The following is a 72,089-nucleotide window of genomic DNA, read 5'->3' on the forward strand; positions in this document are numbered from 1 at the left end:
AAGACACATACTGTATCTTTCAGTTGATCAAGCTAGCACATTATCAATCATGCTATTCACTAATAACCTTCTACAGTACATTTAATTCTGAAGCTGTGTTTTCTATGGATTTGTTGATATATGTAAAACCTGAAGGCAGAACAAGAAGCAATGGATGGAAACTAATCAAGGAGAGAACCAACCTAGAATTACAAACAAATTTCTTGACAGTTTGAACAATTAATCTAGATGACTTCCAAGGTACCTTCCAACTCTTATTCCAACTATGTCGCTGCAGGCAAAATTCTCACCCATTATTTTTTGAAATGTAATCATGTACAAAATTGATTTCTTTATTATCTTCCATCATAAATTAAGAATTTGTCAGGGAATTGTGCAGCCGGTGTCCAAATGGAGTCAGATGCTGACACGAACCAGTTTTATATAAATGAATATATTTACAGTAAATAAGATAGATGAACAGGAGCATCATCAGGTAAATCAATATGGCAGGAACATCATGAGATAAATCACAGAGAGCACACACAGCACCCGGAGGAAAAAAGAGGGAATCAAGGAAACTGCTCCTTTACACTCACAGCAACCAATCACAGCTCAGATTCTCTCATGCAGCCATCCAGCTCTCTTCAACCAATTAGGTATAACTCTTGTGTTCTTACTCACGATCCAACCCTTCACTGCCCCAACTATTAAATTTTAAATAACAGAATTCTATATATATGGGGCTTAGGTTAACATACATATTCATGCATACATAACCATTAGGCAGTTTGTTTTGGGGTAACCATTGTTATGCATAGCAGAAAAAAGGAATATCATATGAAATAGTAAATAAAAAAATCATGGATAAAAGAAAAAGATCATTTTTTAAAAAAAATTGTATCCTGCTTTTCATTATTTTTACAAATAACTCAAGCAGCACATCTTCCTCCTATTTTCTCTAACCTGGTGAGATGAGTTAGATTGAGAGACTGGGACTAGTCCAAAGTCACCCATGGCTAAGGTGGGACTTGACTTTACCATCTAGCCAGAACACTGGACCAAACTAAAATACTTTATAGCTAAATGCATTTTATAGCAACTCAATTCCTTATAATTCTCCGTACTTTTCTGACATTGCTTCCAGTCTATCCTTACTGACTTAACTTTTGTTCTTTTGCTTTTAAAGCTTTTTTCCCTTGTTCTTGTTCTTAAAACCTTTTGTTCTTAAAGCTTCTTGCTTTTGGGGTGGGGGTGGGGGTGGGGTGGGATGGAGTTCATAAACTCCAACTCCAACTTTCTTGGTTTTCCCTTTCTCAACCCTTTCTCTGTTCCTTCATATGTTGGTTGCAAATTTCAGTTTCTATACACTGTATGTCCAATTTTCAGATGCATACTCTGTATGTATGTATGCATGCATGCATTTATGTATTTATGTGTGTATTTTCATATTTGTGGACCACCAATAATAGGTAAAGGTTTTAGATGGAAGGAAAGGTAACTCCCAAGATGGAATGAACTCCAGTTCCTCTACTTTTTGGAAGATGGAGAGCCCCTTAGACATTATGAACTACGTCCAGTTGTTGACTTTTGTTAGAAATGTGCAAAACCTCTTTTTGCTCACTTCTTAATGTGGCAAATTCAAATGTTACCGCCTTACAGGTAGTCCTTGACTTGTAACTGTTTAGTGATTGTTACAACGGCACTGAAAAAAGTGACTTACATACTTTTCGCACTTATCTCTGTTACAGTGGCCCATGATCATGTGATCAAAATTTGGACTCTTGGTAACTGACTCAAATTTATGATTTTTGCAATGTCCGGGATCATATGATCCCCTTTTGCAACCTGACAAGCTAAGTCAATGAGGAAATGAGATTCATTTTACAACTGTGCCACTAACTTAACAATTGCAGTGATTCAGTTAACAACTCTGGCAAGCAAGGTGGTAAAATGGGTCAAAACCAGTGGTGGGATTCAGCCGGTTCGTACCACTTCAGCAGAACTGGTAGCTAGTTTTCTTTTGCCCAGGCCCAGAATGGACTTCCGGAAGTGGCATCTACACAGAGAACTGGTTGTTTACATATTTAAATCCTACCACAGGTCAAAACTCACTTAAATGTTTCACTTAGCAACATAAACTTTGGGCTCAATTGTTGTTGTAAATCAAGGATTACCTGTACACAAGAGAAGACTCAAGTTGTACCTGTTCTGCTACAGCCATTGTGCTGCTTTCATAATTTGGTTTCACTTTCTAATTCACTTCTGAGTTCAGAATCAAATCTTCAGAACTGAGATATCTTAACCACAAAACTAGATAGCAAATTATGGGTTGAAATAAATCCAGAAACCTGCTGGTTGGCAGCAAACAATTGGTGTGTTTTGTATATCTTTTCTGCCATCAGTAGTTGTCTGGATTTCTGCACCTAACCTGCTCAGCGTCCCTTAACACATTTTACCATCAGAAGCAATCCTGGTGGTAAAATGTGTTAGGTTGAGCAGTTCTTAGGTGCAGACACAGCTTGGCTGGCTTCAAAAACGAATCCATTTATGGAAATCCTGGGGCTTTGTTGTTAGGCTTGATGGGCCTTCCCATAATGACCATATGCTGAGAGACTTGTGGACTTCCTTGCTCCTTTGGTTGACAACTTTGAAAATAGGTCACTAGATTAAATGGTCCAAGGTTCTGTCTCTGATCCAGCAGGGAACTTAATACATTGTATGACATTTTGTGAGAATGCCCCAACTTTTCTTCCCCTTGGCTACTTTCAGAATGTGCGCTTAAGGGTTCAAAGAAAACTTAGATGTGAGGCTGCATGTATAATTCATGCCTCTGTCAGTTTTGCTTCTTCTGTTTCTAGCACCCCAAGGACCCCGACCATCAACCAGCCACGAAATTCCTCTGATCATCAAAAGTGCTTTTAATTTTGGCTTCCGGTTCCGGTTTTTGGCACAGCCAGACACGTGAAGTAATGCTCCCCATGTCATCTGGATTTCTTCATCGGGGGACCCCTGTAAAAGGGTTGAAAGTTGCTGTGGAGGGGTGGCGAGCAGGGGAGAGATCTCTCCAGTCAGTGGTAGAAAGGCGGTGGCCCTCCTGTCGGCTTGGAGCAACTCTCTGAACCGAGGAAGAAAGGATCGGCCACTCCCATGACCCATCGTTTTAGCCATTTCCTGTCAAAGCCAAATTTACAACAAAGCATTTGAAAACTGGGTGAGAATTGCCTTCTTCCTTTCTTAATTGTCTACTTTTTCCTGCCAAAAGCTCCTTGAATTTGCTTCCCCTAGCAAGGAGAGAGGGAAGGGAGCTTTCCCCCCCCCCTCCTTAAGGGCGGCCTTTGATCACACCAGGAGAAAAAAGAAAACCTTGAACAGAATAATACTATTTAATTTGACTTACTTCCTTTCTATTTTTGGTGACCCAAAACTCCTATCCTTACAGAAACTGGCTATTCTGTCTATTTGATTAAAAAAAGGGAGATAAGAGAGAAAAGAACTACTTAAAAGTTACTTTAAAGTACTCAAAACTGATAAATTTACTCTGACTGAAAAAGATTTTAAGTTTGCTGGGGACATCTTGTGGCCTTTTTGGCAAATAAACCTGTTTATTTTGGAACTGCCCTTGACATTATCAGCTAAAGATAAAAACCTGAAACAGCTGGAGGTGAACTTAAGGCTTGTGGAGGTGAACATTTACGACTTTTGTTTAAAAATTAGCCTCCACTAAGGACTATTTACCACTACTTCAAAATGGAGACTGATCAGCCACAAACCTCGCTTGACTATAAGCTCATTTTAGAAACAATCCATAAAGTTTCTGAGATGTTTATCTCCAGGCTGGAAAATTTAGGTGCCAACTCCAATTTACAAGCTGTAACCCAGACTTAAACTAAAGAATTTACAACTCAGAATATAACAAAACTGGAACAAATTACTACTGAGACAGAGGAACACAAGGTACAACAAGATATTGAAAAAACGAATACAAAAAATTTAACACTATCCAAAGAATCGACAACTCGGAAAGTACAAGGAACTATCACTATGGCAAATAACCTTAAGGACCAACAACAAACTATGGGAAAACTTAATACTCAACTTTTGATTCCATCAAAAGAGCCTATAACTTTAGAAGTATACTATGTGCAAGATAGTTATGCTAACATAGAGGACATGGAAGATCAACAAAGACAGTTTCCTGAAAGCCTGGATAGCCAAGCACATTACAAAACTGGATAAGACTCTCTACTTAAAGCAGATGAACCCAGAAGGGAAGAGGAATCCAGACCAAACTGAAGATAAAGTTTTTAGAGCTAATACAGAGACTAGAACTAACAGGGCAACAACATAATGATTACAAATGGTTTTGTGGATCACTGATGGCTAGATGGCCTCCTTTGATTCAAATAATATGTATTGGAGTGAAGGGAGACCTATCTGGCAATTTAAAGGCCTTGGTCTGGAAACCTGATTAGCAAAAAAAGAAAGCTAGAGTTAGATTTAAAAAGTGAGTTCTTAGAGGACCATTAAAGGCTATCCTTTTAGTAATCAGTGATCTATCAGGATCTAAAATAGAAAATGTTTATGAGATAGAACTAGAATGTGTTTATATATCTATTAGGCTTATTTTAGACATTATAATTTGTGCACTGACATAATGGTAATTTGGTTTATAGATCCCACGTTTGATGTTAAAAGACGTTTGATTATTCTATTTAAGAATTAAGAATTAGCTAAAATTTAAAACAGAATGTGGTTGTGTATAAATAGTTGTAGATTGATAAACATAGGCTGTGGTCCTGTCAGTAACGTGTGATGTATTAGGATGTGAAACAGACAATGTTTATTAGGTAGAACATAGCTACTCAGTCACTGTGTACATGTTAGATGCTATAGTTTTTGCTTTAATGAAATAAGGGAAATTTGGGTTGTGAATATTATTTGGGATGTTAAAGGCTAAATTTGAATAATATAATTAAAATCAAAATTAGGTAAAATTTAATAACAGGACATAGATATATCTTAATGAAATCGAATTGACAATTTTTTTAACTGACCATGCTATTTCTAGAAATATATTAGTTTAAACTGGTTGTATCAAATGTTAAAGGAAATTGAGAAGGATGTTTTGATAATGTCACCTGAATTATGTACTGAAAACTCTGTTACTGAATCTCTGATTACCCAGTCACCATGATGCTTTCTAAATATGTAGATTTTAACTGAACAGCTAATAAAATTTGTTTTTTTTTTTAAAGTGCTTTTAATTTAACAAAGGAAGAAGCAGTTGTAAAAGCCACATGGAGAAACTACAGAACCAGCATGAGTGGATGTGAGCATCAACATGACTCATCTTTGCAAGATTGTTTAAAAACAAAACAAAAATCCATTTTTTCCAAAGATGCACAAAATAAATCAACTGTGCAAACGAGGTTCTGCATTACAGCTGTATCATCAGAAATTGGCTGGGGGGGAGGGATTGCCTGAGATTTTTGCATGTACTGTTTGTTAGAAATCACACTTTTTCTTGCTGCAAAATGGAATATTTGGGAGGCCATCAGGAGACTTTCATTGAAAGCTTATTTTGGTGTGGGATTGTGACAGAGAAATTAGCACTGCCATAGGCCATGAGGAAGAGAAGTCAGGCAAGTGTGGCAGAGATTAAATTATATGGTAAGCAAATTGTGTGTTGTCTTCCAGTCTCTGATTTTATTTAACGTGCATCTACTCAGGATTGGGAACCCCATGCGAAAGCAGAAGAAAATCTTAGCCTCCCACTCAGGCCTTCCCTTTAAAAAAAAATACCAATACCATGCAGATTTTTCTGTAGAGAGGCAATGGCTCTAAAATATATCCACAACATTAAAAGATAGATAGTAATAATAACTTGCTAAGTCCAACACACTTCACAGAGATTGTTTTTGTTAAAGTAGGAGGCAAGAAAATTACGTATGTTTGATGTTTGAGTTTTTTTCAGATAAAGATGGTGGAATAAAAATGTAATAATAATCATACCACAATGCCATCCAGATATCTTGGGAATTTGCAACAAGTGTCACACACCACAGCATAAGAACATTGCAGGAGTCTATTGTTCAAACTTGCCCAGCTCAGTGGCTTGCAAATTTGAGGTTCAGTGTAGGATTCCCATTGGAATCATACTGACTGGACAAGGAGGAAAATTGTAATTCATCCAGGTTTGAAAGGCAGATAACCTTTTTTTAGTCAAAGGAAGGGGTTATGTGTAGGTTCCAAAATGCACAGAACATTGGGCAGTAAATAGAAACTAAAGCCAAGGCTGAGATTCTGTTGCTGGTTGGAAGCTAGAATTGGACGTTGAGATTCGATTTGGATTATGTTGTATGTCCATTGAAAGCAGGTGTGCAAGCTTGGGATATTCCTTGGAATTCAGGTGTCACTAGATTCACAGATGATGGGTGTGGCAAAACAAAGCATTTGTATAATGCATTGTCTAATTGCAATTAGTGTATCAGATGACCTATGTGGATTGGGCACTAATTATTGTCTCAGCTTGGATGCAGTGCATTCTTTCTTAACTTAGTGCAAAATGTAATTTAATGATTTTATTCCTGTTTTAATTACCTCCTATTTGGATACAATATTTATGTGGTTGTTACGTTTTTAATTGTACACTGCCCAGGGCTGCTCTGTAAGTCAGATGGGTAATCCCTAAATTTGATAAATAAAATTTAATAACCGCCCTGGTTGCCAGTTATTTGTGACTGTCTACAGGAGACCAAACCTCCCACATTAATCCACTTCTGGCCTTTAATTATTTGTAAACAGCTTGAAAGCTGGCTTTGCAAATAACATGGGTTGCAGTTTTTCATGGAGGCATTACAAAGGTAAACAATTAGTTTGTGAAATAGAGACAAGTGGAGGCAGGGAATTCACGGGTTATTATTCATCATAGGACCAGCCTCCGTCGTTGCTTATTTTGCAGCAATAACTTTACAGCTTTATGATCTAAAAGGATTATTAGGAAATACTGAAGTAAGTCACTTTGGAAGAACGAATATGAAAACATATTTGAAGATTTGATTCCTGTGGGCTAAATTTAGGCTGTTTATAAGAACTGCCTGGGTTAAAATCGTCCTTTCCAAATCCTGATTTATTTATTTTTTGCTTTTTATGAGAATTCATGCATCCTGTAGAGAGCATCTGTATTTAAATGTTTGCTTTGCCAAAGTCAAGTTTAAAGAGAGTTATGGTAGAATTTCCTACAGGCTGCAGTGTGTATTGGCCAATCCCATCAAGGTGGCACCTGGATCAATAAATAATTTGCTGCTTTCTGCATAATGACAGTTTAATTTTTAGTCAGATTAGACAGACCAAAACAGCTGATCTGGTGAACCCTATTTAAAGGAGTAATTATTTATTTACCTGTAATTGATACGTAATACTAAATGCCTCTTTTAATCTACTTGTAAGATATCATTTTTAAAAGTATTGGGAAAGTAATGCATATTTTTAGCACTTCATTGGCTTGAGGATGAGCAATACAGTTTTTCATATTCAGTAATATAAGCTCTGTAAGTAAGAGTTCTAACTTACATACTAAACTGAGTTAAAGATAAGAGTTAGGAATAGAACTCTTTTTTAAGCAGGACTGGTTTATTTATTTATTTGCAGAGAGATATTATCTTTTGTAAGTTCTAGTAATACAGCTAAATACATTAAGATAGAATTGGAAAAAATTGCAATTTTTCAAGTATCAGAGTTGGGTAGCACAAAATAAAAACCAAAACAATAAAATCATTTTTTAAAAAACAAACCCATAAAAGCTGACCAAGAACCTCCTGGTTCTCCGATATGTCACACATCCACCCCTTTTAAAAAAACAAGTCCAGAGCTTCATTGGGATCCTGTCTCATATGATCTCAAGCTTTTAGTGCAAAACCAACAAGGACATTGAAATTAATTTCAAATCTTGATCTTCCCAGATCAAGAGAATACCACAGCCAAGGATGAGCTATCTTAAGTATAAAGAGACCAATAGAAACAGGGTGGGGAATGATGGCCCTGCTGGCTCAGGAATTCTGGGAGTTGAAGTCCACAAGTTATAAAGAGGGCATCGATCCCCACCTCTGCCTTAAATAAACCAAACAGAGGTTCAGCATCATTAACCATGCAGTATTTTCTTTGGGCAGAACTTGTTCCTTGAATACTACAGGATCTTTTTAATGTGGATTGCTGTAACCGATTTCTGAAGTTAAAAAAGCAGGGAGAGTTTCTCTCCTCTCCTGTCCTTGGCATCCCCTAATAACACTTTCAGATGCAGAAGAAATTGTCTGCATCTAAGCAGAAGTGGCAGGGGCAACTGACCGTAGAGACAGGGATGTTGGGACAAAAAAAAAACCTAGCATTACAACACACAGGAAATTGGACAGGAAGATGACAAAAGCTGCACCAATGGGTCTTGCTCAGTCAGCTGGCTTGATGGAGCTTCTGTATCAAGAGGCAGTCTACATCCAGAGCTATGCTTTCTGTGTAAACAGATGAGAAATAGGCAGTTTAGTGATGTGTTTGGTAGTTTCCTACAGAGATTTGTCTAGCATTGGTGTAGGTAGAAAAGGTGAAGCGGGAGGCCTTTCGTAGGCTCCCAAGAGGGCCTGTCTTCTCCTTGGGAATTCTGATAGCTTTGTGACATCATCCATCTAAACTAAACTCTCAGTTGCTCTTATCAGTTATCAGAGTGAAGATGTCTTCCATGGTGTAAGTTCATCTTCAGAAGGGCTGCTGAATTTTTGAGAGCCTCTCCCTTTTTATAGCAAACTTCTCAGAGGGGTATTTCAAGGGTGAAAACTTAGAAAACGTAAACTAAAATTTTCACAAGATTTTGGAAAACGTAACCAGGCTGAAAACTACTATATGGAAAATAATTTCTGATATTAGTAAATTATTAAAATCATTTAAGATGTTACTTTCTTATCATTGGAAATTACCTTCATGTTGTGGTAAAGGAAGAAGGAAGGTCTCTTCATTTAAGCAGAACAATAATGTGAGCTGACCCAACATACATGGATGTAGGGATATCCATAGACAAGGGGTGTCAAACTGCTGGCCTGCCGGCCGGTTTCATCACACTAAAGCCACACCCACCCCATTGCTAGCAATGCAAAAAGAGTCGCGATATGTCATGACACGTGACGTGACGTAGTGAGTTTGACACCCGTGCCGTAGACTGTGTGCTTCCAAGTCAGATTAATAGCAGGAAGAGGAATATATCAGTGACTCTTGCTCAAGCAGCTAGTTTAATAAAGCTTCCACATTAAGAGGCAGTCTACATCTACATCTGTTTTTCTGATTTTTAGGGGGTTAATCTTCCAAAAGCATTGGCTTACAGAAATGTGGGAGGGGTGATCATCATCAAAATGTCAAAATACTTAAAGGGGAGGAGACCTGGAGTGTGTCTTCATCCAGCTATCTCTGGCATTAGCTCTCTGTTACAGGTAGTCCTCAACTTACAACCATTTGTTTAGTGGCCGTTCAAAGTTACAACAGCCCTGAGAAAAGTGAGTTATGACTGTTCTTCACTCTTACCACCTTTGCAGCATCCCCATGGTCATGTGATCATAGTTCTGAATGCTTGGTAACTGACTCATATGTATGACGGATGCATTGTCCCAGGGTCACGTGATGCCCTTTTGTGACTGACTGACAAGCAAAGTCATTGACCACGTAAGTATTTTTGCTTCTGTGGGACTGTTCTTGGAACCTTCAACTTTGTTTGGTGGCACTTATCTAGATATTGGCAAGTGGGGGAGAGAGAGAGAGACTGTAGATCAGGCATGTCAAACTCGTGATGTCACGTGACGTTGCGCAACGTATCGGGACTTTTTCCCCTTTGCTGGCAATGGGGTGGGCGTGGTTTCGGTGTGATGCATCTGGCCCGAGGGCTGGCAGTTTGACATCCCTGCTGTAGAGAGTGGGATTTTTCTAAGCCCCCTGTGAGACTTCTCTTGTGGCTGGGAGACTTAGGAGCTCCATGAATCATAAAAGCTTTTTAATTGATGGAATTAATCTCAAAGGGAAGGACGTTGCAGACAGGCCTGATTCTGATGAATACTTTTCATCTAGAGAAGACCTTAAAAACTGCTGAGGATCACAACTCCTGTCCTTTCCTAAATTTCTCCATAGCTCAGAGAAAACGAAGCTCCCCTTCAACAAGCACAAAGGCCTAAGAGAGACCTGCTGGTCAGCCAAAATTTCAACAAAAGGTCCACGAGAGGAATAGCAAGGCAGCTGAAAAGTAGGTACCCCTAGATTCTAGTGTGCTGTGGCTGAGTTTGGATCCTGTGTTTGAATCTAGTCGCTTTTGCCCAACCTTAGTGTGGTGCAAATGATTCCTCAAGTTGGAGGGAGTCTCAAAAGGCTTCCAAGTTACTTTTGAAGTGAACACCATTAGAGACAAGCATTCCGGGCAAGAGGCCCCATAGGTTCTCTGACTTACAGCATGACTTTCCCATTGCAGCAAGAGCACATCATTCAGGGCCTCAATTGTGGGGTCCTTGGTGCTCTCTGAGCTTGGTGGTTTTCTTGCAGATGTTTCATTACCCAACTAGGTAACATCATCAGTGCTAGATGAGAGAGGGTTTGCTCTTTGTTTTATACAGGTCGCTTGCTCTTTCAGTGTTGGTGGGAATGTTCTTAGCGGTTCCTCAATTAGGCTCTGATTTACTATTAGCTTGTGTGTCTACATTGGTGAACGTAGGGCAAGACACTCGTATAGAAAAATAAGAGCAAAATCATTCCCTTCCCTTCTCTGTTGGAGGACAACCAGTTATACAGATTCACCGCAGGACTAGCTGCATTGCTAGATCAATCTCTTGTTTCTTTAGTAGTGAGTATGGAATATCTGTGTGCAATACTCAAAGAGTAAGAAGGGGGAGAATAAATCAAAAGAAATAAACATGGCTTCATCTATTATAGGTCAGGAGGTGTTTCAGATAGTCACTCATGCCCTGGTCAGCTTGCAGTTTGACTACTACAACAAGCTCCATATAGGGCTGCTCTTGAATACCGTACCACCTGGAAGCTTCAGTTGAACCATGGCCGATTTAACTGTTGACTTTTGATTCTCTGCTTCTCTCCATTCTTGTTTCCTGTCAGGATCTCTTGGAAGACAATACTTTAAGCAGCTTCACTGCAGAACTAGCTGCATTGCTCACAATGTGTGACATCAGCTCAGCCTTTTGTTTCTTTTGTGGTCAGTAAGGAAAATATGTCTGTGGTACTCAGTGAGTAAGAAGGGGGAGCCTTTCAGAAAGTCACTCGCGCCCTGGTCACCTTGTAGCTTGACTTCCACAACCGCTTCACATAGGGCTGCCCTTAAATACCACCAAGAAGCTTCAATTGAATCATGGCTATTTGGGGCTCTTTCAGCTGGAGTCATCAAATCAAAGATGTTTTCCTTGTGAACTGGTGAGAAGAGAAAGTAGCTTGACCTTTCCATGTCTTCTAGTGGTTGACCTAGGTTGTTCTAATCTCTTGGGGGGGAAATGAAACCAAGGACGGTTGACTAAGAAGTTCACTGATGTCTTTTTCTTCTTTTACCTTGCCATCAGCAAGGGTCCACCAGCCATGGATTTACCCATGGAAAGCACATTATTTAACATGTGTTTTCCTGTGGATAGCATCCATGGAGAAGATGAGGATGTTCCAAAGCTACCACATTCACCAACATTTCCAGCATTCCCTTTGGACTTCATTTCTGGACCGAAATTCCAAAACAGTGCAGGCCATCATCTCAGGGTTTCCTTTTAGGTGGAGAAGATGCTGGAACAGGCTCTTGGCCTTGTGCTCGGGGGCCTTCTTTGGCCGGCCCCAACCTCAGAGCATTTTTATTTTGAGGGTAAGGACATAAACATCTCAGAAGGAACTTGAAGGAATACGTGGCCATTGCAAACATTCACAGAATCAGGTGTTAAACCTCCTGTTAAATGACCCACTGTGAATAATAACCTGGGGTGGGGGTTTGTCCTTGAGAAGAAGCATTAAGTGCCATAAGAACACTGACTTGTCGTAAGAGCTGTGTCATGGTTCTGACAGATGAAACTCTTCAAAGAACTTCAAGGCATTGCTTACCTTAAAGGTTCTTTATTCGAGTAGCAGAATATCAGCATTTACATAATCGAAGCCAAAAACTGAATTCCCCTCCCCTGGGCACCTAGTATCAAAGCACAATTCCCTCCTCCAATTAACAGTCATAAATCAAATTCCCCAATTAGCTTGAAGCTTGGGCTTTCTCCCCAGCTCTCCAGCCTGCCAATTCTTTATCAGCTCTGGGCTCAGTAACTTTGATTCTCACGGTAGTTTCTGTGTTGTTGTGTCTAGCTGGACTCTCATTCACATCCCCCCCACCCCCCAGCATCATCTAACTAAAAATGAAAGGGAAAAAATTTATTTATTTATTTATTTGTTTTTATAAACCGCCCTTCTCCCGAGGGACTCAGAGTAAGGTGGTAAACATAATGAAACAATACTGAAAAAACAATAGTCAAAACAAACTGGGACCCCAATTAGAGCTATCAGGCCAGGCCGGACTGCTGGAAAAGGTAAGTTTTTAAGTCGCGCCGGAAGGTGCGGAGGTTGGGGGCCATCCGGATTTCAGTTGGTAAGCAGTTCCAGAGGGCTGGCGCACCCACTGAGAATGCCCTCCCCCTGGGGGCCACCAGCCGACATTCCTTGAGTGGTGGCACCCTGAGGAGGCCCTCTCTGTGGGAGCGCACAGGACGGTGGGGTGTTGACATTGGCAGAAGGTGCTCCCGTAGGTAGTCCGGACCCATGCCATGTAGGGCTTTTGTATGTCATTGTTAGCACCTTGAACTTCACTCGGAAGGCAACCGGAAGCCAGTGCAGCGCACGGAGGAGAGGTGTGATATGGGAGTATCGGGAGGCTCCCAAAAGTGTCCGTGCCGCTGCATTTTGCACCAGTTGAAGCTTCCGAGTGGATCTCAAGGGCAGCCCCATGTAGAGAGCGTTACAGTAGTCTAGGCGAGAGGTCACAAGGGCATGGGTGACTGTACGTAAGGCATCCAGGTCCAGATAAGGCCGTAGTTGGCGCACCAGTCGAACCCGGGAGAAGGCCCCCTTGGTCACAGCTCCTATGTGATCTTCCAGGGATAGCTGCGAGTCTAGGAGGACACCCAGGTTGCGGGCCCTATCAACAGGGGGTAGTAACTCATCCCCGATGTTAAGGGGTGGGATGCTCTGAGTATCCTGGCTTGCCGGTACGTACAGCCATTCAGTCTTGTCCGGGTTCAGTTGAAGCCTGTTCCTCCCCATCCATTCCCGGACCGCTTTCAGGCAGCGGGACATCACGTCGAGGGCATCACTGATGCTGTTTGGAGTTGAGATGAAAAGCTGGGTGTCATCAGCATACTGATGGTACCCTACTCCAAAGCTACGAATGATCTCACCCAGCGGTTTCATGTAGATGTTGAACAGGAGAGGCGAGAGGACCGACCCCTGAGGGACTCCGCAAACGAGAGGCCTCGGGGTCGACCTCTTTCCCCCTGCCAGCACCGATTGCGAGCGACCCTGGAGAAAGGAGGAGAACCAACGCAGAACCGTGCCTCCCACTCCCAGTCCCCTGAGGCGCCGCAGCAAGATACCATGGTCGATGGTATCGAAAGCCGCTGAAAGGTCTAATAAGACTAGGACAGAGGAATGTCCCCTGTCCCGGGCTCTCCAGAGATCATTCATCAGAGCGACCAATGCCGTCTCCGTGCTGTAGCCCGGCCTGAAGCCCGATTGGCACGGGTCTAGATAAACCGCTTCATCCAGGACCTGAGGAAGTTGGTGCGCCACCACGCTCTCAACAACCTTCGCAAGGAAGCGAAGATTGGAGACTGGACGAAAGTTATTCAATGAGGATGGGTCCAAGGTGGGCTTCTTGAGGAGAGGTCTCACCACCGCCTCCTTCAAGGCGGTGGGGAAGTGACCCTCACTCAGAGAAGCCGAGATGACCGCTAGGAACCAGCCTCGTGTCCCCTCTCGAGCCGCATAAGCCAGCCAGGAAGGGCACGCGTCCAGTAAGCATGTGGAGGAGCTCAACCTCCTCATAATCCTGTCCACTTCCTTAGGAGTCACAGGATCAAATTCCTCCCAGATGACGTCGACAAGACTGTCCATGTCCTGTTCTTCCAACTCTGCCCAGTTGGAGTCCAAGCCGGTTCGAATCCGAGCGATTTTATCCAACAGATATTGACTGAATTCCTCGGCTCAACCCTGCAAGGGTTCTTCCCTCACCTCTTGGTTCAGTAGGGAGCGAGTCACCCTGAACAAGGCAGCCGGGCGATTATCTGCGGACGCAATGAGGGTGGAAAAGTAGTTGGATTTTGCCACCCTTATCGCAGCGAGATAAGACCTGGTGAGGATTGTTAATCGCAATCGGTCGGATTCGGATCGACTGGATCTCCAACGGCTCTCTAGGCCCCGTCTCCGACGCTTCATCTCCCGGAGCTCCACGGTGAACCATGGGACTCGCTGGGATCTGCGCCGGGTCAGAGGCCGCAGGGGTACAACTCGGTCCAGAGCCTCCGTGGCTGCCTTTTCCCAGGCTTCCACTAAGGCATCCGCTGAGCTGTGAGCAGGGAGTGCATGTGCGTCCTCAAGCGCTGCCTGGAACCTATCAGGGTCCATTAGGCGCCTAGGGCGGTACCATCTGGTTGGCACCGCACTCCCACGGCGGGGGGTGGCAAAGGGGAAGTCTAGCCGTAGACTACATGGCTACATTTCCATCTGTTATCAATGCAAAAACATCCGATGTTAGCAGCGTTGGGAAGCTGTTTTTCTTCATGCAAAGATCTCTTCATTAAGATGTCTATTCAACTGTACCGTTCCAAGGCCAGACATGGGTTAGGGTTAGAGATCAACAGAAACGTTATTTCTATTGATCTTTTATAGTTCAACTATGTAGTTCAGCTAGCTTGGCCAAGGATAAGGTAGCTGAACTAAGAGATCAGCAGAAAGAGGAGAACCTAAACTTGTGGGATACTGTATTAAACATAAAAAAAACTTCTCTAAGGCAAAGGTTCTCAAACTTTGGGCCATAATTCCTCTGGAGAAATGAACAAATTTAAGGTGGGAGGGGGCAAAATGGGTGGCTCTTATGAAAATCTCAGTTGATGTGAGAATTACCTTCATTTCTTTCTGAACAAACGGGTGGTGATCCCATGAATTCATTTCTCATTTTAAAGACTAACAGGACCGTATGGCTTTGGTTTGGCAGAATATATTTTTTAAAAGGTTTTTTCCCCCCTCCTGATTGTATTTAAGATAAAGCATAATGGAGAATGTACCTTGGTACTGAAAAAACAGTTTACCTGAAGAGGAAGAAATAGAAAGTGGTTGCTGATCTTAAGTTAGGGTAACATGAATTTTCCTGGTGCAGTTCTTATGTAACCTTGGCCCAAGGTTCACACAAAGATTAGGAACTGAGCAGATATTTGAAACCTAGTCCAAAGCGCTAACTTTTAAAATAATAGTGTCAATTACAGTGTGTGTTTGTGTGTGTGTATGGTAGAGACTAAACTATTTGGTTTGTGAGCCCTATTTTCCCTCGGATTGTGTTAAATCAAGAATCTCTACTTCCCATTGATTTTTGGTGGGGAAAATGTTTAGATTAATATAATTGGCTAAGCATACTTCTAAATGCATTCTGATACATGCAAACCTACTCTTTGCAGAAGAATCTGGCTCCATCCATTCGTATGAGAACATGATACATTCTTAGCAGTACCTGTTTTAGTCCTCACTGGCTAAAGGACACAATCTGAAAGAAGCATAGCCATTCTGGACAAACCAGACCAAACTAAACTTTGATTTGTTCAAGAGTTTTGTGGAAACAGCAACAGAAGGCAGCCGTTTTGGCTTATTTGTTTGCAAAATGTGGAGGACATCTGTGCGCAGATCTTGGCATTATTTTAAGGGGCACAGCTTAGGATAGGAGCAAAAGTGGGGAGGAACATATGCCTGCATATTTCCTACCTAGAGCCATTCTGAAATTAAAATAAAAAAGAAGAAAAACTGGGCTGGCACCAGTTATAAGCGTACTGCATTTTGGGTGCTGAGAAATAGTTTTATGCTTTTTATGTGGACATATGTTGTTTGATTTTTTCCATTTAAAAAATCAATATTTGCATAGTAGATGCCCCGTGCTCGGACTGAAAACAAATTTAATAAATTGCAGCATCTGACTGCAGAGTGCCTGAGAAACTGGTCAAACTAGTACGATTTCATAGTTAGGGCTATTGATAGAGTGTAAAACTTGTGACTCTCAAAAGGCTTTCAAAAATGTTTATGTTCACTTGCAGTAGTGAATTAGTTCATTTTTAGACACTGAATTTAATAGGTTGGGGAAGGAGGCTCCTCAAATGGGAAAGTGTAGTAGATAACTTCAAAATGTGACAAAATGTTGCTGTGAATAGGAACATTTTGTTTACTTTTCAGTAGAACCCTGGACAGCTGTCCAAATGTTGTACTTGACAGTATTAATGCCCAGGTGTAATATAATAATAATAATAAGTTGGAAGGGACCTTGGAGGTCATCTAGTCCAACCCCCTGCTAAGGCAGGAAACCCTATAACATTTCAGACAAATGGCTGTCCAGTCTCTTCTTAAAAACTTCCAGTGTTGGAGCATTCAGCACTTCTGGAGGCAGGTTGTTCCACTGGTTAGTTGTTCTGTCAGGAAGTTTCTCCTTAGTTCTAGGTTGCTTCTCTCCTTGACTAGTTTCCATCCATTGCTTCTTGTCCTGCCTTCAGGTGCTTTGGAGAATAGCTTGACTCCCTCTTCTTTGTGGCAGCCCCTGAGATATTGGAACACTGCTATCATGTCACCCCTCACCCTTCTCTTCATTAAACTACACATACCCAATTCCAGCAACCGTTCCCTATATGTTTTAGCCTCCAGTCCCCCAATCTGTACTCTTTCTAGAGTCTCGACATCTTTTTTACATCATGGTGACCAAAACTGGATGCAGTATTCCAGGTGTGGCCTTACGAAGGCATTGTAAAGTGTAAAGTGGTAAAATTAACAGAGGGATAGAATCAAGATCACGTGAAGTACTAATACTTCACGTGATCTTGATTCTATCCCTCTGTTAATGCAGCCTAGCACTGTGTTGGCTTTTTTGGCAGCTGCAGCACACTGCTAGCTCATATTTAAGTGATTGTCCACTAGGACTCCGAGATCCCTCTCACAGTTACTGCTATCGAGCAAGGTACCACCTATACCACGGGTCGGCAACCCGCGGCTCCGGAGCCGCATGCGGCTCTTTAAGCCGTCTCATGCGGCTCCCAGGCCTCTTCTGCCATTCTGCAAAAAAGTCCCATTGAGAGAATGGGGCGGCGAAGGTTTGGAGAGCTGATGCCTTTCGGGGCCAAAAGAAATGCAAACGAAGGCAGCAGCTCTCCAAACGGGGCAACGGCGGTTTGGAGAGCTGCGCGCGCAGCTCTCCAAACCTCCTCCGCCCCGTTTCCAAGGCTGCCGGCTTCGTCCATGTTTGAGGAAGCCAGCAGATCTCCAAACGGCCGGCGGCGGTTTGGAGAGTTGCGCACGCAGCTCTCCAAACCTCCTCCGCCCCGTTTCCAAGGCTGCCGGCTTCGTCCATGTTTGAGGAAGCCAGCAGATCTCCAAACGGCCGGTGGCGGTTTGGAGAGTTGCGCACACAGCTCTCCAAACCTCCTCCTCCCCTTTTGCAGGGCTGCTGGCTTCCTCAAACATGGACGAAGCCAGCAGATCTCCAAATGGGCGGAGGAGCTCCAAACCTCCGGCGCCCCATTTGGAGAGCTGCTCCCGTGTTTCTTTCAAATGCGGATGAAGGCAGCAACTCTCCAAACGGGGCAACGGCGGTTTGGAGAGCTGCGCGCGCAACTCTCCAAACTGCCACCGTCCTGTTTGCAGAGCTTCCGCCTTCATCCATGTTTGACGGTGGCAGCAGATCTCCAAACGAGCGGTGGCGGTTTGGAGAGCTGCACGCGCAGCTCTCCAAACCTCAACCGTCCTGTTTGCAGAGTTTCTGCCTTCGTCAAACATGATCTCCAAACAGGTGGCAGCGGTTTGGAGGCCCTGGGGGGAGGGGCAGGGCGCTCGGGCGGCTCTGGTGGTGCCTGGGCTGAAAACGGCGCCGCGGCCCAGCGCCCATCGCCAGGGAGACTCGCCGCCGCTGCCACGCAGGTGCCTCCCAAGGCTGCAAGCTTCGCACGGGAAGCCCGGCGTCCGGGGAAGCGGCAGCGAAAGGGCCACCCCCCTTTCCCCCCACCCGGCTTCAGTTGGGAGTTTTGTGCTCTCGAAGTTGGTGAGGACTTTTTGGGCTAGCTAGCAGAAGAGAAGCCGGGCCCTTCCTCCTCGGGAGCCATGAGCAGGTATGGGAAGTGGTGCAAGCGCGGCCTCGTGAAATTTGCCCGCACCCTCTTCAAACTCGTCACGGGCAGGCTTAGCAAAGGTAAAGGCGAGGAGTAAAGGTGATGTGGGAATGGCAGGCGGCAGAGGGAGGGAGGGAGGGAAAGGAGCGAGAAGACCAGCCGACGCCATTCGCCAATTGTTGGGTTTAGGGAGCGGAAGGGTTCCCGGTTCCCTTCGGAGAGGGCGTTTGCTGCGCTTGTGGCGTTTTGCAGGCCGAGAAAGGTGTGCTAACTGTTTGTTGGGTCACTTCTGGGCGATCACGGGGGCCCTGGACGATGTGGGGTTTTGCAGCAAAGCCTGGTAGGAAAAGGCTTCATCGGGACACGCTTTCCTGCTTAGGGGGCTTCCGAAGCTACGAATCGCCCTTTCCAGTTTGCAGCAGTAGTGGCAGCAGCTGGAAGGCGGCGTGAAAACCGGTCCGCGAACCTCTTGTTTCCTGGGGGGGAAGAGTTGGAGCCTGTTGTTTTGCGAATGCACGTGCATGCGCGCGCATGCGCACCCTTCTTTGCGGCTCCGAGTTTTTTCTTTTCTGAGGGAACCGGTTCCGAGTGGCTCTTTCACTGTTTTGGGTTGCCGGCCCTTGACCTATACTATACCTGTGCATTTGATTTTTCCTGCCTAAATGCAGAACCTTACTTTTTTCACAATTGAATTTCATTTTGTTAGATAGTGCCCAGTGTTCGAGTCTGTCCAGATCCTCCTGTATCTTAAGCCTATCTTTTTCCTTAGCTGGGTCAAAACAGTGTAGCTAAAGAAACTCCCTGTCACATTTCTATAAATTGCAAGTAGAATCTGTTTGTTAGTGAATGCACGTGGTTGGTGTGAACTTTTAGCTACATACAGTATAGTTTTTTAATTTATTTTTATCCTATATTTATTATTCTTATAAATAATTCAAGGTGGTGAGCGAAACTAATGCTCCTTTCCTCCACCTATTTTCCCCACAACAACAACCCTGTGAGGTGTGTTGGGTTGAGAAAGAGTATCTGGCCCAAAGTCAGTCAGCCAGTTTTCATGCCTAAGGCAGGACTAGAACTTCCTGTCTCATGGTGATTCGCCCAAAGTCACCCAGCCAGCTGTTGCAGACATGTCAAATTCACAATGTCACGTGACGTCGCGCAACGTATCGGGACGGTTTTGCCATTGCCGGCAATGGGGTGGGCGTGGCTTCCAGATAACGCATCCGGCCTGTGGACCGGTAGTTTGACAATCCTGATAAGGCATAAGTCTCCTGTTCTCTCCCTCCCTCCGTCCCATCCTCCCTTTCTTTCTCCCCCCCCCCCTTTCTCTTCGGTCTTCTCTTGTTTCTTCCTTCTCACCATTTCTAGCATTGAGGATTTTTCCAGAGAGTTTTGCATAATATGCGTCATATACAGTAATTTGAGACTGGTCATTGTGTTGAGTAAGAAATCTAGGTTGACTCATTTGAAGATCCATCCAGTTTGTATTCTTGGTATTCTCAGGAATATTCTTCAACATCTCTGGCTATCTTATAAAGGTGGTGAAGTGTGACAGGGAATAGTTGTGTATATATTTTAAGGAAAAAGATAAACTGCTTAGGAAAACGGCAGCTGAGCTGTTCTTCTTAAAGGCAAAAGCTGTGTAAAGGGGACGGGGTAGAGAATAGTGCTGTATGCCCTTTGAATGACTTTGGAAGAGATCCAAAGAATTCAGAAGCTGTGAAATTTCACGTGCAGTACTGGCATTCAGAAAGAAAGGGAGTTAGCTGCACTAAAAACAATTGATGTTAAAATGAGGCTGATTCAGACTGTTGGACTAATCAGAGATCTCCGAGTCCATAACAAATGCTTAAAAGAATTGAATACAACCTGGAACCATGGCCTATAATTTTCTAAGCAAAATCCATTGTTCCAGAAAAGCTTGACCTGGAAATCTGCCGAACTACATAATCTGAGCACCAGTAAATTAGTAGCTGATAAATCAGGGACTTCAGCAAATTGCTTTATCTTGTTGCCTCTGCTTTCCAGAAAAGATGAGACTTCTTGAGATCAGCCATGGTTTTATTTTACTACCAGTGGAAGTTACAGCAGACCTCCCCCCAAGCAATTTATGACCTGGACTCAGCATTTATGGCCATTTGCATAAATGTGGTCATGTAACTGTTATTGTTTTTGCTGGAAACCTTTGTTTAGTCTGGTTTCTGTCAAAAAAAAGTCCCCTATAGTTTAATAATGGCTTTCCTTAATGGCTGTTGAAGGAAAAGTCTTCATCGTGTTTCAGTCCAAGCCAGGAATAAACAACATGGCGACTGCTTTAGAAAGAAGGTTGCAGTTTATTGAAGAGGAGAGCCAGACAGAAAGATGGCTCTGGAAGAAAAAAGAGAGAGCACATGTAGTAGGGAGTGGGTTTTTATACCCTCTGGGGTTCTTGAGGTTGTTTCTTGTTCCTGTTTGTATTTCCTGTGGCATGAACTTTGGCTTGAGTCTGAGTGTGTCCCTTTGGTACCTATGAGTTAATCCTATTATGTCCTGTCTTAAGAGTTTGGGTGGGGTATGTAGATTGTAGGTGTCTTTGTCTTCTTAATCTTCTATCTTTAACCTTCCTGAATGGTTTACATCTGCATTTCAACAGAGCTGGTTTCTGTTTGTTTTTCTGCCTCTTTAAGATCCTTTGAGGAAATATAATATTCTGCCCTTTTAATATTTCCTTCTCTGGGCAGGGGGGGGGGGGGCTGACTTCCCACATGACCTTAGGATTTGCTTACAACTGCTGTGTAGGCTTAATGAATGCTGCAAAAAAAATAATAATCATAAAATGGTTCATGATGATCCACTTAACAACCATCATGACTTACAACCGTAACTGTGGGCACAGTTATAGTCTTAAATCAAGGACTTACCTATATTTATCATGATTTATCACTATTAATTGTATGTACACTGAGAGCTTATGCACTGGAGACAAATTGCTTGTGTGCCCAACCACACTTGGCCAATAAAGAATTTTATTTTATTTTTGTATTTAAAAACTCTCAGCATCTATTGCAGGGTCAAAGGTGATTTAAATCCTTTATCATATCCATTCTTATCCGGTTTTTGAGGAAGGCATGCAATATTTATTACACGGCAAAAAAAACCTGGACCAAAAGACTTACAAACCATGCCAGCCAGCATATTCAGAGCAACCAAGCAACCTTTTGAACTAAGCCTTTACTACAAGCCAAATAACTTTTCACTTTTACTTTAAAAAAAATTAGCAAATGTGATTCGTTATAGAATTGGGTGGCCTTATAAATTCAGTTTAAAAACAGAATAAACAAAAGCTGGGAAAACATTCACAAGAGTGGCAAAATGGTGTTTTTGGCCTTGTTTTGGTTCCTATTCTATAGGTAAGTACAGTATGTGCAGATGGTTATCACATGAGGGATGTTTTCAGCAGGAGCTATCTTGAGATTAGTATTCTGCTGCTGTTCCCACTTTGGACAGGTCGTTCCTCCTGCTTCTCCTATGTAAACACACTGTAATTAGTCATAATCTTGCAGGCTGTCACCTGCAATTTGTGTCAGCCCTGATGAGACCTGGTCCTTCCCCCCCTCCCCGCCCCCCCAATGCTGGCTTCTATTGCTCTTTCCACCACACTACATGCTGAATACATATTTCATTTTCTTATTTTGATGTTCTCTCTCAAATATTTGGCTGCTCTTCAATTTGTTTCCTGCTGTCTGGTTTGAGCAAGTAATCCCTGTTGATTGACACCAAAGTCAGATTGCGGGCGTGTTTGCGGTAGACCTCAGTACATGCATTTTTGTTTATTCTGACTGAGTCTTTTTTTCAGATGGAAGTAGAGTGGGATTTCTCTTCCACATATACTATACATGTCTTCCCCTTGACCACCCATGGGTACTGAATAATCTTTTCTTGCTCCATGTCCGTAAGGATTTCCCAGCCTGATGTTTTAACGGGGGTGTATTGGCATTTCAAGATAAACATCCCAGAATCTCATGCTGGATGGGTTGGGAATGATGGGAATTTCCCCCAGAATTTTGAAGGGTTTTGCGTTGAGGATGATGGCCCCAAAACACTTCTGAGATCTTCTGGTGGTCATTTATTTCATTTGATTTTTATCTTGCTTTTATTACTTTGTAAGTAACTCAAGGCAGTGAATATGCATACTACTCCTTCCTCCAGAAACCAGACTATGACATGGGTTGGGCTGAGAGAGAACCCAGCTGGTTTTCATGCCTTAAGGTGGAACCAGAATTTCCCCAAGTCAACATTCATGCCTAAGGTGGGACTAGAACTCACCATCTTCTGGTTTCTAGGCCAGCACTTGGCAACAAAAGAAATAGATTGCTCTGTCATGTAGCTGAGGCTGATGGTGAGAAAAAAAGTGAAGACGGGCAATAGATTTTTGTTTTCTTTTTAAAAAAAACAGTTTTATTAACTTTCCAATTTTACATCAAAATATCAAAATGTTTAGAAAGCAACGTGGTGATTGGGTAATCAATAGTCCAGTAATAAAATCATTTGTACCTATCTCAGGTTAAATCATCTAAAAATTTCCTCTCTGTTTCCCATAATTACTATGTCACAATCAAGTTAATACATTTCTACTTATAACACAATCAGTTAAGATATTTATCAATATATTTTTACTTATAGTTATCATGTCCTGTTTTTAAGATTTTACCAATTTTCAATTACAGTGCTCCAATTTAGCCTTTAAGATCCATAGTATTTAACTTTCAAGTAACCCAAATTTCCCCTATTTCATTACATAATAGTTATCATATGTAAAATACACATATTGCTTAGTTAAATACATTCGTATTTTATTTCACAAATACATTTCACAGATATATTCTATTTGTCATCCTAGTACCTCATCACTTACTAATAAAATATCCTTTATTGTCTCAATCCAACTTCCATATTATAAGTCAAAACTATATTCTAATAGCTAATTTTAATTTCCCTTGTAAGTCTAAATCCTAAATATTAAATAAAATAATATCTTTTAAAGTCTCCCCTTGACCCATTAAGTAAAATTTTAGGCTCTTCCATTATAGATAAAAAAGGGGGGGAAAGAAAAAAACCATTTTTTTAAAGTCTAACTCTGGCTTTCTTTTTGTGCCAAGCAGGCTTCCATACCAGTGCCTTTAAATCCTAAAATGGATCTCCCTTCATTCCTACACATGTTATTTGAATCAAGAGATACCATCCAATTGTCAATTTTTCAAAGGAACTGGCCCCTTTGTAATCATTAAATTGTTGCTCTGATAGTTCAAGTCTCTGTGTTTGGATCAGTATATTTGTCATCAGTTCAGTCTGGTCTTCTTCCAGTTTTATCTGGCTTGGGTAAGAGGTCATGTCCAGAGTTGAAGTTGTTGTATGGTTGTCTAAGTTTTCAGTATGTTGTAGTTGTAAGTGTTTAGAACCCTCCATCTTAGTGTTGTTTTCTTCAGTTTGTGTTGTTTTTTGGTTTGCAGGTTCTATAGTTGAGATCAAGGTTTGGCTATCGAGGTTCTCAGTAGATTGTACTTGTTGTGCTTTAAAGTTCTCTGTCTTGATATTAATTTCTTCCTCTTCTATTGCTTTTTGGATTGTAGATTCATCAGTTGAAATCAGGGCTTCATTTTGTAAATTTAGACTGGCACCTTTGTCTTTCAGTCTGGATTTCGTCTGCTCAGTAATTTTAAGGATTGTTTCAAGTATAAATTTATAGTTAAGTTGTGGATAGTATTCCTCCATTTCTAAGGTGTTTAGAGATAGTTCTTCAGTGGAGGCTATTTTTAATAGAAGTCAGTGAATGTCCACCTCCACTATTCCTGGGAGTTGTTTTCTCCACCAGCTGTTTCCAATTCTTATCTTTTTTTAGATAATGCCAAGGTCAGCTAGGCTGTAGCCAGGTCTCACAGTAAAATGTAAATTTCCTTGCTGTTCCAGGCTTCGCCACAAGATGTCCTTAAAAAGGTAAAGGTTCCCCTGCACATGCGTGCTAGTCGTTTCCAACTCTAGGGGCGGTGCTCATCTCCGTTTCAAAGCTGAAGAGCCAGCGCTTGTCCAAGGACATCTCTGTGGTCATGTGGCCGGCATGACTAGACACCAAAGGCGCACGGAACGCTGTTACCTTCCCACCGTAGTGGTCCCTATTTTTCTACTTGCATTTTTACATGCTTGCGAACTGCTAGGTTGGCAGAAGCTGGGACGAGTAACAGGCGCTCACTCTGTTATGCGGCACTTGGGATTCAACCCACCAAACTGCCAGCCTTCTGATCAACAAGCTCAGCATCCTAACCCACTGAGCCACCGCGTCCCTTAAGGTGTCCTTAGTAGCATATAAAATCCTTTTCCAACTCCAGTTAAGCTTTTACTATACCCCCAAAGGATTCAGAGAACTCTGGGTATTAGCCATCGTGAGAGGATGGCTTGAACTTACATCTGCTGCCCCTAGAGGTGAGAGCTCTATGGGGCATGCTATACCCAGAGCGGTTGTTCCAGACTACCATCCCCCTGGCAATTGGCTCTGCGGCCGTCGTGAGAGGACGGTGGTAGGCCTGTCCGGGGGGTTTATCCAGCTGAGTGGCAGCGGCTGGACGGAGGCCTGGGACACCTATCTATCCTCTGAACAGATCCTCCTCATGGACTATTATCTATGGACTGCCTGCGATCCGGACTGCTTTTTATGCCTTCCTTTAAATATTCTTCCACGGACTTGTTCGCCCTCAGGGGTGCTCCCCCTTCCTGGGTGCGACCTGCCTCTCTAGCCGATTATAACCTCAAGGAAGGACCCATTTATTGGGACCCTGAGAGTTGGCTGGGCACGGGTAGGGGCCTCCGACGTAGACCTAATAAGAGGCCCCTGATTATTTTTCTGTCTAAATTTTTTAGGGGGTTAGGGAGGCGGGAGGGTTCTTTTGGTTGTTTGGATAAGGGGGGCGATCCAACAACCTCTGTTCTGGCTAGGACCGATGCAGATCGCAGGGGGGAGGAGCGGGGGTCGGTTACCTCCGGGGCTCCAGGGCTGGTCGTGGGGCGACCTATCCCCACGACATCAGGGAATGGCAGCAGATGTAGGAGCAGAGGGCCGTATCGATCTCAGGGAAGGCCTCTCCGCTGTTTACAAGCGGTGGGGCACTCCGACCCTCTGGCTCTCTCCCAAGGTCCCGGGAGTGAGGGTGTGCAGCCTCCCGAGCTCCGGCTGGTGTATTTGAATGCCAGGTCTGTCTCTAATAAGGCTCCTCTCATCCGTGATTTGGTCGAGGGTGAGCAGGCGAACCTGGCTTGCATCACAGAGACTTGGTTGGGCCCAGAGGGCGGGATTCCTCTGGTTGACCTTTGCCCACCAGGTTTCCGGGTGCTGCACCGGCCTCGGGCTCAGGGTAGGGGTGGGGGTGTGGCTGTTGTTATGAGGGAGACCTTATGTCCGCGGGAGGCCACCGTTCCCCAGATAGTCGGGTGTGAGTCTCTCTTTCTGAGATGCGGCCCTGGTGCGCAGTTGGGCTTGCTGCTGGTGTACCTTTCGCCTAGTCACGCAGCAGCAGCCCTGCCTGAGCTGCTCGATGTCCTCTCTGGGCTGGTGATTGAGTTCCCGAAACTTATAGTTTTGGGGGACTTCAATCTACCATCGCTGGGAGGATCATCTGAGTTGGCTCGGGAGTTCATGGCTTCCATGACGGCCATGGACCTGACGCAAGTAATTTTGGGACCGACTCATGAGGGAGGCCACACCCTTGACTTAGTTTTCTTATCTGGACGGTGGTTAGATGATCTTGGTGGGGGCTCTCCAATTATTATGCCCCTGTCATGGACCGATCATCATCTCCTGCGCCTGGTCTTCCGTTTTGCCACCCCCCGCCGTGGGTGTATGGAACCAATTAAATGGTACCGCCCCAGACGCTTAATGGATCCCCAGAGGTTCCAGGCGGCGCTGGGGTCCCCACCTGCCTCCCTTGCTCACAGCTCGGCAGATGCCTTAGTGGAAGCCTGGGAAAGGACAGCCACTGAGGCTCTTGACCGAGTTGTACCCCTGCGACCCCTGACCCGGTGCAGATCCCGTCGAGCTCCATGGTTTTCTGCGGAGCTCCGGGAGATGAAGCGTCGGAGACGGGGCCTAGAGAGCGGTTGGAGATCCAGCCGATCCGAATCCAACCGATTGCGACTAAGAGCCCACATTAGGTCTTATCTCGCTGCGATAAGGGAGGCGAGGTCTAACCACTTCGCCACCCTTATCGCGTCTGCAGATAATCGCCCGGCTGCCCTGTTCAGGGTGACTCGCTCCCTCCTAAATCAGGAGGTGAGGGAGGATCCCTTGCAGGGTCGTGCCGAGGAGTTTAACCAGCATCTGTCGGACAAAATCGCTTGGATTCGGACCGGTATGGACTCTGACTGGGCAGAGTCTGGCGATCAGGACACGGGCGGTCTTGTCGATACCACCTGGGATGAGTTTGATTCTGTGACTCCGGAGGAAGTGGACAGGATCATGGGGAGGCTGAGCACCACCACATGTTTACTGGACCCGTGCCCTTCCTGGCTGGTCTATGCAGCCCGGGAGAGGACACGCAGCTGGTTCCAGGCAGTTATATCTGCTTCTTTGGGTGAGGGTAGCTTCCCCGCCGTCTTGAAAGAGGCGGTGGTGAGGCCTCTCCTCAAGAAGCCTGCCTTGGACCCAGCTGTATTGAACAACTTTCGTCCTGTCTCCAACCTTCGCTTTCTTGCGAAGGTTGTTGAGAGTGTGGTGGCGCATCAGCTCCCTCTGGTCCTGGATGAAGCGGATTATCTAGACTCATACCAATCGGGTTTCAGGCCCGGGCACAGCACGGAGACGGCATTGGTCGCGCTGGTGAATGATCTCTGGAGGGCTCGGGACAGGGGATATTCCTCTGTTCTAGTCCTATTAGACCTCTCGGCGGCTTTCGATACCATCGACCATGGTATCTTGCTGCGGCGTCTCAGGGGATTGGGAGTGGGAGGCACAGTCTTACAGTGGTTCTCCTCCTATCTCCAGGGACGTTCGCAGTCGGTGTTGGCAGGAGGGCAGAGGTCGACCGCGAGGTCTCTCGTTTGTGGAGTTCCTCAGGGGTCGGTCCTCTGGCCTCTCCTGTTCAACATCTACATGAAACCGCTGGGTGAGATCATTCGTGGTTTTGGAGTTGGGTATCATCAGTACGCGGATGATACCCAACTTTTCTTTTCGACCCCAAGCCACCCCAGTGATGCCCTCAACGTGATGTTCCGTTGCCTGGAGGCGGTTCGGGTCTGGATGGGGAGGAACAGACTTCAACTCAACCCCGACAAGACTGAGTGGCTTTGCATACCTTCATCCCGGGTCTATTCGGACATTCCACCTCTTGCTATGGGGGGTGAATTATTACCCCCCGTAGATAGGGCTCGCAACTTGGGAGTCCTCCTAGAAGACCATATAGGAGCTGGAAGACCATATAGGAGCTGTGACTAGGGGGGCTTTCGCCCAGGTTCGCCTGGTGCGCCAGTTGCGGCCCTATCTTAGCCGGGATAATTTATGCACGGTCACTCATGCGCTCGTGGCCTCTCGTCTGGACTACTGCAACGCTCTCTACATGGGGCTGCCCTTGAGGACCACCCGGAAGCTCCAACTGGTACAGAATGCAGCCGCGAGAGTTGTGCTGGGAGTCTCCCGATACTCCCACGTTACACCTTTGCTCCGTGAGCTGCATTGGTTGCCAGTTGCCTTCCGGGTGAGATTCAAGGTACTGGTAATGGTGTTCAAAGCCCTTCATGGCATGGGGCCGGAGTACCTTAAGGAACATCTGCTGCCGGCATCAAGCTCCCTGCGCCCTGTGCGTTCCCACAGAGAGGGCCTCCTCAGGGTGCCACCGATCAGAGAATGTCGATTGGTGGCGCCCAGGGGGAGATCCTTCTCTGTGGGCGCTCCGGAGCTGTGGAATCAGTTGCCGGTAGAGCTCCGGATGGCGCCCGATCTTCGCTCCTTTCGTTGCGATCTCAAGACGTTTTTGTTTGTACAAGCCGGCCTAGCCTGATGGGGATTGGTGGGGTTTTTATTTTTTTGTATCCTTAATTTTATTTTTGGGGTTTTATTATTGTATTAATTGTTTTAACTTGGGCAATTATTTAATCTTTTTTTAATGTTTGTACTTTGTATTTGACTTTTGCCCTGTGAACCGCCCTGAGTCCTCAGGGAGAAGGGCGGTATATAAATATTATTAAATTAAATTAAAATTAAATTTTATCCAGTAATTTTTCCTCTTCTTTTTTCCAGCTTAACGATAGGGCAATAGCTCCCTGTAGAAATAGGAACTTTTTGGGACCCCAAATATCCAAAAGGTGCAAATCCAATTTTTTAGTTTAATTTAGTTATATTTTTCTTTTCTTTTCAAAGCTTTAAATCCCCAAGTAGGCAGACGCCTCTATTCCAAAGGGGAGGAAGAAATTTTCAAAACGCTCCCACAGGAAACTAGTTGGGGGAATAAGAAAGGTAGGGTCTCACCCAGTTCTTCCGTGTTGCTTTCTTCGTGCTTGTTAGTGCTTTTGTTTTTCAACTGATACAGCTTGATGATTGGCCATGTTGATGGCCAATCTTTTCTTCATCTGTCCAGAGGGGCTGCTCTGGGTCAAACGGAGGGGCTGCCGCCTCTCCGTGATCAATCAGAGGGCCTCCTCACGGTTGTCGCACCTTCAGGGTGACTTTCGACCCTTTTCAGGGTCTTCCAACAAAGGAAAACTGGGGAGGAGAGCTCTCCGCGCACATCCGCCAGCGCCGCGAGCGCAAACCGGAAGCCAGATTTTTTTTTTTCTGTAATGGAAGGAAATGTGCATATCTGTCCTGAATATATTGTAAAATAATTTCTTTGGAAAAACTCTTGTGGCAATCTGTTGTTAGAGGGAGAAGTTATTGTTTATTCCTGTGTTTCTGAACCTTAGCAACTTTAAGATGCGTGGACATCCACTCCTACAATCTTTATGTGTGCACACATCTTAAAGTTGCCAAGGTTCAGAATGATTGAAATACAAAATATTAGAAATATCAACTACTTTTCATTTTTTATAACTGCTGCAAGGCTTTTGGCCAGAGGGGAAGCGCCATGTTGTGTCTCTTCGGCTTCCTTACTTTGTCATTTTGCTCATGAAACAAGGTTATGTGTGTAGGTGGGATGTCAACTTTTTTCTGCAGTGCAGGATCCAGGAGAGACAGCTGTGGTGTTGTTGGTTAGGTACCCTGGGGTTGGCAATGAAAGGGATACAGGAAAGTTGTTGTAGAATATATATCCATATATTTTCCATTAAGGAGTAAAAACAGTGGGGAAGGAAAGAATGGGATGAAAAAGAATAAGAGAAATCAAAGTGAGGCTTCTCCTTTCCCATATAACAATGGGTTGTCCTCTCTCCAAACTGCAATTCAATTTAATATATAATTAATAATTATATTTGATAAGGGATGTGGAGGCTGAACCATATGATGAACAGTTAAGGGAACTAGGTACATCTACCTTATTGAAGAAAAGGGTTAGGGTGACATGAAAGCTGTCTTCCAATAATCAGAAGGGTTGTAACAGAGAAGAGGGGACTGCCTTATTCTCCAAAGCACCACAGGGTAGGTCAAGAAGCAACGGGTGGGAACTCATTAAAGAGAGATCCAACATGGAAGTAAGGAGGAATTTTCTGACAGAACAATTAATCTATGAAACATTTTGCCTTCTGGAGTTGTGGGTGCTCCATTACTGGAGGTTTTCAAGATAATTTGTCTGGGGTAGTATAAAGGCTTCTGCCTTGGGCAGCGGATTGGACTAGAACAGGGGTAGGCAACCTTGGCTCTTTTATGACTCGTGGACTTCAACTCCCAATGATAAACACATCAGGGTGGAGATTCAAAAAGCTTTTATTCTGCACAAAAGAAAGGAGACAAGGGGATCCTTGCCAAAGATTGTGGTTCCCCCCATTTTCTTGGTTGTACTTTATGGAAATAAAGTGGTTTGAGTCACATTCTTGTGTTAGTATTTTATAAGGAGTTATTTTGCCCTTCTTAGCAATTTTCAATTATATAAATCACCATCTTGTCTTTTCTCATATGTGAATATATTTTTCATGGAAATAACTTCAGTCACAATTTCCCTTTGTCCCATATCTAAAGTCCCATAAATACCGGAGGATTGGAAAAGAGCTGATGTGGTTCCCATCTTCAAAAAAGGGGGGAAAAACCAGACCCAGGAAACTACAGACCAATCAGCCTAACATCAATGCTTGGGAAGATACTGGAAAAAATAATGAAAAAACATATCTAATAATAATAAAGTTGGAAGGGACCTTGGAGTTCATCTAGTCCAACCTCCTGCTCAGGCAGGAAACCCTATACCATTTCAGACAAATGGCTGGCCAGTCTCTTCTTAAAAACTTCCAGTGTTGGAGCATTCACAGCTTCTGGAGTCAGGTTGTTCCACTGGTTAATTGTTCTAACTGTCAGGAAGTTTCTCCTTAGTTCTAGGTTGCTTCTCTCCTTGACTAGTTTCCATCCGTTGCTTCTTGTCCTTCGTTTGGGCGCTTTGGAGAATAGCTTGAGTCCCTCCTCTTTGTGGCAGCCCCTGAGATATTGGAACACTGCTATCATGTCCCCCCTTGCCCTTCTCTTCGTTAAACTAGACATACCCAATTCCAGCAGCCATTCCTTATATGTTTTAGTCTCCAGTCCCCTAATCATCTTTGTTGCTGTTCTCTGTACTCTTTCTAGAGTATCAACATCTTTTTTACATCGTGGTGACCAAAACTGGATGCAGTATTCCAAGTGTGGCCTTACCAAGGCATTGTAAAGTGGTATTAATACTTCATGTGATCTTGATTCTATTCCTCTGATAATGCAGCATAGCACTGTGTTGGCTTTTTTGGCAGCTGCAACACACTGCTGGCTCATATTGAAGTGATTGTCCACTAGGACTCTGAGATCCCTCTCACAGTTACTACTATTAAGCAAGGTACCCCCTATACTATACCTGTACATTTGGTTTTCTTGCCTAAATGTAGAACCTTACTTTCTTTCACCACTGAATTTCATTTTGTTAGATAGTGGCCTGGGTTCAAGTCTGCCCAGATCCTCCTGTATCTTAAGAATTTAAGAATTTTTTTGGTGCACGTCATGCAAACCTGGGCTGGAAGTAAGGTCCCAGCATTAGACTTTTTTACAAGGTCTGTCCTTATTTTTAAAGAGAGGGGTGGATTACAGGCAGTCCTCGTCTTATGACAACAGAGCCCAGAATTTCTGTCGTTAAGCGAGACGTCCGTTAAGTGAATTTTGCCGCATTTTATGATCTTTCTTGCCACTGTTGTTAACTGAATCTGGCTTCCCCAGTGACTTTTATTTATTTATTTATTTATTTATTTATTTATTTGTTTGTTTGTTTGTTTTTATATACCGCCCTTCTCCCGAAGGACTCGGGGCGATGTACAGAGCAAGGTAAGTATACAGTATAAACAATAGTAAAATAAATGAAACCCCAAAATCTATCAGGCCAGGCCGGCTTGCTGGAATAGGTAGGTTTTTAAGTCACGTCGGAAGGTGCGAAGGTCGGGGGCCATTCGGATTTCGGCAGGCAAGCAATTCCAAAGGGTTGGCGCACCCACTGAGAATGCTCTCCCCCTGGGGGCCACCAGCCGGCATTCTGTGACCGGTGGCACCCTGAGGAGGCCCTCTCTGTGGGAGCGCACAGGACGGAGGGGTGTTGACGCTGGCAGTAGGTGCTCCCGTAGGTAATCCGAACCCATGCCATGTAGGGCTTTGTATGTCGTCACTAGCACCTTGAATTTCACTCGGAAGGCAACTGGAAGCCAGTGCAGCTCACGGAGGAGAGGTGTGATATGGGAGTATCGGGAAGCCCCCAAAAGTGTCCGTGCAGCTGCACTCTGTACCAGCTGAAGCTTCCGAGTGACTTTCAAGGGTAGCCCTATGTAAAGAGCGTTGCAGTAGTCAAGGCGAGAGGTCACTAGTGCATGGGTGACTGTACGCAAGGCATCCAGGTCCAGATAGGGTCGTAGTTGGCGCACCAGGCGAACCCGAGTGAAGACCCCCCTGGTCACAGCTCCTATGTGATCTTCTAAGGAGAGCTGTGAGTCTAGGAGGACCCCCAGGTTGCGGGCCCTATCAACGGGGGGCAATAACTCGCCCCCAATGTTAAGGGATGGGATACTCTGAGTATCCTGGCATGCCGGTATGTACAGCCACTCTGTCTTGTCCGGGTTGAGCTGAAGCCTGTTCATCCCCATCCATTCCCGGACCGCTTCCAGGCAACGGGACATCACGTCGAGGGCATCACTGATCTGGTTTGGAGTCGAGATGAAAAACTGGGTGTCATCAGCATACTGATGGTATCCTACTCCAAAACCACGAATGATCTCACCCAGCGGTTTCATGTAGATGTTGAACAGGAGAGGCGAGAGGACCGACCCCTGAGGAACTCCACAAACGAGAGGTCTCAGAGTCGACCTCTGCCCCCCTGCCAACACCGACTGTGAGCGTCCCAGGAGAAAGGAGGAGAACCATCGAAGAACTGTGCCTCCCACTCCCAGTCCCCTGAGGCGCCGCAGTAAGATACCATGGTCGATGGTATCGAAAGCCGCTGAGAGGTCTAATAAGACTAGGACAGAGGAATGGCCCCTGTCCCGGGCCCTCCAGAGATCATTCATCAGAGCGACCAATGCCGTGTCCGTGCTGTAGCCCGGCCTGAAACCCGATTGGCACGGGTCTAGATAATCCGCTTCATCCAGGATCTGAGGAAGCTGATGCGCCACCACACTCTCGACAACTTTCGCAAGAAAGCGAAGGTTGGAGACCGGACGGAAGTTATTCAATGTAGCTGGGTCCAAGGTGGGCTTCTTGAGGAGAGGTCTCACCACCGCCTCTTTCAAGGAGGCGGGGAAGCGACCCTCACTCAGAGAAGCAGATATGACCCCCTGGAACCAGCCTCGTGTCCTCTCCCGAGCTGCATAAGCCAGCCAGGAAGGGCACGGGTCCAATAAGCATGTGGAGGAGCTCAACCTCCTCATAATCCTGTCCATTTCCTTTGGAGTCACAGGATCAAACTCCTCCCAGATGACGTCGACAAGACTGCTCGTGTCCTGCTCGTCAGACTCTGCCCAGTTGGAGTCTAGGTCAGTTCGAATCCGAGCGATTTTATCCAACAGATATTGACCAAATTCCTCGGCTCGACCCTGTAAGGGCTCCTCCCTCACCTCGATTCAGAAGGGAGCGGGTCACTCTAAACAGGGCAGCCGGGCGATTATCTGCGGACGCGATGAGGGCGGAGAAGTGATTGGCTCTCGCCGCCCTTATCGCTGCGAGATAAGACCTAGTGTGGATTCTTAGTCGCAACCGGTCGGATTCGGATCGACTGGATCTCCAACGGCTCTCTAGGCCCCGTCTCCGACGCTTCATCTCCCGGAGCTCCGCGGTGAACCATGGGGCTCGCTGGGATCTGCGCCGGGTCAAGGGTCGCAAGGGTACAACTCGGTCAAGTGCCTCCGTGGCTGCCCTTTCCCAGGCTTCCACTAAGGCATGCGCCGAGTTGTGAGCAGGGAGTGCAGGTGGGTTCCCAAGCGCTGCCTGGAACCTGTCAGGGTCCATTAGGCGCCTGGGGCGGTACCATCTGTTTGGTTCCGCATACCCACGGCGGGGGGTGGAAAAGCGGAAGTCCAGCCGCAGGAGGTGATGATCGGTCCATGACAGGGGCATAACGGTTGGAGAGCCCCCACCCAGATCATCATGCCACCATCCAGATAAGAAAACCAAGTCAGGGGTGTGGCCTCCCTCATGAGTTGGTCCTGAAATTACTTGCGTCAGGTCCATGGCCGTCATGGAAGCCATGAACTCCCGAGCTAGCTCAGACGATCCTCCTAGGGACGGTAGATTGAAGTCGCCCAAAAGTATGAGTTTGGGGAATTCAATCACCAACCCCGAGAGGACATCGAGTAGCTTAGGCAGGGCTGCTGCTGCGCGATTTGGAGGAAGGTACGTCAGCAGCAGGCCCAACTGCGCCCTGGGACCATATCTCACAAAGAGAGACTCACACCCGACTATCTGAGGAACGGTGGTCTCCCGCGGGCTTAGGGTCTCCCTGATAATTACTGCCACTCCTCCGCCCCTACCATGAGGCCGGGGCTGGTGTAGCACCCGGAAACCAGGCGGGCAAAGGTCAACCAGAGGAACACCGCCCTCTGGGCCCAGCCAGGTCTCCGTGATGCAAGCCAGGTCCGCGTGCTCACCCTCAACTAGATCTCGAACAAGGGGAGCCTTATTAGCCACGGACCTGGCGTTCAGGTAGACCAGCCTGAGCTCAGGAGGCTGTATCTCTTCGCTCCCAGGTCCCCGGGGAGGAGACAGAGGGTCGGAGCATCTCACCGCTTGCAGAAAGCGGAGATGACCCTCCCGGTGTCGATACGGCCCTCTGCTTGCGCACCTTCTGCCGTTCCCCACCGTCCTGGGAATTGGTAGTCCGTCGGGTCGCCTCCGGGCTTCGTCGGCGACCGAACCCCGCTCCTCCCCTTTGCGGACGAACGTAGGCCTGGCCTGTGCAATGGTTGTTGGACGGCCCCCCTTGGTCGAACAACCACAGCCCACTCCCACCCCCCTCCCTAACCCCACAAAAAACTTTACTAGGAAGTTAACCAGGGGCCTCTTGTTGGATTTATGCTGGAGGCCCCTGACCCTGCCCGGCCATCTCTCAGAGGCCCAATGGTCGGGCCCTTCATCGAGATTGGAGGTGGTAGCGAAGGCGGGTCGCACCCAGGAGAGGGGGGAACCCCTGAGGGCGTGCAGGTCCATGCTGGAATAGCAAAGATGCATTGAGTCAAGAAGGATTCCGGGAAGGCAGTCCCATAGATGGTGATTGGCAGGAGGGTTGAGTCAGGGTAGGTGGGTATCTGGACCGTCACCCAGCCACTGCCACTTAGCCGGGTGAACCCCAGGAGCAGGCCACTCCCCATCCTCTCACGATGGGTTGTGACTCTGTTTCCGGGGATGGTCCAGAACGCACTCTGGGTGAAGCATACCCCATAGAGCTCCCACCTCTATGGGGCTGCAGGTGTAAGGACAAGCCACTCTGCCACCGTGGCTTGCACCCAGGCCCATCATGTCCTATGGGGAGAGGGCAGGCAAGGAAGGTTAAGAGCGGGCGGAAGGCAAGATGTTGAGATGGTGCGATTCTCATCTGGGGTCGGGTTCGGTGGATCAGTCGCCCCTACAGTTCCCTCGCCGTACTGATACTCTGGCCATTATTCCTGGCCGCAGCTCCATAGGCCCCTACTGGTTGGGGACTGTCCAGAGCGTGGCCTCCCAGAGGTACGGGAGTCCCAGATGCCATGCCGTCGCCGTCGCCGCCTCCGTTGAAAGTGCCTCGAAAGAAACGGTCTGCGCCGTGGCCTAGGAGCGGCCCGGTTATATCGCCGCGGTGGTCGCCGCCGCCGTCTTTTCTGCCCAGCTGATCCGCGGGCGTCTCCTCCTCTTCCTCCGGCTCGGAGAGGCCATCGCTGCCAAGAGTGGAACCGGGAGGCTTAGAGCAGCGAGAAGGTGGAATGGGTTTTAAGCGGCCGCGAACGGCCCGGGCGCTGGCCGGAGATGCCACGCCGTTGCTGACACCGCCGCCGTCGAAGGGTCCTGGAAAAAATGGTCGGTGGGAGGTTCGGAGATGCTGTCGCTGCCATCGCCGTTGCTGTTTCCACTGCTCAGCTGATCTGCGGCGTCTCTGATGAGGATCCGCTCGGAGACGACGCCGCCGCCCAGGAATAGACCGAGGTGGCCAAGGTAGAGAGGAGACGTCGGCACCCATTCAGGATGGCCCCAAACGGCTCAGGGGGTGGGCCGGAGATGCCCCGCCGCCGTTGCCACCGCCGCCGTCGAAGGCTCCCCAGCTGTTTCTGCTGTTCAGCTGGGGCTCACGGTGCTCTCCCCAGCACGTCCGCCATCTTTGGAGCCGGGGAAAAAAATTTAATTTAATTTAATTTAATAATTTAATTTGTATACCGCCCTTCTCCCGAAGGACTCAGGGCGGTGAATACATATTAAAATTAAAACTATTTATAAAAACCCAACCCCATCCCGTCAGACCAGGCCAGCTTGTTCGAAAAAGAAGGTTTTGAGATCGCGCCGGAAGGAGCGAAGATCGGGGGCCATCCGGAGCTCAACCGGTAAGCGGTTCCAAAGGTCTGGCGCGCCCACAGAGAACGCTCTCCCCCTGGGGGCCACCTGACTTTGCCTGTCAGAAGTTTGCAAAAGGTGATCACATGAACCTGGGACACTGCAACTATTTTAACTTCAACAGTCACTAAATGAATGGTTGTAAATCGAGCGCTGCCTGAACAAATCTGATTGTCTGAGGAAGAATCCAAGCCATTTTTAGAACAGAACCCATCAGCAATCATCCAATGACGCTGAATGCTGGCAAGTCTGGCTAGGAATTCTTATAAATGGAACTGAATTCGTCTTCTTCCCCATTGACTTTGCCTGTCAGTTGATACAAAAAGTGATCGCATGACCCTCCTGGCACAATACAATGGTCATAAATTGTATGAAGCCCCTCTGACAGCTCGTTACTCTGTACGCCTTTCTCAAAGTTCCCTAGCTTGGTTGCAACTTGATGCCACTAAAAGTAACCAAGATAAGCTGTTTCAGGGTTGGTCAGTGAAGTGTTAAAAAAAGAAGAATCCTTAAAAAAAAAGTCTGGATGCATGTAGGCATAACTCTTAAGACCATTCCTGGTCTTCAGTTGGTCTGTCGGGGTAAAATTTGGCAATTTTTAAGATGGGTGGACTTCAACTCTCAGAATTCTGCTTCATTTTTTAAATAGTTAAGTTAAATAGTTTTGCTTTCTCCCTGTTGCTTGTCACCTTCTTGCCACTTTCCCCCACTAATGGACCAATCATTTCCTTTACTTTTTTCTCGTTTTTTACATGTTGAAAGAAGATTTTTTTTGTTATTGTTGACTTTGGTCGCAAGCCTTAGTTCATTTTGAGCCTTAGCTTTCCTCACTTCATCTTTCCAGGCTCGGGTTATTTGCTGATAATTCTGACTTAGTTATATCTGTGAACATCTAGAAACAAATACAGTTATAACTAGTAGCCAGCACGGGTTTGTTAAAAACAGATCGTGCCAAATCAGTCTTATTTCATTATTTGACAAAGTGACTAAATTAGTAGACCAGCGAAATGCTGTGGACATAGTATACTTGGACTTCAGCAAGCCATTTACTTGCTGGTAAATGGCTTACTTACTACTTACTACTTACTACAACTTACTACTTGGTAAGCTAGTGTGGGATAGACAGCATCATCGCCAGATGGATTTGTAGCTGGCTGGCAAACCATACTCGACATGTAGTCCTTAATGTTACTACATCTGCATGGAGAGAAGTAAGCAGTGGGGTACCACAAGGTTCCATCTTAGGCCCAATACTCTTCAATATCTTCATAAATCACTTAATGAGGGAATAAAAGGGAAACTTATCAAATGTGGAGATGACACTAAACTGGCAGGAATAGCCAACACGCCAGAAGACAAGCTCAGGATTCAAAAAGATCTTGACAATGAGTCCTATCTAATAAAATGATATTTAATGTGGGGAAAAGCAAGGGTTTACACCTGGGCAGGAAAAACCAAAGGTACAAGTACAAATTAGGTGAAACCTGGCTCAAAAACAGTAACTGTGAGAGGGACCTTGGAGTCCTAGTGGAAAATCAGTTAAAACATGAGCCAAGAGTTTGTGGCAGCAACCAAAAAAGCTAATATAAACTGGATTGTATAAACAGAGGCATAGAATCAAAATCATGTGAAGTATTAGTACCGCTTTATGAAGCCTTAGTAAGGCTACACCTGGAATACTGCATCCAGCTTTGGTCACATTACAAAGAAGATGTTGAGACTTTGGAAAAAAGTGCAAACGAGCAACTAAGATGATTAAAAGCCTGGAGACTAAAACATACGAAGAATGTTTGCGGGATTCGGGTATGGCTAGTCTAGAGAAAAGAAGGATTAGGGGGGACATGATAGCAGTATTCCAGTATTTGAGAGGATGGGGTCAGTTTATTTTCCAGGGCGGTATAGAAATTTAATAAATAAATAAATAAATTCTGGCGTCTGTCTATTAAGGTGAAAGAGCTCAGGCAACAAGGAAAAGCTTAGACCAGTGTTAACACTGGCTTAGATGAGAGTGTTGGAACTCGGCCAGATATGGGTTGGGAAGGTCTCTCTCAAGGTGTGGTCAAATAGATAGTGCACTGGAAATAGAGCTATTCATTTACAATATGTTGAATAGTAGCAGTTTCTTCCCTCCAGCCATTCAGTCTAGCCCAGGGGTAGGCAACCTCGGCTCTTTTATGACTGATGGACTTCAACTCCCAGAATTCCTGAGCCGGCTTGGCTGGCTCAGGAATTCTGGGAGTTCAAGTCCATGAATCATAAAAGAGCCGAGGTTGCCTACCCCTGGTCTAGCCTATCACAGATCTCCTGTTTTGTACGTTAATATGTTTGTGCGTCTAATAAATCCAGTGGCAGGAATTTCACACCTTCATTTCTGGGTGTGGGAGAAGGATCCCTTGTTTTCATCTTATGAAATAACTTATGAAATAGCTAGTTGTATCAACATGTTCTATCTATTAAATAAACATTATTCACATTATTAAAATAAAATAAATAAATAAAATAAAAAGAGTTGGTATAAATAAGAATGTCTATGGAAATTCTCAAACAAATTCTGGTTTGTTTGTTTGTTTTCAAAAGGCAGCTGGACTTTGTTTTTTCCTTGAAGACATTTTGCTTCTCATCTAAGAAGTTTCTTCTGCTTTGACTGAACAGTGGAGAATCGTTTATATGCCTTGCAGTCATCTGGTCGCTAACCCTTGCTGAATGTCGTTGAGGCCACTTGGAGGTTTATAATAATAATAATAATAAACCTTTATTGTCAAAGTACAACATGTGTACATTGAGATTAGCTGAGACTCCCCCCGTGCTCTCTCCCCCCAACACACAGTGACAACAAACCCTCCATCCCACCACACTGTGTGAACCAACTACACCACACACTGGCCTTCCAAGTCAATTCTGCATAAGATTATGTCCCATTTAAAAGCCTAACAGCCCACGGATAAAAGCTATTTTTCAGCCTGTTGGTACGGCTGGCTATATTCCTATATCTCCTACCGGATGGTAGGAGAGTAAAGAGATACCGTCCAGGGTGTGAGTCATCCCTGAGAATCTTCCTCACTCTTCCAAGGCAACGAGCCCTGGCGATGTCATCTGTGGTTTATCTTACTTATCCTATAAGTAAGGTTTAAAAGAGTAGTGTATACTGGCACCAATACTGGATTGGTTTGGCTATCTTCCAGAAAATATATAAATAAGTTTGTCTGTTTCTTTGCAGACCTGCCTTTTCCTGGTAGTCTCCTATCTAAGTGGGAGCATCACTGTGAAGATTCCTAATAAGGAATAATAATAATAATAATAATGATGATGATGATGATGATGATGATGATGATGATGATGATGATGATGATGATGATGGAACTGCGAACATCCCACAGGATATGCACTGGGTATGCTAAAGGGAAGGTGGGCTATCTATAACCATTCTGATAAATCCCATCTAAGTATTAACCTCATTACTTGTTAAGCTTTCCTAAATCAACCAAGACTGGCTAGGTTCTTTCATCTGTGCTGTCTCCCTGAATCCTTGGCAAGGTTAGGGACTGATGGGAGACTGAAGTTGCAAATCTAGGGAGCATATGCTTGACCTCTGGGCTAGAGACATATCAAAACCATATTCAAAAGTGGTTGGCCAAGTCCAACTATCATCATGATCATTATTGTTATCATTATCACCAATGATGTTTTTCTTAATATAGTTCCTTATAACTAGAAGATAGCCCACCAAGTAAACTTCATTTGGTAGGGAGGACACAGGAAGAGGGTCATTAGGGAGCCATCACCTGCTGCATTTTAGAATATTAAAGTCTTAATGCTTCTTCAATATCTTCATAAATGACTTAGATGTGGGAATAAAAGGGGAACTCATCAAATTTGCAGATGACACTAAACTGGCAGGAATAGCCAACACCTCAGAAAACAAGCTCAGGATCTAAAAAGATCTGGACAGACTTGAACAATGGGCCCTATCCAACAAAATGAAATTTAATGTGGAGAAAAGCAAAGTTTTACATTTAGGCAGAAAAAAATCAAAGGTATAAGTACAGACTAGGCGAGACCTGGCTCAAAAACAGTAACTGTGAGAGGGACCTTGGAGTCCTAATCACTTGAATATAAGCCAGCAGTGTGCAGCAGCAGCCAAAAAAGCTAATACAATCCTGGGTTGTATGAATAGAGGCATAGATTCAAGATCACACAAGGTATTAGTACCGCTTTATAAAACCCTAGTAAGACAACAGCTGCAGCAAATTTTGGTCACCATATCTCAAAAAAGATGTTGAGAGTTTGGGAAAAATTCAGAGAAGAGCAACTAAGATGATCAAAGGCCTGGAGACTAAAACATTCTCAATTAGTGTAGTGTTGTTGCAGAATTCATAATTTATAATTTAATTTAATTTCTATACCGCCCTTCTCCCGAAGGACTCAGGGCGGTGTACAGGGCAAATACAATAAAAATACAATATACAAAATTAAAAAAAATTAAATAATGAAGCCCAATTCCAATAAAATTAATACAATAATATTAAAATACCCCAAACCCATCAGACCAGGCTGGTTTGTTCAAATAAGTATGTTTTTAGGTCACGTCGGAAGGAGCGAAGATCGGGAGGCATCCGGAGCTCAACCGGTAAAGGGTTCCAAAGGTCTGGCGCGCCCACAGAGAACGCCCTCCCCCTGGGGGTCGCCAGTCGACACTCTTTGACCGACGGCACCCTAAGGAGGCCCTCTCTGTGGGAGCGCACTGGACGAAGGGAAGTTGATGCCGGCAGCAGGTGCTCCCGTAAGTAATCCGGACCCATGCCATTTAGGGCTTTATAGGTCATTACCAGCACCTTGAATCTTACCCGGAGGGCAACCAGAAGTCAATGCATCTCGCGGAGTAGAGGTGTTACATGGGAGTATCGGGAAACCCCCACCACCACTCGCATGGCTGCATTCTGCACCAGCTGAAGCCTCCGAGTAGTCCTCAAGGGCAGCCCCATGTAGAGAGCATTGCAGAAGTCCAAACGGGAGGTCACGAGCGCATGAGTGACTGTGCGCAAGGCATCTCGGTCCAGATAGGGCCGCAACTGGTGCATCAGGCGAACCTGGGCAAAGGCCCCCCTAGTCACAGCTCCTATATGATCTTCCAAGGAGAGCTGTGAATCTAGGAGGACACCGAAGTTGCGAGCCCTATCTACGGGGGGGTAATATCTCACCCCCCATAGTTAGAGATGGAATAATCTGAATTTCCCGAGATGGTGGAACACACAGCCACTCAGTCTTGTCAGGGTTGAGCCGAAGCCTGTTCCTCCCCATCCAGACCCGAACCGCCTCCAGGCAACGGGACATCACATCGAGGGCATCACTGGGGTGGTTTGGGATAGAAATAAAAAGCTGGGTATCATCAGCATATTGATGATACCCAACCCCAAAACCATGAATGATCTCACCCAGCGGCTTCATATAGATGTTGAACAGGAGAGGCGAGAGGACCGACCCCTGAGGAACTCCACAAATGAGAGGCCTCGAGGCCGACCTCTGCCCTCCTGCCAACACCGACTGCGAACGTCCCAGGAGGTAGGAGAACCACCGTAAAACGGTGCCTCCCACTCCTAACCCCCTGAGACGCCACAGTAAGATACCATGGTCGATGGTATCGAAAGCCGCTGAGAGGTCTAATAGGACTAGGACAGAGGAACAACCCCTGTCCCGAGCCCGCCAGAGATCATTCACCAGCGCGACCAATGCCGTCTCCGTGCTGTACCCAGGCCTGAAGCCCGATTGGTACGGGTCCAGATAATCAGCTTCCTCCAGGAACAAAGGAAGCTGATGCGCCACCAAACTCTCAACAACCTTCACAAGAAAGCGAAGGTTGGAGACTGGACGATAGTTGTTTAAGACAGCTGGGTCCAGGGCAGGCTTCTTGAGGAGGGGTCTCACCACCGCCTCCTTCAAGGCGGCGGGAAAACTACCCTCACTCAAAGAAGCAGTTATCACTGCCTGAAGCCAGCCTCGTGTCCCCTCCCGAGCCGAATAAACCAGGCAGGAGGGGAACGGGTCCAATAAACACGTGGTGGAGCTTAACATCTTATTTTGCACGTCCGTTATTTTTGCCGTTCCTCATTGTACTGAATATATGTCTTCATAATTGCTTGCTCCATCTATTTATTTTAACTTACAATCTTTTGAAAAGCTTTAAAGCAACAGGATAAAATGCAGTTGCAATAAACAAGTAAATGAGAAAAAAATGCCAAAAGCATGGTAAACTTAGCAGGACAATTTCAAGTGCTGGAAGATCGTTAGCATTTGCATTTTGATATTGAAATTTGAGTGCAGAGAGAATTCTATATGCACAGAAATGGAAAGGTACATCAGTCCCCATAATAGATAGAGGGAATCTGATATCAATGACTACCTTTTTAAACATTTTATTTGTATATTTGTATGTGCACATTAATAATAGCAGAACTGACTACTGTCTACCAGTACATCTAAACTGGATTACTTCAACTTGCAGTCTCTATCTAGCTTGCTGAGTAATAAGAGAAAGGAAAGGAAAGGAAAAGTTCAAAATGAAATCGGGGTTGGATGGCAACTCAGTCAGGCATCATCTTGCTTCCTCTTCAAAATGCTTTGGTTGCCCTCTGTTGCATCCTTTTAATCTCTGTTACTTCTTCTGCAAAAGGTCTCCTCCAGCTCTCTCTTCATGGACAGACTGATAGAGCCAGCTGGTTCAAAGCAGAACCTGATTCCTCCCATTTAGCTCCATTTATATGACACTAAATAAGAAGTGAATCAAAAGATTGCAGGAGCTGCATGGGGCATAATCTTGTACAATGGAAACTGGAGTAGTGTCCTCAGCAACTAGATAGGGATGATCAATGTGACCATTTGTTTCCTAACATCAGCAGTGGCTCTCTTCTGGACAGATCTGGAAAGAATAATCATCTACTTTCCCAATTTCTGTATTTTTTCCCCCCATAAAGTAAAATCCCTTTTCCAGCAAACAAACAAACAAAAAATCAGGAAAGAGTCCAACTTCCAAACTTCTTGGTTTTGGGTTCTACGCAACCTCTGAGAACTTCTCAGCTAAGTAAGTAAGGCCAAAACACTTCTTTGGAAAAGGTACAAGATGCAGAGCAAGGCAGGCATGACAACTCATTGAAGGGTTGCAAATTCAAATTTATTTTGTGAGAACCAAGTGAAGAGATTTCTGTAAAATGAAAAGAAAGTTACAAAAAATGGAGAAGAAACAAATTCATAAGAACTTTCCAAAACTGAGTTTGATATATTCTGTATATATTTACATTTTTTTAAAAAAGACTGCACTGAAAGAAAAGCAGTTCACTTTTTCACTGCCTGCTTTGAACCTCAGGATTATTTCCACTATTTTGAAATGTTCCAGAGGAATACAGTGTGAAATTGTGTTCCTTTGGAACACTCCCTATTTTTAGGTTAGATGGGGAAGCTGAAATATATCGCCCAAAAAAGGAAATGGTAAATCACTTCCCAAAAAAACTTCATAAAGGAAAATGTTATAAACTTCAACATGTTTATGAACACATCATAAAATTTTAGCAGGAGTCAAACTGAGGACATCATACACTTTTAATTTGTGAGTTGCCAACCAATGAATCTTCTTATAGATATATGTGTTTAAGCCATGAAGCTCTGAGTAAATGTTAGGCAGGCTCTACCTTGAGTTGAACCCATCATCTCTTAGAAAACTCATCAACCTCCCTTTTGGCATTACTTAGCCATGGCCAGAATATTTTTTTTCCAACTTCCCATTCCTTGGTGTCTCCCGTGCAAGTAGTAACCAAACCCAATCCTGCTTAACTTTTCAGGATTTCCGGAATCTCATTAAGCTTTTTCTTACAGCCTAATATCAAGGATCTTAGATGGTCTTTTTTTTCCTTTTGCTCATTTGTATCTGATCTATAGGGACCTCCTAGAGTAGCCTGAAGGGACCAGATCCAAATCAGGAAAAGTCTACTCAGCCATAATTTTGGTTGTCTTATCTTAGGAAGTTATGCAAGGACTGGATCAGGGGTCTTCAAACTTGGCCTTTTTATGACTTGTGGATTTCAGCTCCCAGAATTCCTCAGCCAGGTTTGAAGACCCCTGTACTGAGTGGTAGAGTCAACGGCTGGGAATGCCGCAAATAGTGATCACAGGTTAACCTGTAATGGTTAACATTATGTTTTCACCTTACTTCCACCTTAGGAGCAAGGGATTCTAGGGAAAGTGATCTTGTTCTTTGCAAGTTATTTAAGTGAATCTCTTTGCTTGACTTTGATGCACCTCACCTACTTTTCATCCGTTAGGAGAAATGCTAGGTCTTCTCCTGGGACTTTAGAGAGGTTATGAACTCTATCTGTTTGTTCCACATCTTCTCCTCATCAGGTGGGAACTGTGTTTAATGATTTATCATCAGCCCCATGCATTTATCCAGCGTGGCATTTTAATCATGCAAATAAGGAACTTGTTAATGAATCAAAAATTAATTTGGTGACTGCTGCTGTGTACACAGTGACAGGTTTGCTAATGCTATTACACTTGTAATATGGTCGGTGGCTTCCCTGTAATTACTATAAATGTTGCATTTAACACTCAGAATAAAGGTTATATATTTTTTTTAAAAAGGTCCAGATTGATCCCTAATTTAGTTTTCTTGGATCTTGTTTACATTTGAAATAAGATATCCAGTCCCAGATGAGAACTGGATTGTGGATGGACAAAACATGGAAAGCAGGCTTAATGTTCACAGACATTATACAGAGGGATGTCTTTTTCCCTGGTTTCATAAAGTGTGAAAAGTATTGTAATAAACAGTTTTGTCAGGTACTGAGTATCACAGCAATTTTTGATATTTGTGAAAAAGGGAAAAATCATGTGCTTATTTAATAGGCAGTAAGCTCTTTTTCATGCAACTTTGCATAGCTAGAATAAATTGTTGGAATCCCTAATTAGCCTCCCGGAATGTCATTGCTCTAAAGAAATAGCATTATATACATCTTATTAAGAAAAATGATTAACACATTTGTTTGGATTTAAGGTGCTGAGATACAAGCTTAATAAGATAGGAAAGCTTAAATGTAATGGATCAATTGAGATTATCCTGCTTCAGTTTTACAGTGTTCATTTTTTGTCATACTTTTAGTTACAACAATGAAAGATAACACATCAACGCTGCTAACATCGGATGTTCTTGCTTTGACAACAGATGGAAATGCAGCCATTTTCTCTATTGCTTTTAGAATTAGTTGATGCTGGGAGGGGGAATGTGGATGAGAGTCCAACTAGTCATAACAATAATAACTCAGCTGTGGAAATCCAAAGTCATTGGGCCCAGAGTTGATAGAGTTTTGGTGAGCTGAAGAGCTAAGGAGAAAGCCTGCGCTTCAAGCTAATTAGGGAATGTGATTTATGACTGTTTATTGAAGGAGGGAATTGTGCTTTGTCACTTTGTATCCAGGGGAGGGGAATTTAGTTTCTGGTTTCAACTATGTAGTGCCGATACTTTGTTTCTCGAATAAAAGATTCTTTAAGGTAAACAATGCCTCGAAGTTCTTTTGAAGAGTTTCATCTGTCGGAACCATGACAACACAAATTAGAAAAGACAAAAGAGTGCAAGAAAGCAAAAAAAAAAACCCTTTCAGAAAAGCAAATTCCCTCCCCCAGGAAATATAAACAATTTCATAATCCCTTCATCTTTTTTTAAATTAACAGATATGAAACTCTTCATCCCATAACTCATATCTTAACAATAGGCAAATCCAATATGTAATGTCTTCTTCAGCCCAATTACCATCTAAAAATCCAGAGCTCTAAAATAATAACATTAATTAACATTTATAAAACTCAACGTTCCCATATCTCAATTCTTAGCTGTAAGCAAAGTCCAATTTTAAAAGCCGGAAAATTATCCTGATAGCCTAGTGCAGGGATGGCGAACCTTTTAGAGACCAAGTGTCCAAACCGCAACCCAAAACCCACATATTTATCGCAAAGTGCCAGGGGTGCATCAACATTGTGGTGCCCTCAGTGGGGGCAGGGAGGCGCCTCTGAGTGCAACCTCGGGCACACAAAACCTGGGGGCACAAAAATGGGCCACTGTGCTGCAAGGGGCAAAAACAGCTGCCACAGCACTGCAGGGTGCAGATACAAGATGCTGCACCATGGAAGAACAGGGCAGGGCTAGCGAGTATCATAGAGGCACTAACCCCACCCCATTTGCAGCATGTGCGTGCTTGCAGCCCCATGCGCACATGCACGCATGTAAAATGCTTCCCCCTCCCTTTTCTTCCAGTCCATCAATCTACAGTGGTTGGTGACCTCTGCTCTGCCACCTGTCCTCTAGCTTGCAAGTTGGCCGCTTTGCCTCCTTTGTGCTGGGCGGGGCTCCTGCTCTGGGTGGTGGTGGTGGCCTGATGGATCTGCTGCTGGCGGAAGTGGCACGTGTGCCGACAGAGAGGGCTCTGAATGCCACCTCTGGCACACGTGCCATAGGTTCGCCACCACTGGTCTAGTGCAAACAAAAAATTAAAATTTAACATGACAAAAAGGGACCATTTCTCCTTTAGAAAAGACAATTCACCACCTTTTTCCATTCCAAATGCCAACAGTTTCAAAGAAAACTACCTCAAATAACAGTTCTAATAAACATTCCATATTTCAACTCTAAACTTCAATCCATATTTAGCAAATATAAAGTAATAGCCTAAAATACACAAAAGGTTAAAATTTAACAAAGGGACATTTCTCCTTTTAGAAAACATATTCACAAAACACCCTTAATTTAAGTAAAAAGACAGATATCAGGTCTAAATACTATAAAATTATGATAGATAAATTAACTAGGGGAAAAAAGTTAAGCACCATATTAAATTTAAACAAATCCAATAGACATTTTTTAGATTTGAGTGAGACAAACTTCTTGAGCCAGACCTACAATTCAAATTCAGAAAGCAAACTATGGGCACTTTCATAAGGATGCTTCTGCTGAGAGCTTGCCTATTTATAAAATCAGAGCCTATGTTGGCAGCACGGACAATCCCAGAAGGCAATAGGTGAGGATGCCACCATCTCTAACCCACCAGCACGTTAATATTGGCAATTGGGCATCTGCTGCAAGGGAGAACCAAATCTGTGAAAACATGGCATTACATACTGTAATGAGTGAAGCTAAAAAAGTGGGAAAGGTGAAGGCATTCCCTTCATGAGATATTTCTTCTCTAAGTCTTCTTCTAGATGGTCATCCTGTTCGTGTTCATGTCCCAACCTTTCTGATTCCAATAATAAAATGCAGCTGATGCTGGTCTGGATGTTTGGTAGTTTCAAGTTTTCTTCCATCTTCATTCCAATTCTGGGCTCGTGAGAAAGATCCTCCAAACCCACTTAATCCATTTTCCATCCTGCCAACATGGACCCCCAGTGTTCTTTAGAGTCCAAAGTTTCTTGTACCGTAGCAACAACAAGCCAACGGGTATGGTTGAATCATGGTCCATGTTCTGGTTTCCAGGGGAAAAAAAGCCACCTGGTGAACAATGAGTTTACTTAACAACCACTAACCAAAAAAATAATACTAATAGCACTGATTTGGACACACGATGACCTGCTTTACAACCATCACAACTTAGGACCATAACTGGCATTTCCATTGAGGTCATAAGTTGAGGACTACCTGTATGTTAAAAGGTTAGAGGAAATGTAGAATATAGCTAGTCCTTGACTTATAACAGTTCATTTAGTGACTGTTCAAAGCCACAACATTACTGAAAAAAGTGACTTATGACCGTTTTTCACTCTTATGACCGTTGCAGCATCCCAACGGTCACGTGATCAAAATTCAGAAAGTTGGCAACTGACTCACATTTATGACCATTGCAGTGTCCTGGGATCATGTGATCACCTTTTGTGACCTTCTGACAAGCAAAGTCAATGGGGGAAGCCAGATTCTCCATATTGCAACAATAATACTAATTTAAGAACTGCAGTGATTCACTTAACAAATGTGGTGAGAAAAGTCGTAAAATGGGGCAAAACTCATGTAACAAATTTCTTACTTAACAACATAAATTTGGGGCTCAAATGTGGTTGTAAGTCGAAGTTGCAAGCTGAGACTGGACAGCCATTTATCTGAAATGGTATAGGGTTTCCTGCCTGATCAGGGGGTTGGACTAGATGACCTCCAAGGTCCCTTCCATCATCATCATCATTAATCATCGCACAATCAGTCAGATGTTCAGATTGGATATGGCGTTTTTTGTCTACCTATCCTTACCAAGGATCTGGGATAGGCAGATGTGGATGTTTGATGGTATTATAGATATCATTGCAGGATGGAAGCAGTTCCTATTATTGTTGTTGTTGTTGTTCTATTGTTCTTTTTAAAACTATAACCAATTATATTGACTCAAAAAAGGCACAAAATTTCTGGACCCTAGGCAATAGTTTCTTCTATCTCCCAAAAAGGATTGGGAAGATGTTTTATTTTGAAGGGGGGAAAAAGATATAAGAATAAAATAATGAAACTTACAAATCTACATGTGAGTATTTTCAATTCTCTCTATACTATTTCCTAGTCTGTTGCTATTATTTCTGTATCACTATGCTAATTACAGTTACTATATCAATATTGTATGCTCTCTGTACTTTATAGAGTTCCTCTACCTATAACTGTTCATTTAACAATGGTTCAAAGTTATGAAAAAGCAACTTACGACCTATACTTGCACTTACCACCACAATCATTCTATTTCTGTTTGCAGGATGTTGTATTTTATTATCTTCTCCTGTTCTTTCTCTTCTGTTTTGCCGTCTCCAGGTACTGCCACATCCACTAGGTGACGCCCATCTGCAGTTCAAGATTCAAGGTTGCAGCTGCATTGGCAACTCTGCTGTGTTGATGTTGGGGAAAAGGAGGGAAAGAAAGTGTTTGCAATCTTTCCAAGCTCTTCCACAACCACAATGGATTTGGGGCAGACTGCCTTCTTTGTATCTCTTCTCACCTATGCAGGTTAAATAAGCAAGGTTGAAACTAGCAATAGACCATGAGGAATTTGTTACTCTGCTTTTCAACAAAGAATAAAGATGCCAGCAACAGGCCTGTGTGTGCGTCTTGTCAAGTTAGGAAAAAGCATATACTTTGCAACAGCTCCTTCTTCACTGAAACTGGGAATATATTGAATATTTGCACAGTTCCAAACTCTTGGGGTGCAATTCTAGCATCACTGTTTTGTGACTTTAGGAGCTGCAGAAGTTTGGAGGAAGACTGAGTACTTTTTCTCCCTGTTTTAATAGTTAACAGCAGGGAGCACTGTGGGAGTGTCCAGGGGATTAAGAAGGTTGCAATGACAGCCTCAGCCACGCTTTTGTAGAAAGAAAACGCACACACTTCACCCAGGTCACTCCCTTTTCCATCCATTCCACAGGATGGAATAGCCTCCCCTGACCCATACACAAATTTATAGAAACCTTTTCATCCTATGTAGGGTGAAATTGACAAAACATGTCTCCTGAGGAAGTCAGCTGATAGCAGCAAGTCATTCAGGAAGCAAAATCCCCTCCTGCACTGATGATGTTACCTAGTTTGATAATGAAACGTCTTCAAGAAAATCAGCACGCTCAGAGTGCACCAAGGAGTTCACAGTTCACTGCTGAACTACAGATATTTTCTTCTAACAAAATCCCATCAAGATAGGGAAATATCCTAATCATAAGACTGCTCCCTACTGCTAGACCCTTGCCCAAATCTCCAACACTACACCTCTCATAAAATTCTATGCCTGGAAAAGATCAATCCCGCAGGACAAGATATGATGTTTCCTCACTGGACTACAGGGCAAAACACCTCAGCTGACACACACCTCACAATCAAAGCCCACTGTTATTATAAATGTTACTACCCTCAGCATTCAGATTTCATGGCCACCTTCAAATTGCTAAACTTCCATTTTGCTGTCTAGCTTTCTGAATAATCTGAGTACATGTTCTGCATCCTTCATTCGATAACCCGGCTCAGAATCAGATTGAAAATCCTTTTAACATTTTTTTTAAGAATCTTGCTCTTTGTTAATTAATTGATGCACAGAAAACAGGGCAGGGATTCTATTCCTGGGCAAAAGGAAACTGATGCATTTTTAAAAATCCAGAACAAGGTAAATTGGAAGCAGCTCAGGCAGATGCATGCCCAATTCCCTAAAGTATAAGATGGGGGAGAAGAAATCCAGCATGATCAGACAGATAAAATTCTGTTACTATAATTAATTGCAAAGAAAATAATTTAAGCTTTCCTTAAAGTTCATTCCCTAGTGCGGTCTACCTAGTGGTGCTTGTAAGTTTTTCCATCTGTTTATAACAGAGGTGTCCAATCTTGCCAACTTTCAAACTTATGGACTTCCAGAATGCCCCAGCCAGCATATTTGGCTGAGGAATCCCGGGAGCTGGTCCACAGGTCTTAAAGTTGTCAAGGTTGTCCCTAATTTATAGAGTTAAAAACCAGAATGGTGTTAAATTCTGAAACAAAACAAAATTGTGTTCCCAAGTTGGTTGCCTTTAATGGGTCAGTAGAATGACCTAATGGAAAATTGCAGGAATCTTGAGGCATTTGTTTTTGCATTCAAAATATCCCTACTTCATGACCAACTTTATCTGTCGGTATTTCCTTTCTTATAAAGCTATTAAAGGGGGGGGGGGAAATGCTGCTTCTCTGAATCTCACCGTTTATGTAAATAAACTTGAATTTCCTTAAATTTACTCAAGCTGAAGTCTACCTATCTTAAAGTTCCCAAGCTTCTAGATTTATTGTTAACTAATTTGGGCACATCTAGCTGTGGATGTATTGCAGGTGTATGAAAATAACACAAATTCTTCTGGTTCCTCAAATGCTCCCTTAATTGAATCAAACATACTGTGCAAGATTGTTTTTCTGGGAGGCTCTTTCCATGATTTTTGTTTTAAAAAATCAGAAGTTTATCTCAATGCCTTCTATTGCAACTTGGAATATTGGAAGCAGAAAGAGATGTAAAACTCCTTATTGGAAACTCCTCTTTCCAATATAATCAAGATTCTTCATCAGCTTTAGCTTCATACGAGCCAGCTGAACTTTAAGAGTGTGTGGCAGCATAACTAAAGCTTAGAGAACAATACTTTCTAGTTTAAGCAAAATTGTGAGCTCCTTGCTTGACTGTAGGGGGAAATGTTGCTACATATACATATCTTCCAGCTAATATAACTGGATTGCTCTAGGTAGATTGATGGATGTTTCCTTGAGAGAGCAGAAAAGCCACCATCCAATGCTGCTCTTTTCAAACATGATTAAAAAAATGATAGCAGAACTTAGATATTTGGGTATCCTCTTAGATTCACAGCTCTCCTTAGAAGACCATATAGGAGCTGTGACTAGAGGGGCCTTCGCCCAGGTTCGTCTGGTGCGCCAGTTGCGACCCTATCTGGACCTGGATGCCTTGCGTACAGTCACTCATGCACTTGTGACCTCTCGTTTAGACTACTGCAATGCTCTCTACATGGGGCTGCCCTTGAGGACCACTCAGAAGTTTCAGCTGGTACAGAATGCAGCCGCGCGAGTTCTTTTGGGGGTCTCCCGATACTCCCATGTTACACCTCTGCTCCGTGAGCTGCATTGGCTTCCAGTTGCCTTCCGGGTGAAATTCAAGGTGCTGGTGATGACATACAAAGCCCTACATGGCATGGGTCCGGATTACCTACGGGAGCACCTACTGCCGGCGTCAACTTCCCTCCGTCCTGTACGCTCCCACAGAGAGGGCCTCCTCAGGGTACCACGGTTAAAGAATGTCGGCTGGTGACCCCCAGGGGGAGAGCATTCTCGGTGGGCGCACCAATCCTTTGGAACCGCTTACCGGCTGAACTACGGATGGCCCCCGACCTTCGCTCCTTCCGGCGTGATCTAAAAACTTATCTATTCGAACAAGCCAGCCTGGTCTGATGGGTTTGGGGTTTTAACATCATTTTTAACTAACTTACTACATTGGGCACAATCATTTAACTTTAAATCTTGTATCCTGTATTCTTATTTTTATTACCCTGTACACCGCCCTGAGTCCTTCGGGAGAAGGGCGGTATATAAATCAAATAAATATATAAATAAAATCTCTAGACAACTGCTCCATTGGGTTATCATTTCAGAGATATTTCTTTAGAGAAATAAAATGATCAAGGCAAGGCAAAAAAGTAGGAGGAGCAGGAGGAATTTCTGAGCACCTGATGGCTTCCCCATTGAGTTTCCTTGGGCACATGGAAATCTTCCATTCCTTTCCCTTCCCATCAGACAAGTAAAAATCTTCTGATGGATGGCAGAAGGAATGAAGGATTTCACAACTGGCTGGGAAACTGTCATGGAGCATTGAAAATGAAAATCATGTGACTACAGAAGCAGCCCAGAAGCAGCCAGGAGCACTGATACAGCCCCAACTTCCTCAAATTTCATTCCCCTGGGAGTGATTATGGACACATTCTGCAAATCAGCTCATTTGAGGTATCTTGATTTAAAAATGGTTACCCTATGATGCACCATTTCAGCCTGTTAAAGATCATGATGAGAGTTTTAGTAGTGTATAGATTAAGTCCAGTGTAGCCCTTGGACTTCTAACTGGTCTTTCCTTGCTGTTTTAATAGGGGGAAAAAGAAGGGAAGAAAAGGAAAGAAAAAGAAAGAAATGGAGTAGCAATTAAAGTGAAAGCAGTGTGGTATAGTAATTAAAACATGAGTTATATAGGACAAATTTGCTATTTTAAAGAAAAGTGTTGTTTTAAAAGTTCTTCAAGGGGTAATTAATGCAGGTAGCCAATGGTTTTTTTAATGCAAAAATGATGTTTTGGGGAGTGTATCAATACTGTAAAATAAGATAAATACCATCAAATATAATTTTCAGTTAAACTCTTTTTTTAACCAAAGGCAATGGAACTACTTTCTGAGTTACTCCTCCAATATAATAAGGCAGATCTCTGCCTCTAGCGTCTTACAATTTTATGTATAACACTGGTGGGGAAAAAAGACATAAAGATCTCAATTGATTCACATTAAGTTCCCATGTGTAGCTATCCTTAAAAGAAGTAAACTCTTAAGGAGAATCCCCAAGTCTGTTATCACTGGGAAACGTTGGAGAACGTCAGTAACCACTATACTGATGACACTATGCTGATAGTCAAAAAACATTTGCAAACTCTAATAATAAAAGTTAAGGAGCAAAGTGACAAAAGTAGAGTTAAAAATGAATTTCAAGGAGACCAAATTAATGATAACACATAGAACCACCAGCCTTAGAATTGGCAAATAAGATATCAAGGTGGCGACGCGGCGCCGAAGACAGCTGTCTCCGGGCTGTCCGCTCCGCAGCTGTGTTTATCCATCATAAACAGCGCCGATCAGCTGTTTAGATGGATTTGAAGCCCCCTCCTCGGGAGAAGAGGAGGGGGTGAGGCCCCAGGTAGGGGTTGAGCTCTCCGGGGCCGCCTGAGCTGAGAGTTTGGGCGGCTGAAGGATCGAGCTCCCCCGAAGCCTGGGTTGCTCCGAGCTGCGCAGCGTCTCTGCTCCGTGATTTTTGGAGCAGAGCCAGGCGTTAGCAACCACCCCTGCCAGAAGGAAATACTCTTGAGTATCAAGATGCAGGCAGAGCGGTACAGGAGGTCATGGTGAAGTGGACTTTTATTTTTACTCTCTAGTTCAATGGATTTTGTAGCTTTAAAGTGAAAGTGCGCAACAAGTGAAAGTGGGGAAAGATGGCGCCCAAAACTTCTAAAGCTCTTCGGAGTGCGGGGTCTTCCCCGGTGCAGCAGACCTCGTTGCAAGCTTTGCATTCTTCTGCACCTCCTTCGGCATTGACGCTTAAGGATTTACAAGATGCTTTTGAAAAGCATTCACAACTAATGTCTGATATGATGGATGAAAAGCTGAAAAAGCTGGAGGAGAAATTGGAGAAGAAGATGGAAGAGAAGTTTAAAGCAATGAGGGTAGACATGCTGTCTATAATTGAAAGTGTAGCTGAATGTGTGCAACAGCTGGAGGAAAAAGTGAAGGATCTCAGTCAAAGGAACTATATTAGAAGTAAAGGTATTAGAGAATGAAAATATAAGGGATAAAATGGACGGAGAATTGAGCCTTGTTCAGTACTATCAGATGCAGTATGCTATTAGAATAAGGGGCTTAAAAGAGAATCCTAAAGAAGATTTAAAGCAGCTGATCTCTGAGGCTTTGGAAGTGGTATTGGGCCAGCCAGCATCTGAAATTGAGGGAAGCATGGATAAAATTTTTCATGTAAATTCATGGATTGCAAGACAGAGGAAGTTACCCAGAGATGTGGTGGTCTATTTTACAAAGAGAGTAATTAGAGATGAAGTTATTCAAGCTGCTTATGATACTAAATTGGTAGTTGCCGAGCAAGAAGTTTTGGTTTTAAAAGAGATTCCTTCAAAGATTTTAAGGAGAAGGAAAGATTTTGCATTTCTTACACAGGAACTTAAGAAATGTGATATCAAGTTCAGATGGGAGATTCCAGTTGGACTGGTGGTGATGCATGAAGGTAAAAGACATCGTCTGGTTACTGTGGCCCAGGCACGTGATTTTTATAGCAACGTGTTAAAAGCAACCCCCCTATCACTTCTGGAAGCTGCAAAAGGATATGGCGAGGGAAAACCTCAAGATGTTGCAGATGGACAGACAGAGGAGAATGGTGTTGGAGGGGATCAAGTTACAGTTTCATCGGCTGCTGTTGGAGAGCAGAGGATGTCGCGTGCCGCCTTAAGACGAGCGAGACGAGAGCAAGAGCAAGACCAGCAGAAAGTTATGGAATCTCCAAAGCGTACTTACAGTGAAGCTGTGGAAGGGGCGCGGTCTAAAGAAGTCACAGGGGCCATTTCAGACATGCTCCAAAAGCTTTGGGGCGTCAAGATTGGTGACTAAATCTCTAATTTAGAATCTCAGTGGATTAAATTCATCATAGAGGAGAAAGAAAGTCTTTCAATATTTAAAACAATTTAAGACTGATGTTTTTGGTTGCAAGAAACGTATATTAGGGTTATGGATCAAAAGTATTTTCTGAATTTAAGATTGGGTACGCAAGCTCCTAATTAACAATAAGTTGACTTTTTTTTTAACTTACTATACATAAAGGGTACTTAATTGGATTATAAAAAAAATTTTTTAAAAAACTTTTTTTTAAGTGTGTTATGAGTCATGCTAGATTGCCTAAATTTTCTTTTTATTTGAATTCAAGGATGATCTGGAATTGTGAGACATTTGGTGTGATATATGCAAGAACTATTTTTGATCATAGTTCAGTTTGGTGGGAGATTAATAAGGTTAATAGAGATAGGCGCTTTTGGCGCGTAATTGAGAATTTGTTTAGAAATTAGAGGTAAATAGTAGATGAAAGTTTTTTTCTTTTAAAAATTAATATGATAATATGGGACTAAGAAATTTTATTTTGTATTTGAGTAAAGCTCCTTCTTCTGTTTTTCTTCTTTTTTTTCTTATCCGTAATATTAATATTGTTTGTAATCATTTTATATGAGCTAGAGGGTGATAGAATTAATAGTTTATTGTAGATAGCATATGGATGCTTATGTTTGTTTTTTGTTTTTATACCCTGTATTTAGCTCTGGGAAGTCGGGGGGGGGAGGGGGGAATGGGGGAGAGGGATAGGGAGGGTTAGATAGGGGTGGGGGAGGGGGGATTGATAAAGTTAAAATGTACTGTAAAACTTTTTAAATAAAAAAAAAAGATATCAAGGTGGTAAATAGCTTCTACCTTTAAGGATCAACCATCAGCAGTAAAGGAACAAGCAATCATGAAATATAGAGCAGCCATGAAGGCCCTGGAAAAAAGATTTACAGATGCCATGATGTCAGAATTTTGCAAAGTATTCTCTATGGAAATCACAGCTGGACTTTGAGGAAACGTGATAGGAAGAGTATTGACAGTTTTGAACTTTGATGTCGGAGAAGACATCTGAGAATACCATGGACAACCAAGAAACAATGAATCATCAAACAAATCAACCCAGAGTCAAGGTGTAAAGGACCAAGCTCAGTATATCGTACTTGGACTCTTTGTTTATGTGAAGACCCAGCTCTTTGGAAATGGTTCTAATATTAGGAAAAGGAGAAGGATAGAGAAAAAGAGAGCAACCAGTAATAAGGGAGATGGACATAGTTCTAGTGGCTATTGAGCACCATTGGAAAATCTGAAAGAACTGGTTAGGGTTAGATCATCATGAAGAAAATCTGCCTGTTCAGTAGGACTCAAGAACAACCTGATGGCACATAGGAGTCAGTCAATCAATCAATCAATCAATCAACATTATGACTAATATCTTCCAGATGATAAGCCTCACACATCTAAAGATACATGGAAACATGCTGGAGTGGATTAAATTCACATCCCAGCAGGCCCACTCCATAGATGTCAGTGGAGCTGTTTCTTTGACCTGTTAACCAATAGCTCCTGAAAACATTGCAGCCAGATCAATGGGACCTGCTGTGACTTAATGATGTTGTCTCCTGCAGTGGTGCTAATTTTCTATTCTAAGCTTCCTTGCAAGATGCAATTAAGCTTCCGAAAGGAACTTTAGCTGAAGACTCTGGCAGCTGAAAATTGATGCCTCTAAAACCAGGTTCATCTTAAGTGATGTTCAGTTAGTTGAAAATGGTGGTTTCAAATGTTAATCTTCAATTCACATTTCATTTTCTGAAAGATCTTGCTTACAAAGGGCAGTGAGGCAAAGTGCATATAAATGCATAAAAAAGATCCCTTACTGAATAACCCATCAACAATCTCAGAGAAGATTCTCTAGGCAATTCAATGCTAATCCGATTTACCAGCCTGTTTTTCCTACATGTAACAAGGAAACATACTTGGTTTTAGGATACTTATAAAGTAGCATAGTCAGATAAATTCACATGGAAGAATAGAGTAGAGTAGAGTAGAGTAGAATATGGAATAGAATAGAATAGAATAGAATAGAATAGAATAGAATAGAATAGAATAGAATAGAATAGAATAGAATAGAATAGAATAGAATAGAATAGAATAGAATAGAATAGAATAGAATAGAATAGAATAGAATAGAATAGAATAGAATAGAGCCAAAGTGTGATTGGACATGCAAGGAATTTGTCTCCAGTGCATAAGCTCTCAGTGTACATACAAGCAACCAATGATAAATCATAAAATACAATAATTATAAGATACAACACTCAGTGATACTCATGCTAAATAAAAACAACATAAATCTTAACATTTAAACAACAGAGTGATAATCAAGATGCTAAAAGAATAGGTAATAGAAAAGATGAGAAGATATAAAGTTCTTCATATGAGGTGATATACAGAAAGGCAGTAATGAAAAAATAAATTATAAAAAATGGATTTTAGCATGCAATCTGGAGTTAGGAATCAACAATGAAAATGGCCAAAATGAATTGCACAAAGAATTTTCCATTATGGAGGAATGGATATGAAATCTTAAATTGAAATGAAGTTAATAAGATGTGTTTAGGACAAAAAAAAATCCTAATTGTTCTGTAGGCACCTGTCCTGCCACCTGATTGGCCCACCTGGCCGGCAGGAATTCTTGGACACCGGGTTGGGTGACCATAGCAAGGCGGGAGATTGGGGCCAGCGGGTTGGCTAGCGTCAGGCTGATGCCGGGCATATAAGGGCAACCTGGACAAGCAAGGCCAGTTTGGCCACGTGGAGTGGAATAAAGTGGAATAACCCCAACCTTGTCTCTGAGTCATCTGTCGCAGCACCGGACATAACAGTGGCGACGAAGGTGGGATCGCGGCAGCGCAGCAGAGAAAAGGACGCGAGAGCGGAAGCGCGTGGAGCAGGAAATTCAAAGAGCTGTCAGCAGCGCAACAAGAGCCTAGTCCAGCGGCATCGGAATCGCGGACACAAGGATCGAGAATGGCACAGGTCAGCTCAATAAGAGAATTCAACCCAAGGCACCCAGAAGACTGGGAAGAGTACGTCGGCCAAGTCGAGGGATACATGCTGGTAAACGGCATAACCGATGACTGGAAAAAGGCAGCAGCGTTACTGACAATCAGCGGAATGCCGGTATACTGGGTCGCCGTGGGGTTATGCCAGCCAGCGACAGTCGCCAGCGTGTCGTACGCAGACCTTTTGGGGAAGCTACGGGAGCATTTTACCCCCAAGCATTCCGAGCTTTTCTGGAGGAGGATTTTTGAATGTCGGAACCAGAAACGGGGAGTCCATAACGGAGTTCGTGGCCGCTGTGAGGGAAGCCGCACTCCGATGCAAGTACGATAACTTAGAAGTGCGGATCAGGGACAGAGTGATCCTTGGGCTGCGAGACGAACAATTGCAGAATAGAATTATAGCAAAGCCCACAGGAAACCTGCAAGAAGTCCTGGACGAACTACTAACGTATGAAGCCACCAGACAACGTGACCCCCCCACAACAGCAATGGCGTGGTCGGATCCATCCACCAAGAGTGCCTTGTGGACGGTGGGGTGGAGGACTATCCATGGGAGACTGACATCGACAAAATCACCCGACGATTCGGAAGAGCCACCGCAGGAACGAACCGACCCGATGACACTGACCGGCACAGAAGGCCACCAATGTCCCAGCAAACCAAATCGCTGAGGGAAGGCCCGAACAGACAAAGGAACCCAGAGTCCAAATGTGGAAGCTGTGGGGGAAATCACCCCCGAGCAGGCTGCAGGTTCCGTAACGCGAAATGCAGAAACTGCGGAAAAACCGGCCACATCCAAGTGACTTGCAGAAGCAAACCGCGCGAAAACCTCCATGACATCGACACCTGGGACACAGGTAAGGTAACCCCCTGCGATAGTGGCAAAGAGACCCGAAGGCCACAGGCACAAACCCCTAACCGGGGAAAGGTTGAGGCTGTCAACCAAGTGCTTAGCCTCAAATTAAAAATTGAAGTCCATCTGCAGGGCATCCCCTGCAGAATGGAGGTAGACTCAGGGGCGGCGGTATGCATAATTTCGGGGGAAATGTTGGCACGGATCGAGGCAAGAAGCGGGTGACAGGTCCACATTAAACACACACACATTCAATTAGCAGATTTCCAAAGGACACCCATTAAAGTGAGGGGAATAGTCACCATTGAAGTCTGTTTTAAGAAGTTTAAGGGGCCACTAGAGCTATTAGTAACAGAGGGACAGAGGGCCAGCTTAATTGATCTCAACTGGTTCGAGCCATTAGGCATCTGGGTCGGGGGAATTAACTTGGTACAGCACTGAACCCTAGAGTCCGTCTGCAATAGTTACACAGACGTTTTTGACGGAACGCTAGGAAAATACAGGGGCCCACCCATTAATTTTAACTTAGACCCCACAGTACTCCCCATAGGAATTAAGACTAGGAGAGTCCCCTTCGCCCTTAAACAAAAGATAGAGGCCGAGCTAGACAGGCTAGTGGGCCAGGGAGTACTGGAACCAGTAGAAGGGGGACCCTGGAAAACGCCTATTGTCACCCCTCTCAAACCCAATGGTGACGTGAGGATATGTGCCGACTATAAAGCCACTCTGAACCGGGCTTTAAATCAGCATGCTTACCCTGTCCCGACGGTGAAACAGGTCCTCGTGACCATCCAGAACGGCGCCATCTTTGCTAAATTGGATTTGGCGCAAGCGTACTTGCAATTAACAGTTACCAGAGTAGTGGCTGATGCACAAACGATAGTCACCCACAAGGGGGTGTTCCGAGTCAACAGATTACAATTTGGCATAGCAGCAGCCCCAGGCATATTTCAAGAGGTCATGGAGAGGACTTTGAAAGGTATACCTGGGGTGTGCCCTTACTTTGATGATGTGCTGATAGCAGGGGAAACTGAGGAAGTACTAGCTGAAAGGTTAGAAAAGGTACTGGGGAGATTCAGAGCAGCAGGGCTCAAATTAAAAAAGGAAAAATGCTCCATTAGAGTAAAATCCACTGAGTTTTTAGGATACAGAATTGATGCTCAGGGTATACATCCAACAGAGGAAAAAATAAAAGCAATCAAATCAGCCCCAGCACCCAAAAATAAGGCAGAGCTACAAGCATTTTTGGGTCTCATAAATTTCTATCATGCGTTCCTGCCTCACAAAGCTGCCATAGCAGAACCTCTGCACAGGCTGCTGGATAAAAAAAAGCCACGTGGCAGTGGCAGGAACAACACAGAAGAAGTTTTGAAACACTGAAGGAAATACTATCAAGTAGGTCCACAGTCACCCATTTCATTGAGGGGAAGCCCATATGCTTAGCATGTGACGCATCACCATATGGGGTGGGGGCAGTGATCAGCCACCTGGATAGTGATGGGGAACAAAGACCCATAGCATATTACTCCAGAACCTTGACCAAGGCAGAACGCAACTACGCCCAAATTGATAAAGAGGCGTTAGCAATCGTGGCAGGAGTAAGGAAATTCCACGATGACCTTGTTGTTGTTGTTGTTGTTAGCTGCGAAGTCGTGTCCGACCCATCGCGACCCTATGGACAACATTCCTCCAGGCCTTCCTGTCCTCTACCATCTTCTGGAGTCCATTTAAGCTCACGCCTATTGCTTCAGTGACTCCATCCAGCCACCTCATTCTCTGTCGTCCCCTTCTTCTATTGCCCTCGATCTTTCCCAGCATTAGGCTCTTCTCCAGTGAGTCCTTCCTTCCTTCTCACGATGACCTATATGGTAGGAATTTCACAATATTCACCGACCACAAACCACTCCTGGGGCTGTTCACAACTGACAGACAAACTCCACAAATAATGTCCCCAAGGATGCTGAGATGGTCAATATTCCTATCAGCATACACATTCTCCATCAAATATAGACCTGGGAAAGAAATGGGCCATGCTGATGCATTAAGCAGGTTACCCTTACCAGAAACAGACGCAGACCCAGCACCAGCTGGGCAAATTCTCACAATACAAGAACTCCCTGAATGTCTGCTTACAGCCAAGGACATCGCCAACGCCACCAACAGAGACCCAGTACTAAGCAGAGTAGCAATGTGGGTCCAAGGGGGGTGGCAAAGGGAAAATCCGGGACCACAATTCCAGGCTTATTTCATGCGAAGGGACAAGATGTTATCACACTTAGGATGCCTCTTATGGGAAAACAGGGTAATAGTACCAGAGAAGTTAAGGAATAAGGTCATAAGCGAACTGCACAAAGGGCACCAGGGGATAGTGCGTATGAAAGCTCTGGCCAGGAGTTACCTATGGTGGCCAGGATTAGACAAAGCCATAGAGGAGCGGGTAGCAGGGTGCTACCAGTGCCAGAGGTCTAGGCCTGAACAAGCCCATACACCAGTACACAGGTGGGAGGCAACACACAACCCCTGGTCCCGAATACACATAGATTACAGAGGGCCATTCCAGGGACAAACATTCTTAGTTGTGGTTGACAGCCATTCCCGGTGGTTAGAGGTGGTACCTGTCAAGAGCATGACATCAGCCAAAACAATACAGGTGCTGAGGGGACTCTTTGCCACTCATGGGTTACCTGACGTAATTGTATCAGACAATGGGCCTCAATTCACCTCTACTGAATTTCAGGACTTCCTCAAGGCCAACTTGATTAGACATGCATCATTGGCACCCTTCCATCCCTCCAGCAACGGATTGGCAGAGAGGAACGTGAGATCAACCAAAGAAGCACTACGCAGGATCATTGTAGGTGACTGGCACCAGAGACTGGCTCAGTTCTCGCTGGCACAACACACAACACCATGCACAGCAACGGGAAAAAGCCCAGCGGAAATGAGGTGGGGTAGGAGACTCACAACCAAATTAGATAGACTCCACCCAGATAGGGCAACGGTTGATACAGAACAAGACTACACCGCCAGATCATTGAACATAGGGGATTTAGTGTGGGCCAGGAACTACGGCCAGGGGGATAAGTGGTCACAGGGAGTGGTTGTGGACAGGCTGGGACCGCTATCTTACATCATGGAAGGGGAAGGGGAATGCCAGGTCAGGAGACACATTGACCAACTCAGGAAAAGGGCCCCAGAGAATACCCCTCAGGCAACCAGAGACACACAGCAGCAGCAGAGTAACACACACACCGAACCACTCCCAGCTTGGACACCCCTGCCTAACACTACGGGCATAGCCGGACCACCAGAGACCGGATTGCCAGGGACTACCATCAGATCCAGTCACTGAGACAGTGCCAAGAGAACTCACCAAAATCTTGCAGCCAGTGGGTCACCTGCAGAAGGGGGAGCAGCCAGTGTCAACGAGGCCAGTCCAGGGAAGGGAGGCTAGGCCAGACAGTCCACCTGGTAGATACCCTGCCAGGGTACACAAGCCTCCGGCATACCTAAGGGATTATATAAGAGAGTGAATCAGGGGGGCGTATGAGCAACAGGGTATAGATTAGCTTACAATTGGGGGGAAAGGGGTGTTCTGTAGGCACCTGCCCTGACACCTGATTGGCCCACCTGGCCGGCGGGAATTCCTGGACACCGGGTTGGGTGACCATAGCAAGGCGGGAGATCGGGGCCAGCGGGTTGGCTAGCGTCAGGCTGATGCTGGGCATATAAGGGCAACCTGGGCAAGCAAGGCCAGTTCGGCCACGTGTAGTATAATAAAGTGGAATAACCCCAACCTTGTCTCCGAGTCATCTGTCGCAGCACCGGACATAACACTAATATCATTTGTACACTGATGGAGACTGAGCTAGCAACAAAACATTTTGGGGCTGGTATATAATTCAGTAAAAACACTGAAAAGGGCTATTATGAAAAAGGCAGATGTCAAGTTTGGGATTAACCCAAAAACTACACCTCCAATGTTATCACACTTTTCCAAACGCATATGGTACGATCACACTTGAAATACAGCTTTAAAGCACAAAAGATCACTCAGGAAGTTGGAACAGCTGAGGAACGGTGACAGCATTAAGAGTTCTTAGGAAAAAATCTTTAGTAAAACAGGTCAGGAGGGCACAACAGAAACATATGGAATGATTGGAATATGGTTTGAGGAAGGACAAGGTTATTAAGGCAGCTGAACGATAGAAGATTCAGGAGGCGGAAAAATTACTTTTATTTCTCCAGCAGAGAGCTTAACTATGGGATTTGCTAGTATCATGAGAGCAATTCAGGCCTAAAAGGGCTTAGCTAAACTCAAAAAGCAGAAGCGCCTATCTGCGAGGATGGCTTTCTGCTGTATCTCTTGAGAAGACTTCTCACTACTATTGGGGAGCGGGGGGGGATGAGTTTGAACATGTTATTGAATTTGTAGCCTGTTTGTGGGTTTTTCTAAAACATTTATTTGCTAGTGCTAATAATAAAAGTCTAGCTTGGACAAACCATCTGGGCTTTACTTGTGTTCTTAATTTTTAATAACATAAGGAGACTGCAGTATTATTAGCCATATATTTCAGATGTGGACCTAGGAGAATAAAAGCATATATGTAAGATGGTCTTTGGGTTCTGGGAGAAGATTGTGTTTCATAGCCCTGATTTGCAGCCAAAATGCTGCAAGTTTAATTGCAGGCATTGTCATGTATATGCTGCTCGGAAAGGATTCAATGTCCCACCAAGGAAGTCAACAATGAGTAGCTTCATCTGTAATTAGCTAATTTAAATTGGTTGCCAAGATCAGTGTTCTCTACACATTGGGGTGTTGGTTGCTGTTGCAAGGAACAGGAAGAGGAAGATCATTGCCAGTGGTTCCCTACAAAGCCAATCGGAGATATTTTATTGCCTGAAGATATTTTATTAGCCTTCTCTAATCGCAGTATGGGAGGCAATTAATTTATAGCTTTTTTCTTATTTGACCTCAACCTCTGTTTTTCCTGCCATGTTTTCATGATGTTGGCTTCATCTCATCCCTAACCCGTGACTAAGACAGCCTCATTTCATCCTTAGTTTCACTGTAGAAGTAGTCCTCAACTTAAAATCATTTGTTTAGTGACCATTAAAAGTTACAAAATCATTGAAAAAAGTGACTGATGACTGCTTTTCACAGTCACAATCATTGTAGCATCCCCTTGGTCAGGTGATCAAAGTTCAGGCACTTCGCAACTGGCATGTATTTAATAGCTGGAGCATCCCATGTCATATGTTCACCATTTGTAACCTTCCCAGCTGATGTCTGATAAGCAAAGTCAACGGATTGATTTTGCTTATCAGATTCGCTTAACAATCTTATGATTCACTTAACAACTGTAGCAACCGTGGCAAAAAGCTGCAAAATGGGGCAAAACTCACTGAAGTGCCTCACTTAGCAATGGAAAATTGGGGTTCATTACCTGATTAAAGTAGTCCATTCCATACGCCCACACCCAACAGAGTGTGAAATTTATTTATTTAAGAAAATGTATATGGTTGCCCAGCTCGCTGTGACTCTGAGTGGCTTACAAAACTGATACTCCAATACACAAAACACGCACCACCACTCTGGTGGCAACAATCAAACCAATCAGTTGATGGGCTCTGTATTAACCTGAAGTCTTCAGGCTGGCTAGCCTGGAGATGGGAATGGAGTCACCATAGAGAGGCTTCTTGGTCTCACTAGATGGACCTCCTTAGGAGACGGTACCCATAACATTTTCTGCCTCCCTGTTCTGGTGCCACTGATAGATGCACGTGAGAAAAGATGGTCTTTCAAACAACTGGGCCCAAGCCAGGTAGGGTTTCAAAGGTGGCAATCAGCACCCTGAATTGGACCCAGAAGCAAATCAGGGCAGCTCCTGCAAGCGATGTGCACAAAACAATGGTGTGGGGGGGGGGGAGACCACATTTGATAATTAGTCAGCTTGTCACCCATTACCTTGGAGGAAGTCGGGGAACTAGCTAAACCTGGAAACTGAGGCAAAGAAGGCATGAGAAGACCAGTATTGGGTTAGCATTCTTGTCAAGTCAGAATCTCCACTATTCATTTTCAGCATCTCCTAGACCTAGAGACATTGAAATATAATTATGGCAATATAATAATGATGAAAATAGGCTTCAGAGTGGCTGAGTGATGATAGAAGAAGCTGTAAGACATTGGTCAGGAAACAGCAATAGTGGTGAAGAAAATTCCCTTGTGTGGCCATGCAAAATTAGGTAAGTAGACTTACTTTGCTCACACAACTGCAAGAATAAAGAATGCAACATGTCTTATGTCAGGGAGACCGCCATACTGATTCCTGCGTTGTGGCTTGGGCACCTAATGCACAAGAATAAGTTTGTTGGTTCTAAAGAGGTGGCATGCTTAGCCTGATTATAGTAAAGAACGGCTTTGTGCCTGCAGGAAAAGCTAGTAGGTCCTTCCCATGAATTAGAAGATTGCGGTAGCACCTCCCTCTTGATTCCCACAATTTACGGACAATTGAATCCAGAGGTTCCATGGACTGTACAGGTAGTCCTTGACCTATGACCATTATTGAGCCCAAAATTTATGTTGCTAAGCAAGACAGTTGTTAAGTGTCTTGACATGACTTTTCTTGGCATGGTTGTTAAATGAATCGCTGCAGATGTTAAGTAAGTAACATGGGTGTTGAGTCAATCTATCTTCCCCATTGACTTTGGTTGTCAGAAGGTTGCAAAAGGCACCCCATGACCCTGGGACACTGCGACCATCGTAAATGTGTGCCAATTGCCAAGCATCCAAATTTTGATCACATAACCATTGCAATGCTGCAACGGTCATAAGAATGAAAAATGGTCAAAGGTCACTTTTTTTCAGGGCGGTCAGAACTTCAAACAGTGACTAACTGAGTAGTTGTAAGTCGAAGAATACCTGTAATGGGGCATACACACATTCTCGACCAGGTAGTTTTTGCATTCATCAGAACTGGGTTTTTTTTTTAAATCTCCAAAGTTTTCCTTTCAGTTTGCCAAATGGCATCTGATTTACCCCCTTGGCTGGTAATGACCAGGCCTTGTGTTTTCTCCATCTTGTTCCTTTTAGAGGAATTCAAGAAGCAAATAACAGCCGTGCTTGTCACACTGGAAAGAGGGGAACAAAAGCTCTAATGAACCTGGCAGGAACCATAATAGAAGGGTTCTGCAAAATGTTGTGATAATTAGAAAATGCAGCAGAGCTATGGGAAAGGAACCACATTGTTTGCTCAGAAGCAGGGCTGTTTGATCTTTCAGGGAAGTCAGAGGGAAAGTAAAGAGAACAACAGCTTGCTAGAAAGAGGGAGGGAGGAGAGCTGCCTTCCATACCCAGGGCTGAACACGCCTTTGTTATTGTGGTCAAGCAATGAAATATATATAATGGATATTTCTTTTTCTGTTCCATGAAACACAATCCCATGGTGCCTATTGGAGGGGAGGATGCACGAAACACAAATAAAGGAGCAAAGCCCATGGAAAAATCAAAATCTGTTGGTGGCTATTCTGATCAAAGCAGTTCCAAAACTAGTCTATAGTTTGACTAAATGGGTTTAGCACAATTCAGAGTCGCATAACAGCTTAATCTGTCATTTCACCCAGGGCCACAGTTCTACTTCAATTTTTTTTTTTCAGACTTGGAAAGTTTAAGATGTGTGGATTTCAGCTCCCAGAATTCTCCAGCTAGCATGAATTTTCCACTAAAAGTAAGGGATGGAAGGATATGTTCAGACTTGCAATTCCCAGTGCAGTTAGCCCTTTGAGGTAGTCAAGAGAAGAAGCATAACTGTGAGTATTAGATCTCTCTTTATTGTAAGTTTACATCATAGGTAGCCCTCGACTTACAACAATTCGTTTTGCAACCATTTGAACTTAAGACAGCACTGAAAAAGTGACATGACTGGTTTTCACACTTAAACTATGAAGCATCCCCATAGTCATGTGATCAAAATTTGGATGCTTGGCACATTTGGGACACTTGCTGTGTCCCCGGGGGTCATGTGATCATCTTTTGTGATTTTGTGATAGACAAAAAAGTCAATGAGAGAAGTCGGATTCACTTAACAACCAAGTTATTAACTTAACAACTGCAGAGGTTCACTTAACAACTGTGCCAAGAAAGGTCTTAAAACGGGGCAAAACTCACTTAACAACTGTCTTGCTTAGCAACAGAAATTTTAAACTCAGTTGTGATGGTAAGTCCAGGACTAGGTGTATATTAACAGAATTGTGAAAATCTCCTGTCCCTTAATTTTACTCTCCTGGAAACTAAGGTGGGTCCCTTTCATTTATCAGACATTTTCTGACCTGCAGCTCTTCTGCCTCTCTACACAGGTCATTCCCACATACTATTAAAATTACTCAGACTCCTCTCCAAATCCATCAAGGTGCTGGTGATGACCTATAAAGCCCTACATGGCTTGGGTCCGGGATATCTGAGGGAACACCTGCTGCCGGCATCAAGTTCCCTTCGTCCAGTGCGCTCCCACAGGGAGGGTCTTCTCAGGGTGCCACCGGTAAGAGATTGCCGGCGGGTAACACCCAGGGATAGGGCCTTCTCAGTGGGGGCACCTGCCCTTTGGAACCAGCTGCCAGTGGAGCTGAGGACTGCCCCCGACCTCCGTTCATTCCGCCGGGACCTGAAGACCTGGCTCTTCGAGCTCTCTGGCCCAGGCTGAGGATTAATCTTATTTTAACTGGGGTTTTATTTATACAGGGACAAATTTAATTTTTTAAAAACTTGTTTTTAACTTTTGTATTTTGGTTTTTAATTACCCTGTAAACCGCCCTGAGTCCTTCGGGAAAGGGCGGTATATAAATGTAATAAAACAAACAAATAAATAAATAAATAAATTGTCCCAGAGCTGCTTTTTCAAAAGGCAACTGGACTTCCTTTGCATTTCCTTGAAGACATTTCACTTCTCATCCAAGAAGCTTCTTCAGTTCTGATGTCAGAATTAAGAAGCCTCTTGGAAACAAAGTGAAACATCTTCAAGGGAAAAAACCAAGAAAGTGCAGTTGCCTTTTGAAAAAGAGCTTTGACCTGGATAACTGAGAATCCCCATAGACTTCCGTATCCAATTATTCTTCCTTAGAATCATGCAGCAAAAGTGTCCCTATGTATTGTTATCATTAATGAAACCAAGTAGGATTTTTTTGTGGCATTATGAACTCTAGTTTCCATTTTTGGGGGAGGGGGGAATCCTTTGTTCTTCAAGGGTAGAAATGAGGGTGGATTTAGGAAATCACTATTGATCTGAGCCGTCAATTTGATCACTCAGCCACAAGTGTTCTTGATCACACCTGCAAGAGCAAACATACCAGAAAAGAGCACTTTAGGGAAATTAAGATGAGCACAATGCCCTGGAGAGGGAAATTAAATAACTCTGAAGTAATTGGCAAAGTAAATGTGAGTTATTAGAAGGCATTCACAAAAGAACTCCTGGGAATGTGAATGTTCAGATGATAATGTATGCGAATATCAAGTTCTGGGCTGGATCCCATTTCCCACCACCTGTTTCTGGCTGTGAGTGAGGGGAATTCTAGTCCAAAACATTTGTGAGAAACCCAGATTGGACAAGACTAAGGATAAGAAGAATCTTCCTGAATCCATCCCAATCTCTCTATTTTCTCCCAATCTGGCCAAGAAGGAGATTTTGGCAATCAGACTGTGAGGTGATACCCTTCCTCTATTATCTTTTTCCCCACCCAGGAAAGGTTACTAATGTCTTATAAACATGATTCTAAATGAGGCAATGAGTGAGAAGGTTCATTCATGGCACCAGATGAGGAAATTTATTTTTGAGGTAAAAGTGGGATGATATTAATTTTCCTTAATGCTGACTGGGAGATTGGGCACAGATTTGGAAGAAATTACACATACAGGTAGTCTTCAACTTACAGCCACAATTGAGCCCAAAATTTCTGTTGCTAAGTGAGATGGCTGTTAAATGAATTTTGACCCATTTTAGGATCTTTCTTACTACAGTTGTTAAGTGAATCACTGCAGTTGTTAAGTTAGTAGCATGGTTGTTAAGTGAATCTGGCTTTCCCACTGACTTTGCTTGTCAGAAGGTCTCAAAAGGTGATCACGTGCCCCCAGGACACCTCAACCGCCATAAACCTGAGTCAGTTGGCAAACATTTGAATTCTGATCATGTGACATAAATGGGACATAAATGGGAAAATGGTCATAAGTCACTTTTTTCAGTTGTAATTTTGAACAGCTACTAAATGAACTGTTATAAGCTGAAGACCAACTTTATATACAGGCCAGACTTAATCATTTTGGTGCTTTTCAGCATACCTGGATTTCCAATATATTTAGAATTCTCAGGTTGATGAGAGCCCACTGAGACTGATTATTATAATCATCCAATAGCAGAAAATTCTACGTGCCCTAATAAAGTCATTAAAAACACAAGACTAATCAAATAAATATTAATCGCTACTGGAATCTTTTGCCTGAGGCTAATAGTTTAGATGGCTCTGTTGAAGGAAAAGTCTTCATCATGGTTCAGTCCAAGCTGGGGATAAACAACATGGCAACTGCTTTAGAAAGAAGGTTGCAGTTTATTGAAGAGGAGAGCCAGACAGGAAGATGGCTCTGGAAGAAAGAGAGTGAGCACATATTGGGAGTGGGTATTTATACCCTCTGGAGCCTTTTGTTTGGAGTTGTTTCCTGTTCCTGTTTTGAGGCTTTGTATTTCCTGTGTCGTATATTTTGACCTGTGTCCCTTTGGCATCTGTGGGTTAATCCTATTATGTCCTGTCTTAGAGTTTGTGTATGTAGATTTTAGGTGTCTTTGTCTTCTTAATCTTCTAGCTTCAACTTTCCTGAATGGTTTACATCTGCATTTGTATAGAGCTGGTTTCTGCTTGGGGGAGGGAGACTTGGGGCTATTAAGAAAAACTGGACATGCTTTTCTGCCTCTTTAAGATCCTTTGAGGAAATATATATTTTTTGCCCTTTTAATATTTCCTTCTCTGGGGGGCTGACTTCAGAAGCTTTCTCCTCTGAACCTGTAGGAAAGGTGAGATGAAGGGGCCCTCATGGCTATCCCATTATCATTGTATTGGGCATTAAACACCATCAAGACACATGGTGTTCTGTACAGAATAAAGCAATTAAAGTTCAAGTACAACTAGGAACTGAAGACAGCTGGGGAATGTAATCACAGCAAAGGAAAAATGATTGTGTTTTTTTCCTCTTGCTATCATCCACTTTGCAAAAGAAAAATGTATTGGATCATTCCAAGTCATTCTGAGACCATCAAAATAAATCAAAAGGCACCTTCATTTTTTAATTTTTTTTAGCAATCAAACAAACCATAGAGCTCAAAGGAAGGCTGTGCAAATGAACCAATTTGGTTAACACCCAGCAACACTATGAAAAAGGATCAGGCTTAGTTTGCAGCTAGCGGTATCTGTTCCTGATATCTAGTGGTTTCCCAAAGATTTGCAGCCCCCATCTGGTAATCATCAATGCACTCATAGACAGCAACAGAAAACTGACACTGCTTTGTGCCTGCTTGACACTCAGAAATACTGAGTGTAAGAAGAGGGAGTCAAGCTATTCTCCAAAGCACCTGAAGGCAGGACAAGAAGCAACGGATGGAAACTAACCAAAGAGAGAAGCAACCTAGAACTAAGGAACTAATTTCCTGACAGAACAATTAACCAGTGGAACAACCTGCCACTAGAAGTTGTGAATGCTCCAACACTGGAAGTTTTTAAGAAGAGACTGGACAGCCATTTGTCTGAAATGGTATAGGGTTTCCTGCCTGAGCTGGGGGTTGGACTAGATGACCTCCAAGATCCCTTCCAATTCTGTTATTCTGTTACTCTGTGCCTTCTTTCTTTCTTTCTCTTCCTTCCTTCCTTCCTTCCTTCCTTCCTTCCTTCCTTCCTTCCTTCCTTCCTTCCTTCCTTCCTTCCTTCCTCCATCCTTCCCTTCCCTTCTCTCCTTTTCCTCTCCTTGCCTTTCTGAAGTCTTCTTCAAGACTGACTCATAGTAACATCATGAACATCTCTTGGTATGATCTTGGCAACAATTCTGAGGTTTTTTTCATTCTTACCTCCATTATTGCAAAAGAGTCCTAGGGACATAAAATGCAAGAAAAATATGAGTTAGGGAAGCTGTCTGTCAGAGTGAGAAACTTAGAATAAGTAAGGGTTGTGGTTTTTTTAAGAAATCCACATTGGTGCAACTTCTAACAGCCTAAATTGCTTCCCTGCTGATTTATTGTGTAGCTGTTTCCACCTTCTGCCTCCACTGTTTTCTTTATTTACCTATTCCTTCATTTGCCTCTCATTTTATAAAGACAAGATGATCAACAAAATGCAATATACAGTGAAGTGCACAATGAAATAGAGAAAACAGCTTAAAAGAAAATAAAGCAGCAAATATAACATATAAGTAACTCAGATCAACCAAATGAATAAAACAGTTTAAAATGCCCAGGCTAATCAAGATGTTGGACCTGGTGCTTAAAAGACTAGAATGTCTTTGTAAAACAGTAGAGGCAGAATGGCCAAGGACCAAAACACAAAAGATTTATTCTCTCTTACTGTCTCAAACATCTAAAGTAACAGTAATAATTTTTAACATCTCCTTGCAAACAGCATGTGTACCATCGTGCTTGAAAGCAGCTACCATTGTCCCAGTCTCCAAGAAAACTGCAATTGAGTGTCTGAATGACTACAGA

At 43.9% G+C, this 72,089-nt stretch overlaps 1 long non-coding RNA gene across 1 annotated transcript; it reads left to right on the forward strand.

The window, feature by feature from the left end:
• The first annotated feature begins 3,020 nt into the window (after window positions 1-3,020).
• LOC308676947 lies at window positions 3,021-49,622 on the forward strand. Its single transcript, XR_014028387.1, has 5 exons — window positions 3,021-3,193; window positions 5,238-5,652; window positions 9,555-9,681; window positions 10,141-10,252; window positions 49,355-49,622. It is a non-coding gene; the product is annotated as an uncharacterized lncRNA (long non-coding RNA).
• The last annotated feature ends 22,467 nt before the right edge of the window (window positions 49,623-72,089 follow it).

Source organism: Vipera berus (assembly GCF_964194415.1).
Source record: "Vipera berus genome assembly, chromosome: Z".
NCBI lineage: Eukaryota > Metazoa > Chordata > Lepidosauria > Squamata > Viperidae > Vipera > Vipera berus.